The 58281-nt window shown below is 34.8% G+C and overlaps 3 protein-coding genes across 12 annotated transcripts in view; 1 reads left to right on the plus strand and 2 right to left on the minus strand.

The window, feature by feature from the left end:
• Positions 1 to 1773, minus strand: part of LOC132603923 (pre-mRNA-splicing factor cwf23) — a 9737-nt gene extending 7964 nt beyond the window's left edge. Inside the window, exons 1-2 of the mRNA XM_060317230.1 lie at positions 1368 to 1773; positions 260 to 334 (exon numbers count right to left, since the gene is read on the minus strand). Coding sequence (XP_060173213.1) covers positions 260 to 334; positions 1368 to 1635 — 343 coding nt within the window. The 5' untranslated portion in view covers positions 1636 to 1773. The remainder of the gene's footprint in view (positions 1 to 259; positions 335 to 1367) is intronic.
• Positions 1774 to 10314: 8541 nt separating this feature from the next.
• On the plus strand, positions 10315 to 27902 carry LOC132603925 (uncharacterized). 10 transcript variants are annotated; one of them, XR_009568577.1, is made up of 5 exons: positions 10545 to 11077; positions 18115 to 18420; positions 24408 to 24483; positions 25310 to 25377; positions 25925 to 27902. XR_009568577.1 is itself a non-coding variant. In XM_060317233.1 (4 exons), the coding sequence occupies exons 1-4, from the start codon at positions 10536 to 10538 to the stop codon at positions 25929 to 25931; spliced, it is 384 nt and encodes a 127-aa protein (XP_060173216.1). In that variant the 5' UTR covers positions 10315 to 10535; the 3' UTR covers positions 25932 to 27902. The 10 variants fall into 10 exon arrangements, 1 of the variants encoding a protein (XP_060173216.1); XR_009568574.1 differs by lacking the exons at positions 24408 to 24483; positions 25925 to 27902 and adding an exon at positions 10315 to 10538 and having other exon boundaries at positions 11014 to 11077; positions 25310 to 25855; XM_060317233.1 differs by lacking the exons at positions 10545 to 11077; positions 24408 to 24483 and adding an exon at positions 10315 to 10538.
• Positions 27903 to 28007: 105 nt separating this feature from the next.
• Positions 28008 to 33217, minus strand: LOC132603924 (transcription factor TGA1-like). Its single transcript, XM_060317231.1, has 9 exons — positions 33004 to 33217; positions 31359 to 31520; positions 31199 to 31276; positions 30755 to 30814; positions 30587 to 30664; positions 30446 to 30503; positions 29780 to 30051; positions 28964 to 29191; positions 28008 to 28525 (listed from the first exon to the last, which is right to left on the minus strand). The coding sequence occupies exons 2-9, from the start codon at positions 31515 to 31517 to the stop codon at positions 28373 to 28375; spliced, it is 1086 nt and encodes a 361-aa protein (XP_060173214.1). The 5' UTR covers positions 31518 to 31520; positions 33004 to 33217; the 3' UTR covers positions 28008 to 28372.
• Positions 33218 to 58281: the final 25064 nt, after the last annotated feature.

Genomic DNA, 58281 nt, shown 5'->3' on the forward strand with positions numbered 1-58281 from the left:
ATCACAGCACAACCAAGAAGAGTTGTGTAATATCCTTGAGAGATTTGTGAGGTGTCTTTTGAGAGTTTTTTTTTTTTTTGTTAGAGCTTGTATGTCTCTTCTTTCTATTCTTGAAAGTAATAGAAGTATTTTTCTCTCATATTAGCTCGATACTTTAATTCCCCCAACAATGCTGATACCTGAAAAGAAAAGGTAAACAAAGAGAAAATGCATGTGTGAGGAATGCACTAAAATGACAACTATAAGATTAAGCACAAACCATCTGGATGGTAAAACTTTGCAAGACGTCTATATGCCACCTTTATTTGTTCTTCATCTGCATCCCTTTCAAGTTCTGCAAACAGAAACATTCCATCAGTTTTTGCAAATAATGCAAAAGCATTCAAATGCACAAGGTGAGAGGAAGGGGGCTCGACTGCGCTTTATAGTCCGCTAAAATGATGGGGATCAAAAGGTAGTTTTAGTGTGTCTAATACACTTCATAAAAGCTTGATAAGTTGGAATGAGATTGTCCGTATAGGCATATGACACTTGTACACATATATCCCAAGATGAAGATGTCCTTTATGAAGCCAGATCGGATAAACACCAACAAAAATAAAGAATTATAGAAAAGGCTAGAAACGAAAAGATTACAAGAAGACTCATACACATAGAACTCATGAAACAATGAAAATGCACCCTGTTAATCATGAAATTGACAGTTTCTTGCAAAGATTTATTATTTGAATCTGCTTTTTCTAGGTTCCTGGTTGTTCTGATATGTTAACTTGAGCTAGCAGAGAAAATAATTTGGTTTTAGCGCAGTTTTGCAACTCATAGATCCTCTATACTTTGCTAAAAGACCAGTATTTAACACAACCCAAATGTTGCTAACCAAGTCCAATCCAAATACATGTTCGATCAGAAACTATCAATACTTGTACCTTCTATTTGAAAATCCCCCATATCCTCATCACACTTAAGTATAGCTCTGCATTTACTAAAAGATATTTTCTCATCATAATTCCCAGTCAAATTGAGTTCAACATTTTTTCTTTGACAACAACAACCACTACGCCTCAGTCCCAAACAAGTTGGGGTCAGCTATGTGAATCATCACCGACCATGTTACTCGGCCAATATTACAAAAATAAAAATAATTACTAGTAATCTATTCTAAACATGGATTAAAAAGGACAGCCCGGTGCACAAAGCACCCCGCGTTAGCAGGGTTGCACCCCAAGGACGTGATGTAGACCGCCTATGATTTCTATGATTTGTTTTAGACTACCATTATTTCTTAAACTTGATGCCCAGTCAAACAACGGCCACGGAGGGAGTAATAAAAATCCTGAACACAGAAAACTGAAAAGAAAATAACATACCTAAAGTTTCATAAGGAGACTTGGAATCGTTCCAATTATAAGCACAAGTAGTCATCATTTTCCTTTGCTTATTATTATTATTCAATCGATAATCCCACGTGTCATTTCTTCTCGACCATGATTGCACCACCCAAGGTTTAGGGTTTGAATTAAGGTTACGGGTTGAAACCCTAACTGATGATTTACCCAATAATATGTCTCTGCAACAACAACTGATTGAAAAATAGTATACACTTTGAGGTCTACAAATTGATCTCAAATTGCTCATAATTCTCAATTTTTTTGGGCAAATTTCACACCGCTTTTCCAATTTTATGACATTAATTAATGGAGTAGAAATTGGAAGAAGATTGATGAAGAAATGAATCTTTTGTGAATCTAATTTTTTTTAAAAAAAAATAAAAATAAAAAAATTTCAGCTTCTAATTTTGTGGACGGTTTATTTCGTTACAGTTGGAGGGGAACTTAGCTTTAATGACTGTTGTACCCTCAGCATTTACATTTAGGGCCCGTTTGGCCATAAATACAAAACAAAATCACTTTTTTTTGGAATTTTTGAAGTTGGAGTTGTGTTTGGTCATAGTTTTTGAAATTGTAATTTTTGGTGAAATGTAGTATAAAAAAGTGGAAAAAAAATTTGAAAAACAAGTTTTTCTTGTTTTTAGTATTCCGGAATACAACTCCGGAAAAAAGTGAATAATTTTTATGGCCAAACGCTAAAAGTAAAAAAAGTGAAAAAAAATTACGAAAAAAAGTGAATAATTTTTATGGCCAACCCACTTATTTTGTGTCTTTTCTTGTTATTTTCTATTTTATTTGCTAAGTTCTTCCATAATTTATCAATCCAGGAGCTGAATTATAACTGTTGATTTACCTAATAAGTCCTTGCAACAACAAGTGATTGAAAAATATACAACTTGTGTGTTTACACGGAAAATCGTTACAGTTGAATTTGTGTATGTGTTCAAGGACACGTGGATTAATGTAACCAAAATTATGAAATAGCAAGTAATAATTAACAAGACAAATGAAAGTAAAGCATAGTTAGTTGTGTACCCTGGGCCTAGGAGAGGCTTTGAGCTAGAGTGTCCGGGCGGTGAATCACTATAAACACCACGAATTAAGCAAGAAAGAGCAAATGTTGAAAATAATATGAATACTATGTGTTGTATAATGTTTCAGATGATGTTTACAATGAGATGAGCACATCTATTTATACTAGAGCTATGGGGCGCATGATCCACAAATCGTGATCTCTTCATTACCCATATTAATGCCAAAGGTAATAAAGTGCTTTAATGTTATGACAATGAATAGTAATGAAAGGCAATAATGCACATTTAAGAAGGGAGGAAGACTTGGGGTTTCTTGCAACGGCTGCACATTGAATGACGTTTGACTGGTGAGTTGGCATGCTTCTCCCACGGGTCATGGCTATCGTGCGAACAAGGCCTTTGTTACGGTTCACTTTCACGCCGGCGCATAAAAGTTACTAGGAGGTTGTCGGTGCTCTAAATTGAATTTTAATATTTTTAGAGTCGCCACCTAATTAATTGAGGGAAATTAGGAAAATCGGGTTTAAAAGAGTTTATCAAGCAAGAGAAAATTTATTTTTGGACCAGAGTTCGAGGTAAGGGTTCTGGTGATCCCCTAGGGAAAGTTTTAAACAGTGTTTTAAAAGGCGTTTTAGGGGCAAGCCTCGGGGCGGGGCGTATCAAAAATGCTCCGAGGCGATGGTTCGAAAGGCGTACGCCCAACAATTCGGGGCGTACGTCTGGCGTTTGGGGTGAGTTTTTTTTTGTTGGGGCGTAAGCCCAGAAACTTCTTCAAATTAAAACAAAATTTATTAAATAAGTCCTCAATATATTGCCCAAATTCTCAAAAGTCAACTAGTAATTACTCAAATATTTTAAAAAGGAACCAAAACATTAAATTTAAAAGTCACGGCAATTTTTTATTGCTAGAATGCCTAACATATGTTCTTTTCCAATTATTTATCTTGTCTTCTACTATCTCAAAAAAGTAATGAGCAGTCACTTGTGCTTGTAAGTAGCGTATAATAGATTGTTCTAATTAGTTTTTTTGTAGGGATGGAGCATATATTTATAGTCTTCTTCAAATTTTTACGCTATTTTACATATTTAAAAGTATTTATTATAATTATATCCTTTTATGAAATACTAAATATTAAAGTCCCATGAGGCTTACGCCTCGTGCCTCGGGGCTTACGCCTCGCTGAGGCAGAGCCATAAAATGCCTCGCCTTTTAAAACACTGGTTTTAAACACCCTAGTATAAAGGATCCGTAGAATACGGTTGACCTACGAGCTTCAATGTGTGATTAATGTATTTATTTGCTTAAGTATTTAATTTTCCACAAAAAATTGTCATTCATTTATCATAAATCCAAAATTTCGGAAAAATATCCCCTTAGGAAAGGAGGTTTTTGGTTTCAAAATCCGTATAAATGTTCAACTCACTTCATTTCCGGACCAAGATACACTCGAGATTTTTTCCAAGTAGAGTCACTACTATTTTGATCATAATGGTATGAGTTTAGTTCTTATAGGTTTTAATTATACATATATAAGAAAGTATAGAGTATATCTCCTATTTTCATAATATAAGTACATAATAGAAAGATGGAAAGTTTTCATTAAGTCCAATTCAGTCCCATTGAAGCTCAATATGTCAAACCTAGTCCACACCAAAGCCATCTTATTCTCAATTTTGGTCCAAGTATAATTCTCTTTGATTTTGTCCCTTTAGGTTGGGCTTCTGGCCCACAAATGTTTTACTTTTTTCTGAAAATTTGTTCAAGTTTACACATAAAAGTCTATTTCTGATTCTGAAAACTGAATTCTTCACTTATTATCCTTTCTAAAAAAAAAAAGGGTCTAAGTTATAAACCTAAACATTCCTTAAGCTCATATTTTCTGATTCGATCCAGATTATACCCAGGTCTGAAAAAAGTAATTACAACGTATTGCAATAGCCTTGAGGCCCAAAACTCATATTTTTATTTCCAGATTTTTTACAAGGGCGGAAGGCCCAAAAATACCATTTAGTTCTAATTTTTAGAAGTTATTTAGACTTAACCATATTTAAACCAGTTTCAAACTTAAAGAAAACTAATCAATACTAATTTCATGCAAGTGTCAAATTAGGTGAGTTTGAAAAGCATTTTTGAGCTACTTCCTTATAATACTAAGTGTTTCCTAAGTTCTAACATCCATAGGGTTTCAATATGTTTTTCAAGTGTTTACATATACATACATATACAAAAAAATAAGGAGAAAAGTTAGGCTAGTGGGCCCACCTAAGCCCACCAGTTACTATTTTCACCCATAACTGGGCCTTCACCATTTTCACCCATTGTTGGACCTTCAATATATTAGCTTCCCTTTCATTGTCTTATCGGACTCGATCAAGAAAATGATGTTGGGCCTCTGGCCCACCAGGTTTGATGCAAGGAGACAGCCCAAATGGCCCGAGATTGAATCACATAGAACATAAAGGGGATAAGGATTAGTAAATGTTTAAGTATCTAAAAATTAAGACATAAATAGTTCATTCTCAAGTAAATTAAGGGCATAGACCTAGCAGATATATACAACAAAAGAAAGTAGAAACACTTCGAGAAAAATCTTAGGCCAAATCAAATAACAAGAAGGAAAGTTCAAGGCCTAAATATTTTTTTTTTAACAGAATCAAACAAATTGGGTCAAGTACAAATTACACTTAGCACATAACAGGAGGCCCAACAACTAGATGGAAAGAAACGGGCCCAAAAACCAAACTGACTCAACAGCGGTTAAACTGATCAATTAAAGAAAAAACCAGCAAAGAAGTCATACCAAGGCATTTAAACACTTAGAGATTTCATTTAGGTAGAAAAAAACAGAATCAAAGCAAGGGCAAGTAATATACAAGGGAACTAATCCATATACATTGTGTGCACAAGTTCAAAATCAACATAAACTGGAGCATTTTTTGGGAGAACAGATGTTTACTTATTTGAGCCTAAGAAATAGGAATCCTGGATACAAATACACATAAATTTCACTTGTTTTTAACATTGGAGGGCCCCATAGGATGTGACTCCTATGAGGGAATCCTAGCAACCTAGAATAGGGGAACTAAACTGAGTTAGCCAGAAACTCAAAGTTGTATTCCCTTCTCCTTTAGTCCTAGGTAAGTCACACTCATAATCATCTATATACTAAGTGCCAACCTCTTTTTAATTTAAATTTTCTATACTTAGGCTTCATACACTCAATTTTAGACTATATATGTAACTCAATATTTATCTCAGTCTCAACTTAACAGACACATAGAGAGGGCAGTGGCATGTAGTTTTACAACTAGAAGACATGGTATTGTGAACATAAGCATAAAAAAGCAGACATCAGACATGGCATTTAATCAGGTGAACATGCATATTTGGCATTCCCATTCTAACATATTAACAAGATACAACAGTTTCACCATTCATACAGGTTCAAACAAATATTATATAGGGATATATACTCATATGATTTCATACAGTGTTCTTAAGTGAGTTTAAACAGACTCAAACTTTGCAGGGAGTGATCATATAGCATACAATTAACATGTTTTATCAATAGGGAACCTCAAAACATCCCTACAGGATTCAACAGAGCACTAACACATATTTAAAAGATACTGAAATTGAATCTAAAATGTTGTTCAATCTTATTAAACATATTCTGAGATCTATAATACTAAAACTAACAGCAAGCTAATTGCACAGGCTTCATAGTTTGAGCAGATTCATTAGGAGAGCGTATAAATGGTCTTGTTCACTTAATGAATCAGGTCAAATGTATTCTAGTCTTAGTGAATACAGTTTAAGACTAGACAAACCCAAACAACCTTAACGCAAGTAAACATCATGTTTGACAGTGGGGACATATAAACAACATTCAAGACATTTCAAAATGACATTATTTTTTGATAGTTAAACCTATTAACATGAAGTCAGTCTCAACACACACTTAAACCTATCCATCAATCATCATTTAAGGGTTAAACATGCTAGCAGATACCAATAAGGCTCTCAAATCCTGTATAGACTAGTTAATCAACCATCAGACTATTTAAAGAAAGCATTGCAGTAATAAGTTTACTTAACTACCATACCAAAGACTTTTAACCATTCTTATAACCTTAATCACACACCTTATTAGCATATTTTCAGTCTAACCATATCCACAACATCTCACAATAAACCTAACATGCTAGATATCTATAACTTAATCATGCTTACTGCTATTAAGAAGTAATCAACCTACAAGATCATTAAGCCATACTAAGATCTATCAAAGAATAACCAACATTAAATACACAAAGCATGCTAAACCCTATTAAACTAACTACTAACAGTAACCATATGCTAAACTAAACACAAATAAAGCAAAATAGCAACAAAACAAACAAAGAAAGATTAAACAGAACTATACAGAAAAAGGGAAGGGTGTTTGCCTTTTTTTAGTGCAACCTTAACTCGAGACTCGAACTTGGAGAACTCCTAATCTCTTTTCACCTCAACTAAACCACAAACCCATACAAGAACACAGAAAAATACTTTAAAATTTTAACTTAACTCAAACTATTAAAGTTTTTAAAGCAAAGTGCTAAAAAAACTCAGTATTTCGAGTTTTTATGAATATATCATCATATTCGGTCTCCGTTGAATGTGGATTGGGGTTTCTATTTATGCACCCCTAAAACCCTAGACAAATTTCGATGTAGGACTCTTGTAATTATGAGAATTGCATCTCACAATAATGTAATCTACGGTCCACAATCGATGTAAATAAGCAAAGGAAGGTCGAATTTCAACCTCCTTGGGTCAATCCGCTTGGTTCTTCACGAAACAATCAAAACCCTCAATTTCAAACAAGTGCAAACAAAACCAATTAAAGATTTACAGAGTTGTTGACCGTTGATTCACAGAAAAGTAAGAAAAAAGGAAGGTTAATACCTTGTTTGGGTTGAGTATCAGTGGAAATTGTTGAGAAATAGCAGAGAATTTAATGCTCTTTCCATTCTTGACCATACAACAACTAAAACAATGACACGGGCCCACCTTTTTGCCATTTTTGGCATTGATGACGTCGAAGAGAGGGAAGGGGAACCCGACACTTTTAGGGTTTTTGAGAGAGAGGAGAGAGACAGAAGCACCTAAGGGGTCGTTTGGTGTGAAAATGGGAAGAGGAGGGGTATTACCCCCCTCTTTAATTGCTAACTAGGCCGGGTCTGGCCCTGTATTTGGCTGAACCTTGGCTGAAATTAAAAGAAAAGGAAGGGGTCTCTCATATATGTATATATACACGTGATATACATGTATACACATGTATATTCGTGTATATATACATATATACACAGGGACCCGTTAATTATTTTAACAAATGACCACAATTAAGAAAAAATTAATTAACTTAAACCTCAATTCTTCAACTTAAGACTAATCAACCAATTAAGAATTATGGTTGATTGAACAAAGGGACTTAAATGGAGAATGTAGCCTTAATTGAATTTGACCTATGCAATAGGTTATTTCAATATGGCCACATGCGGCTCAATTAAACAATTAAAGCTAATCATGCATTAATGACCTTAATTAAATTTCAACCACGAATTTGGTTGTTTCAATTACGACCAAAACTAAATTAATCAAACAATTAAGGGCTAGGTTTGCAATAATGGCCTCAGCTAGCTTAAACCATGAGAATTGGCTATTTCAATCAGAGTCAGAGTTAACCATCAATTGATCATTTCAATTGTAGCCACTATTGGTCACAAATAATAAAAAACTTTATGAAATTAATCACAATTAAATACTCAATTAATTATGATAAATTCTAATAAATTGAACATGCAAAATTAAGAATTGAGGGGTAAGTGATTAATTCATGTAATTAATCAAATTCCTTGAATTAAACAGAGTAAAATACTTGCTAATTGATTTTTGATAATTTAAACAATTAAATAAATAATTATTTTAAATTATTCCCCTGATTAAGTTTAGCAAATGTATCATAATTGTTGTAAAATATGTAAATTAATTTCCAAATGATTCATAGAATTATAGAAGGTATTTTGCCAAAAAAACATGGAAAAATATTACCTAGATAATTTTATAAAATCATTTCGACTTGCAGAAAAACATATATTTTACTCCGTTTGACATCCAAAGACTCTGGTTAATCTAAACAAATTAGGGGAGGTCATAAATTAGGTGTCAACAGCATTTTGCATGTGTGTACGGTTGAGATACTTATCATTGGTTGCATTGCATTGGACATCATCTTATTCCTGTGATTCGCTGTTGATTGGTGGTTGTTGTTGTTGTTGTTGTTGTTGTTGTTGTTGTTGTTGTTGTTGTTGTTGTTGTGTTGTTGTGCCTATTTGTCTATCTTGCTGGTTTTACGAATGTATGCATGATATTAATCTTAGTCGGCCTATGATATCTACCAGTACATAGTGTTTGTATTGATACTACCTTGTTGCACCCTTTTTGAGTGCAGGTTCCGTTTTGGAGTCATCTTCTAGACCTCGCATCTAGCCTGAGACTACTTCTTGATCAGATCCGAGGGTGAGCTCCTATCCATTCCATGCCGCCTGAAGATCTCTCTTATTTGATGTCTATTCCATTTCCAGACATTATTGTTATATTCAGACTCTTATGTATTTCTTAGACATTATTTATGGTTAGAGTCCTTCTACGATGACTTTCAGATTTTGGGGTTGTAATATATAGTATTCCACAATTGTTTATTATCTATGGCATGACTTAGACATATTATTATTGATTCTGTTGTTCTTTAAGTCATAATTGGTTAATTGAATGATTAATTGGTTAAGGGGATAGTTCGCTCACCGGGAGGGGGGGAGGGTTAGTGTGGGTGACATCCCGACGAGTTGGGTCATGACTAAGTTGGTATCAGAACCCTAGGTTCATCGATCTCATTGTACAAGGACATGTCTAGTAGAGTCTTGCGGATCGATGCTGTTGACACCTAATTTTTGACCTTCCTAATATACTTTTAACTGCTCAGAGTCCCCGGGTAATAACTGAATGAGCTGAGCATCTCTAATGATTTCTTATAAATCATCCAAATTAATATTTCTTCCCTTAAACTGATAAAAAGGATTTTCAATGCATTATAAATTCATTTAAGAATTAGTGAGTATTTTTATAGCTATTCTTATGATGTTTTATTAAAAAAAGTGGGGAAGAAAAGGGTTTTATTTAGTTAAGTTATTTTAAAACTATTAAATATTTTTTGCTTTTACTTCTTTTAATATTCTGAGCAATTTGAATAATTAGGCTATTTCCACCCTTTTGATTTCTGATTTTTATATGGAATCCACAGGATTTATAAAAAATAGGCATAATTGCCCATAAATGTTTTAGTTAAGTCAATCAATTAATTATGTAGTGATCACTGCAATTTAATTTTTATAAATATTCTTTCTTATTAAATTAACCAAATCATAGTTATTTTGCAAAAACAGGTCTGTTAACACTTTGTTTTATAAACTAGTTTAATTTATATATTATTATTTCCAATTATATAGTTTAACGTCTTAATTATATTATTTAATCTATTAAAGGCCATTTTGGCTCATAAATAATTTTGATTGATTTTCTTTAACTATTTTATAAAATAATTGCGGCTTAATTTATATAATTAATACTTTTTCATCATTTATGTTTTTCTAAATTATGTATTTTATAGTACACGAGTATACATCAAATATGCATATACATATACACAAGGTATATATACACTTGATGTATACCAAAAGGGCCCATTTCATTAAGTCAGGACCGAGTCCAGCCCAACCAGGCTGTGACCCGGCCCAGACATTTTAAATGTCCAAATATCAAACCCCCCCCCCCCTCTTACCCCTTTTTCTTTTCATTTCCCTAACCCCACCCAAGGTCCTCTCTCTCTCTCTCTCTCTCTCTCTCTTACCATTTTAGGCAAAACCCTAGCCGCCGCCCTTAACTTCTTACCTCTCTCATGCCAAAAATAGCGCGTGAATCAGTCTGGGCTGACATACACAGTGTATGTATGCCTATAATGGTGAAAGATCGATGTTCACATGATTTTTTGTGCATTTTCTTTACTTGAAAATGGTAAAATCCTCCCTTTATTATTATCTTTTCAAATTTTTGTTGAAATCATCTTTATTTATTGTTTCAAAATTTGTTTTGATAAGTATTTTGTGATTGGTCCGTGTTCATTTGGTCAGATCGACCCAAGAGGGCTAGATCTGGCCGTTTATTCATTGATTATCGATCTGAACTGTTGGTTTGGTGTTTTAACTTCGTCCCACATCGATGTTTGTTGGTTGTGGTCTAAATTTTGGGGTTCTATATATAAGAACCCCAGTCTTTGCACAAAGAGGATCGTGTTTTTGAAAACAATCGAAAACTGGAAAATAGTGAGGAATAAGGTTTAAGAATAGAGTTTCAGAAAAGGAAAGTGAAAAACTTGGAATTTTCTTTCAAGAAACTTTCCAGTAAAATAATTTTGAAGCCTAAATGAAAGGGGTTAGGCATTAGTTAAAAATTTGGTTCTTATTTGCTTTATTTTCTTTGTGTGGCTAAGTCTGTTGGTTTGGAAGCACAAGAGGCTATCAAATCCATTCTTCCCTTGGATGTGCATATAAAAGGTAAACCTCAATTTAATTCGTTTCATTTTTTAGTTTTAGCATTAAGATTCTGCTTATGTTGTTGGGTTTGAATGTGTTTTTGTAGATTAGATGTGATTATTTGCCTCTGTCTTGTTGGGAATGTGTTTAATGCATGATTTTCCTAGATAAATGGAGAAAAGACAAATATAAATGCTATGATTAGAGTTCTTGAAAAGAGAAGAATGGCTTTTGAACTGCCTTTGACCTTATTTCTATTTATCAGATCTTGAGATTATTTTTTTGAAGTTGTAAGTATGATGCTGGGCAGGTCCCTCTCCTTCTTTCTTTGTCTTTCATTTGGAATTATTATTAGTTTACTAAGCATGATCTTGCATGGAACAGAAGTAACTAATCTAGGTTTAGTTCTAAAAGAAAATAGGGGAGGTGAGACAGTTTAGTTGTAGCATACTGTGACATGATTGAGACTGATAATAATGTGTGTGTGTGATTACCATCTAGCCTAGTTATTTTCTGTCCATCATGAAGCACTGAAGTAAGTTGACTGGCCAAAAGACTTAGTTGGATTATTGAAATTTGACCTCTGTTTTCTGAACATAATCTGTGGTATTTTCCTCTTCCTTTTTTAGGGATTTAATGAATGAAGGAGGTTCAGTTAGAAGTATGCATTTGTGGTATTAAATATTTTAGTGTAAGGCTGAACTGACTCATTGCCCCTTTCCTCTAAAAACAGTCCTACACTTAAAACAAAATAGAAATGGATTAGGCTATTTGTTGTTAGTTGCCTGATAATGGAATAAAGGGGAATTAGGATCATGCCCTCCCTCCCCTTTTAGGTTTGTGGTTTGCTTGTTTTGTCCATGACTATGACTGTATTAGTATTGTCATCCAGAGTAGTTTGTGTCTGATCATTTGTGTCTGATCAATTATGATATGTGAAATGCTGTGTGTCTATAATCCATGGCAGAAGTCCTAGAAGTGGTTAAGAACATAATACTTAAAATATCAATTCTTGTTTTTTCTCTTTGGTCTGTTCAAAGTTATTTTTCCGTATGTGAACTTATCTGCTTGTGCACCTGGTATTCAACTTGACCCAATAGTCTATGTCACAGACTTATGTCTAGAAAAGGCTTACCTGCTTAGGTATGAAAAACTTAATAAGAAAATAAGAGCAACAAGAGAAACAATAGAATCACAAGATCATGTCATTCTCTGGAACATAACTAAGACTGTTTAACTTGCTAAATGACTAATGAATTAACTACCAACTTGACCACCCAGTCATGATAAAGCTAAGAAGAGTATAGAATGAAGAATGGAAAGAGAATAATGTTAAAGAGGTCTGCTTCTCTTATTTGTGACTCTTTGTTGACACTGTCTTGTTGATTGGTTCTACCTAAAGAATGAAATAATAGGGTAAGAAAAGTAGGGGGTTGACATCTTACTGTCAATCTGTAACTGTTTCTTCTATATGTGAGTCTGAATTTGGTAAAGTCATGAATGCTAGAAGTGAGAGTCTGATATATTGAAAGAAGAAAAGGGGAAAGAGACAATATGGCTATCTTTTATTTTGCTCAAATTCTTAACTATCTAGGCTAAAACCTCACTCTGTAACATGACTGTCCTCTCTTATCTTCTGTGTGTGAAAGACAATTCATTTGTTGGTAACTGTCTAGGCATAGAATATGGAAAAGATGGAAAGAAGTTTGATGATAACAATCTAAATAAGAGTATAAAGAAATGAAATAAGGGCAAATGGTCTTAAAGAATGAAAAGAAGGAAATAATTTGACTGTTTGACTTGTGAACTGCTTAATATCATTTAATCTGTGATTGAAAAAGAAGTAATAAGTGGACATGACTGCATGATATAAGGCTGGAAGCCACTCAACTAGACAGGGAAGGCCTTCTAAAGACACCTTAGGAGAGCCTTGGGAAAGGGTCAATCATTTGCTTAACCCATAGTAGCTTTCCTCCCAAATAAGAGGTTGTCATGGCCTCTCTCTCAAGTTATGGGGTGTAGCCTCTTACCTCTTACACTTATAGATCACTTGGTCACATTATTGAAACTGTTGAACCTAAAACTGGGCCACCTTTCCTGTGTCTGCCTCATCATGCCTTAAGGGGAAGTACTTAGATTAGTTGGGATTTGTAAGTAAAATTGGAAATAAGTTTCTTTTATTCTGACCACTGCCTGTCTTGATAAATAAATAGGGAAGAATCCTTCCCCCCTTGGTGAAACATATCTAGTGACACTTAACAGCTTTAGTAAACCAGGCTTGTAATTTGGATATTATGTGTATCTGTGTGAATGTGCAATCATAACTTGTTGTTTTGAAAGTAATGTATTTCTTGCCCTTTTATCTTGAACCTCAGTAAAATATTCTTAAAGGGAAAGAAGACCCATAATACCATTACAATCATGATAACAGAATAGGTTAAGGGAGAGGGGTATATTTGGCCTTTGCCTTACACATATGATTTCTCTGAATCCTAGTCCATGCCTTCCTGCTATCTTGTTTCTCTTTTCTGAATTAAGTTATATAAGCCTTGATGTAAAGAATCATATAACAGATGAAGTCAAGATTCATTCTAGGCATGTTAAAATAAAGTTGTCTTCCTCCTATACGTATGAAGTTAGAAATCTGTGAAACTTAATCAATTTTTAAAAGGAAGGTAAAGGATTAAGAATCTTGCCATAACTTGGTGCATTTCTTAAATCAACTGAAAATTCTTGCCAATAAGGTACTGTCAAAGGAAGTGACATAATAGTCAAACAATGAAGAGCACATACATTTAAGACTGCCATTTGCCAGTTTGTTTATTGATACACTCAAATTACACCTATTAATGATATAACGCGGACGTTGTCAAATATAGTAACCCAACGAGTTTGGGGTCAAATCCCACAGAGAATATGATGTGAAAAGTTTACTAAACGAGTATTATACTAATCTTGAGGTCCTCGTTTGTGGACTAATTTAAAGTGACTGGAAATTTAAAGTTGTAAATATATGGGTAGAAAGAATCAAGGTTGTATCCCCGTTAGATAAAGTGTATGATCATGAGTATCGATATTGATATACTTCTAATGGACTGTTTGTATGGATTCACTTAATCTCTATGTGAATCTAAACTATTTCCCAATAAGAAAAGATTATTTCTTTCTATACTTTTTCCAAAGGTAAGAAAGTATGCACGAAGAACGGTTAATTATGCCAAGTAAATTCCTCTTATTCCTAAGTGAATTTATTAAACAAGGTTTAAAGCCTCGAGTTCTTGTTATTTGTTCTTACCTAACTCTAGCTATTTTCCCAAATAAACTAAAGTTTAAGGCGTTAGCTAATGTTTGCAACCACTAATTATATGCTGAAAACGAAGAACAAATAAACCCTAACAATCCATTATGCGTATATCTTTCACGATCCCCAATCACAAAACACCCATCCTTGGGTTCACAACCTTAGTAAATGTGTTTAGCTACTCATGGCAATAAGAAAATAATAAAAGATTGAAGATTGCATAATTGAATTATTGTATTGAACTTATGAATAAAACTTGAAAGTAACGAATGTAATTGTCTTGGAAGTCTTCAAAAGCAATAACAACTCAAAAGTAATTACCACAAGTCTAAAACTCCAGATGTCTGAAAAATAAAACCTAAACAGGTATTTATACAAGTCAAAACCCGAAATAATTAATCCCAGTCCTGTTCCATCTCGGCTTGCACTTCGACGGGTCATCTTTTCACTTCGACGGTCGTCGACATGCTCGACGACCAACTCGACGATCTACGTTTACTTTTATCACTCTACAGGAACTCCACCGTTGAAGCACTTCAACGGACCGTCGATCATGTCGACGGTGCAAGTGGATGATCTGATGAATTGTCACTTTGCAGGAACTTACCGATGAGGCAACTAGATAGGCCGTCGAGCATGTTGACGGTCCGTCCTTATGCTTATCAGAACAGATTGTATCTTTTCCTCGTTTTTTCACTTTCCGAGCATTCTAACTTCAAAATACCTGCACAACACACGAAACACATCAAACTAACACAAACTTGCTCGAAAACAAGTAAAACTTAGAGTTAAAAAGCATTAGATGTGCCAAAATTCCCGGCACATCATTTATGTCATTAAAAATGAGGATAACTGATTAAACCTAGGACTCATCTAACTTACATAAAAACTCAATGGTTTAAAAGGAATCTAGAAAGTTGGTTCCACAAGATGGTTTCAGTATGGTCTTCAGTGTTATGTTTGATTTACATTGTGTCCTGTGGAGATGTGTAATGATGAAAGATCTTAGGCTGCGCTTGTTTGATTGTGACTAAGTTATAGTTGTTTGGGACTGTGATATGCACCTAGCTACTTACCTTGTTTTCTATGAGGGTGTCCACTCAGAGTTTAGAACATGTGATCTTGAGGATAATCAAGTGCTCCTTTGCAGTATCCATGAACCATTAGGAGCCATTTAGGATTTAGATTTACACAAGTTATAAGCACACCTTATGTATGATTGAATTTACTATTATAACACTAGGTTTAGAAGAGGATTCCCCTTTGAGTTTTCATATGCTGTGCCCCATCTATCTAATCCCATGCTACTGGGAGCTACATGTGATTATTTTGCTGAGAATTATTTGATTAAGTTGAGTTTGGACTGTGCTATGATCATAGAAATTACTTATGTCTTATGTCTCGGTTATGTTTCCCCCCCCCCACTGTTTTCAGTCATGCTCCTAAGGAAATAGTTATTCAATACATATATATATGTTGGGTTATATTTTCTTTTGCCTTAAGGTCATGTGATGATGCATGTGAGCCTGTGTTCTCTTGGGTTGGTTTGAGATGCATGTTAGGTAAAGGGGGGTCTAGTTTGAACCCTTCCCGGATGACCAGCCATGCCGTAGGTTCATAAAACCTCTTGTAACTTATGCGTCATTCAGATAAAGGGGGGTGATGACTTGACTTCCCACCACCTAATTTGAGAGGTTTTGAGTTTTGAAGGTATAGAACACATGTGTTTCGCATGGTCCTTTGGGTAGGAGTGATATAAAGTATATACATATGGTATACGTTTATATATAGAATAAAACCAGTAGAACAGTAGCATATTTTGCATACATGTGTATATATGTTATACGTGTAATAAGGACAGAAAAATATAAACTAACCGGGGTCCTTTGTCTTTTTCTTCCCCCTCCACTACATGGCCACTCGGGCCAAGATCCAACCACCTTATTGGGCTAAAATCCTAATAAGGAATACTTCTTTCAAAACGTTCTTTGAGTCCAAGAAGAAGGGAATCTAATATATTGAAGGCCCAATCACGGGTAAAAATGATACGAAGGCCCAGCCATGGGTAAAAATGGTTGGGGTTTGGTACACCCCATTTCTGTCTACTTCTATAATATTGTTGTAGATATTCTTGTATTCTGATTGCTTGTAAACCCACAGAGTTATTGGAACCCTTTTTATTACGAATTAGGCATCGTAGGAAAACGGTACATATGCCGTCTAGTTTTGACTTTAGCACCTGATTTTGTACAATCCTGGGAACACGTACTGATTTTAAAATAGTAGAAGGGCGTTATAGTTTCTATCAAGTAATAAACTAAGAGGTTTTCTTAAACACGTTAAAATGGTAAACAAATTTATGAAGAATTCTGGATAAAGAATAGGTTAGAAAAAAAGGGGCCTTATTTCCCGAAGCATTTTTTGAAAGGCATTTTGAAAGATTTTGGTAAAAACTTTGGTATTTTTAAGCGGTAGTCCATTCAACTTTTTCTCAAGAAAAGCATGTTCATTGAATTATTTTATGGGTTGAAACTTGCTCTGTTTGACACTTTAAAAGGTCAATATTTGCAAGAAGATCTCTTCTAAAACCATAGAATATCCGTCTCTTTCTTTGTAAATTTGTGGTCAAAATAATTTGATCAAAACTCATGTGTCAAAACAAGTTAAGAAAGGGGACTGATTTGAGCTGAGTAAACTCATATTTGTAAGAATCCCAACTGAGTCCTTTTAGTTTAACAACCCACTGGACCTGTTTAAGCTAGTCAATATTTTGGGCCATGTTTTTTTAAAAAAGAGATCAGTCATTTTATTATAGAAAGAAAATGATTTTTAAAAGGAAATTGTTGTCCCTTAAATAAAAGTTAGGGCAAAATATGCAAGAGATATAAAAATGCGAGTATTTTGAAGAAGGGATTTATAAATGGAATGTATTAACTACGGATATAGTCCATCTTTTTCCTAAAAAACAATTGTGTCAAGTATGTAAAGAATTTTAAGAGTGTAACAATTAGGGTCACACTTAAGTCATACAAATTTTAGGTAAGGATATTTCTGAAAGCGTATTAAACGGATTAACCCGGTTCATGTGTGAGTAAAGCATTGATAAAATTGGAATACTCAAAACCCAATAAATAAATAAACTCTCTACTTTTCCTTTACTATAAGTAAAATTACTATCCTTATATATATAAAAGGAATTATTTATACTTGGATATCATAAATCCAAACCTAAATACCCTGTATATAAAGGGGATATATTCAACTCCTTTTCAAAAATGATATGCTATATGACAATTCTTTTGCGAGAAATAAACACTAAATACACAGTTCATCCAAATACTCACACATTGGAACTCGAAGTTCAATCGTATAGTACGGATCCTAAATACTAGGGTGCTTAACACCTTCCCTAGGGGACCAGAACCCTTACCTAGAACTTTGGATTAAGGAGAATTTTTTCACGGTGTATGAATAAACCCTTCAAAACTGGTTTTCCTAATTTTCTAAAAATTAGGTGGCGACTCTTTTAAAATAAAGTCCGAAAGAGCACCAACGATTTCGAAGTAGCTTTTCCGAGCGCTAACCCCGCCCTAAAAAATGCGAACCGTTACAGGTACGGAGACGTCTGTGCTTATCTTCGAGAAGCTATGGGACACTAGGAAAACTCAAACTCTTTCTTTCCTTCATGCTACTTGATTCCAATTGGTATCTGGATGATTCAAATTGGTATCTGACCTTTCATTCTATTCTCTCACAGATAGTGAGGACTAGTGCTAAGGCAGCCGTTGATGAGGCACTCGAAGCGGTCGCTGGGGCTGTAGTTCGTGGTAGAGGACAAGTCAGAGGTCATGGACACAGTAGAGGCCAGGGAGCAGCACCAGCCAAGGGCGGGGCTTCTGCGGCTGGTCAGGCTTGTGCTAGATCAGTTTCCCTCGCGCCTCCGGCAGTTCCGGATGAGGGGGCAGAGTTTGCAGCGGCACCAGTTCAGCCAGATATTATAGCTACTCCAGTGTTATCAGATGTTATGGTTCGTGTGTTGAACCTGCTGAACGGATTGACTGAGGTAGGTGATACACTCAAATTACACCTTTTAATAGCGTAAAACGGATGATGTCAAATATAGTAACCCAACAAGGTTGAGGTCGAATCGCACAGAGAATATGGTATGAAAAGTTTGCTAAATAAGTATTATACTAATCTTGCGGTCCTGGTATATTCCAGAAAAAGGGTTGTATAAGAGTTTTAGTTTGTGGACTAATTTAAAGTGACTAGTAATTTAAAGTTGTAAATATATGGGTAAAAAGAACTAAGGTTGTGTTCCCGTCAGATGAAGTGTATGATCATGAGTCTTGATCTTGATATACTTCTAATGGATCGTTTGTATGGATGTACTTAACCTCTATGTGAATCTAGACTATTTCCCAATAAGAGAAGATTATTTCTTTCTATACTTTTTCCAAAGATAAGAAAGTATGCATGAAGAACGGTTAATTATGCCAAATAGATTCCTCTTATCCTAAGTGAATTTATTAAACAAGGTTTAAAGCCTTGAGTTTTTGTTATTTGTTCTTACCAAACCCTATTTATTTTTCCAAATAAACCAAAGTTTATGGCGTTAGCTAATGTTTGCAAACACTAACTATATGATGAAAACGAAGAACAAATAAACCCTAACAATCCATTATGTGTATATCAATCACAAAATCCCAATGACAAAACACCCATCCTTGGGTTCACAACCTTAGTCGAGAAATTTAGCAAGAAGAAGAAGAACAATAATAAATAATTGAGATCATAATGCTTACGAATGATTGATTGGAATTGAAGAGAAAATAATTGCAATTGTTTGTAATCCCAAAAAGACTTCAAAAACTATGAGTATTCAATGCTAAGGAAATAAAATTTAAATATGGTGAATTGCAGCCTACAGGAAACCTACATCAGGTATTTATAAGAGTCTAAGTCATGAAAAACACATTTACAAAATTGCCCCCGACGGATCAACATACGGACCATAAATATTATATGGTCCGTAAAATTTGCAAATCTTGTCCGTTAAACCTTCTTCTGCCGCCTAGATCTACGCTCCTTTTTTACGGACCGTAAATATTTTACGGTCTGTATAATTGGTCCATACATTCTTCTTTCAATTGAGAATTTTTTGTAACTGATCTATGGTGGGATTTACGGACCGTAAATAATGTACGGTCCATACTTTATGCCGTGAATCCCTTCTTCAGGTCTGAGACCTCTCTGTCACTGAGCTACGGTTGAATTGACGGACCGTAAATATTATACGGTCCGTCTTTTGCTTCGTAAAATCCAAGCTTAAGTTATTTTTCTTTCTTGAACATCTCTTTAAGCCATTTTCACGACTTGCACCCAAAACACGTTAAATACCTGCAACATAACACAAACACATTAAAAGACCCAAACTTGATTGAAAAATAAGTAAAACTCGCTGTAAAAAAACATCAAATGTGTCGGAATTTCGCGACACATCAGCTGGTGTATTATCGGCTACTCCAAATAGCCAGGATGTGAGATTAGCTGACCAGATTCCTAACAAATTTCGTGCTCCAGGAGCATAACACGCAGCAGTTGTGGCTCCACATGTGGATGAGACTCCAGGATCGGATATTTTCGCTAGACCAGTGGCAGGCTCGGTGATGACCGGTGAGGAGCATGATCTATTTTGGAGGTTCACAAAGATAAAGCCTCCCGTCTTCTATGCCATAGCGTCCGAGGATGTTTATGAGTTTATTATTGATTGTCATGAGAGGTTCTACAAGTTGGGGGCGATTGAGAGCCATGGCGTAGAGTTTGTGACCTTCCAGCTTTTAGGTGATGCGAAGTTATGATGGAGAGCTTATGTGGAGTGTAGACTAGCTGGGTTGTCTCTGTTAACTGGTTCAATTTTATTCAGTCTTTTTGAAGAAGTACGTTTCGCGTACTTTGAGGGATAGGTGGCGTGACGAGTTCAGTCACATCGAGCAGGGGAGTTCTTCAGTTGCTGCTTATGAGGCCCGTTTTCACTCTCTGTCATGTTATGATGTACAGTGGTTGCCTACTGAGGCTGAAAGAGTTCGTAGGTTTGTGAAAGGGTTGAACACTGCTTTACAGTTGCCAGATCTTCAACTTCTAGCTTCACGAGCTTCTTTTCAGGATGTGGTGGATCATGTCACCACAGTTGAGGGTGTGAGACAGGACAACTATGGCAAGTAGGCAGATAAGAAGGCCCGCAAGGGTGGTAGCTTTAGTGGTACGTTCTCTCAAGGGCAGGGTCAGCAGGGGCAGAGTTCCCAGGTTTATTCGGGTCGTCCTATCCAGTCGGCTATGCAGGTTTCTATTGGAGGGCCATCAGGGGTCGGTCATTACTCTTCGAGTCAGCCAGGGGGTAATATTTCATATTTTTTTACCAGTGCTGACGTTCCATCACTTGAGTCGGTCCTCGTAGTATGCGAGTTCGCGGAGGTGTTTCCCACAGACTTGTCGGGTATGCCACTCGATCGTGATATTTATTTCTGTATTGACTTGGAATCGGAAACTCGCCCTATTTCTATTCAGTCGTATCGGATGGCGCCAGCCGAGTTGAGAGAGTTGAAAGAGCAGCTTCAGGATCTTCTTAGCAAGAGATTCATTAGACCAAGCGTCTCCCCTTAGGGCGCTCTTGTGCTTTTTGTGAAGAAGAAAAATCGGACTATGCGGATGTGCATTGATTACCGCCAGTTGAACAAAGTCACCATTCGAAACAAGTACCACATTCCTCTTATTGATGATCTATTTGACCAGCTTCAGAGGGCTTCTGTGTTTTCCAAGATTGATTTGAGGTCAGGTTATCACCAGCTGAAGATCTGAGCCGAAGATATTCCTAAGATAGCCTTTCGAACTCGGTATGGGCACTACGAGTTTATTGTCATGTCATTTGGGCTTAGCAATTCCCCAGCTGCTTTCATAGACTTGATGAATGAGATTTTTAAGCCATACTTAAATTCCTCTATGATCGTGTTCATTGATGATATATTAGTTTACTCGAGGAGTAAGGAGGATCATGAGAAACACTTGAGGATTGTTCTTAGGGAGGATCATGAGAAACACTTGAGGATTATTCTTGGTTTGTTGAGAGACAGGGAGATGAATGCCAAGTTCTCCAAGTGTCAGTTTTGGCTTGAGTCTGTATCTTTCTTAGGTCATGTGGTATTAAACGAAGGGATTATGGTTGATCCTAAGAATATTAAGGTAGTGAGAGACTGAGCTAGGCCCACTTCAGTGACAAAGATTCGTAGCTTCGTGGGTCTGGCCAGTTACTACCGTCGGTTCATGAGGCTTTTGCTTCTATTGCTTCGCATTTAACCCATTTGGCTTAGAAAGTACTACCTTTCCAGTGGGCTGACGAGTGTGAGGAGAACTTTCAAAAGCTCAAGACTTTATTGACTTTAGCTCTAATTCTAGCATTGACCGTGGAGGGCAAGAATTTTATGGCATATTCTGATGCTTCTCGTTCTGGGTTAGGTGTCGTGTTGATGCAGGAAAAAAAGTTGTTGCTTATGCTTTCAGGCAGCTGAAGATTCATGAGAATAACTACCGTACTCACGAGTTAGAGTTGCCCACTGTGGTATTTGCTTTGAATATTTGGAGACACTATCTCTATGGTGTCCATTGCGAGGTATTCACCGACCATCGCAGCCTTCACCATGTGTTTACTTAAAGGAATCTTAATTCTAGGCAGCGGAGATTGATGGAGTTTCTTAAGGATTATGACATTACCATCTTATATCATCCGGGCAAGGAAAACGTGGTAGCGGATGTCTTGAGTAGGAAGTCAGTGAGTACGGGTAGTTTGGCTCGATTGATCGCCTCCGAGCATCCTTTAGCCATGGAGGTTCAGACTCTAGCTAACAGTTTTGTGAAGCTTGACATCTCAGATTCGAGTAGAGTGTTGACTTATGTTGAGGCGAGATCGTTGCTTCTGGATTAGATTAAGGCAAAACAGTTTGAGGATGAAAAGTTGTGCAAGATTCGTGATAAGGTCTTGAGTGGTGAGGCCATGATTGATAGTGAGGGAGTCTTGAAGATCAAGGGACTTGTTTGCGTTCCTCGTGTTGTGGAATTGATAGGGACGATTTTGGAGGAGTCCCACAGTTCTAGATATCCTATTCATCCTGGTGCTACCAAGATGTACCGTGGTTTGAGACAACACTACTGGTGGGTCAGATGGAGAGAGATATTTCCAATTTTGTTACTAAGTGTGGGAATTGTCAACAAGTCAAGTATGGGCATCAGTGGCCTGGTGGTATGCTTCAGAGGATGCCCATTCCCGAGTATAAGTGGGAGAGGATTGTCATGGATTCCATTATAGGTCTTCCGAAGACCCTGGGCAAGTTGATTCAGTTTGGGTTATTGTTGATCGGTTGATAATTCTGCTCATTTCATCTCCATTCAGGTTACCTGCTCCGCAGAGAAGTTGGCCCAGATCTATATCTGCGAGGTTGTTCGTTTGCACGGGATCCCTATTTCAATCATCTCTAATAGAGGCCTTCAATTTAGGTCCCGTTTTTAGAGGACTTTATAGGCCGGGTTAGGTACTCGATTGGATCTCTGTATAGCTATTCGCCCTCAGACGAATGGTCAGTCTGAGCGAACGATTCAGTTCCTTGAGGATATGCTCCGAGCGTGTGTGATCGACTTTGGTGGTCATTGGGACCAGTTCTTGCCTTTGGCAGAGTTTGCATACAACAACAATTACCATTCGAGCATTGATATGGCTCTATTTGAGGCTCTTTGTGGGAGAAAATGTCGATCTCTTATTGGTTGATTTGATGCCTTTGAGGTGAGGTCATGGGGTACCGATTTTGTGAAAGAATCATTGGATAAGGTCAAGGTGATTCAAGATAAGCTTTTAGCAGCTCAGAGTAGATAGACCAGAAGGTCCGAGATCTTGAGTTCATGATTGGGGAGCAGGTTCTGTTGAAGGTCTCATCGATGAAAGTTGTGATGAGGTTTGGGAAGAAGGGCAAACTCAGTCCTTGGTTCATTGGTCCATTTTAGATTCTTGACCGTGTGAAGGAGGTAGCTTATGAGTTTGGCTTTACCTCCAGGTTTGTCGGGTGTTCACCCCGTGTTTCATATGTCTATGTCGAAGAAATATTATTCGGATGGTTTTTACATCATTCGTTGGGATTCGGTCCTGCTTGATAAGAATTTGTATTATGAGGAGGAGTCTATTCCCATTTTGGATATAGAGGTTCCAAAGTTGAGGTCAAAGGAAATAGCTTCAGTGAAGGTCCAGTGGAAGCATCGCCCAGTCGAGGAGGCTACTTGAGAGAACGAGTCTGATATGCACAATAGATATCCCCAGATTTTCACTCAGTCAGGTACCCTCCCTCTTGTTACCTTCCTTGCCCATTCGAGGACAATTTGTTTTTTAATTGATATATGATGTAACAACCCGTTAGGTCATTATATTATGTGTCTTTTAACTATTTTACCTTTGTTGACCGATTACCGAGATTATAAAGCGGTTCTAGTGGACACTGAAGTATTTAGAATACTTAAGTGAAAGTATTTGACCAATCGTTGACTTTTGCGTAAATGAACCTTTTTCAAATTTTCGTCGATTCCGTGAGGTCTAGAGGGTCGATCCGTTTGAGTATCCATGGTGCTTTAAGGTCCTAGAGTGTAGGGTATTGAGACTTAGACTCCTAATCATGAAACTCTTAGTATAAATTTCTTACTGTTTTTATCATCTAGAAGTGTAGATTAACACATTCTAGGATGGATTTGTTCTATAGTTCAAGAACCTATTTATGAGACCTAGAGTTTCACCCAAATTTGGGATTTTTGACTAATTTATGAAATTGAAGGATCGAAAGTGATTAGAAACCCATGAATTTGAGGATTATGATTGTTGGGATTAAGGGTAGGGTAATTTCACCCTTAAATTCCAGTTTTACCCATATGATTCGTTAGGGGTATTTTGGGTATTCTTTCCTAAATCGATTCTTCTTCCAATTAGATGATCTATTACTTACTTAGCGTTGTTATTACTAGACTTTGAGCGTTTCGAGGCATTACGTAAAAGGAAAGCTCGGGTGGGAGTAGCTCGTGTTCCAGTACTGCATTCAAGGTAGGTTACGACTTACTTGAGTTAGACTTTGATTAGTAGATTGTATATATAGTAGAATTGATGAGAGAAAGCATGATTAGGCTTTCGGGCATGAAGTCTGGTTGGATATTACCTAGGTTGGTATGACTTCTGATTATATGGGCTTGTTGCCGTTACTTTATGTATTGAACCATGAGGTGTATTTGTTGTGTTATTGGGACGAAGGGGTTGATATATATACTCTTCGTGTTGATTGCGATAATTTGTATGTTTCATGCTATTGTTGAGTTGATTATCTGAGTCTTGTTATGACTTATGGCATTGTGACTTGTACTTTCTTGACATTGATAATATTGATTGATCATGCTTCCATTGAAGTGGTGCTTCATATTGGGTCTAGACTTGAACCATATCATGAGACTCAACTTGGGTACGGACATATATATATATATATATATATATATATATATATATATATATATATATAAGGCACATTTGATAGAGGGTGAGAATGTGGGCTAGTTATGGGCTCGTGATCCGAGGTCAGTTCTGGAGTGAGTGGTACATGGACACCATGGGTCCCCCGCGGGTCATGACTATCATGCGAACAAGGCCTTTAGCATGTGTGTACAGTTGAGATACTTATCATGGGTTGCATTGCATTGGACATCATCTTATTCCTGTGATTCATTGTTGACTGGTTGTTGTTGTTGTGTTATTGTGCCTATCTGTCTATCTTGCTGGGTTTATGAATGTATGCATGATACTAATCTTAGTTGGCCTATGATATCTACCAGTACATAGTGTTTGTACTGATACTACCTTGATGCACCCTTTTTGAGTGCAGATTCCTTTCCGGAGTCGTCTTCTAGACCTCGCATCTAGCCTGAGGCTTCTTCCTGACCAGATCCGAGGGTGAGTTCCTATCCATGCCATGCTGCCTGAAGATCTCTCTTATTTGATGTCTATTCCATTTCCAGACATTATTATTATATTCAGACACTTATGTATTTCTTAAACATTATTTATGGTTCGAGTCCTGGTACGATGACTTTCGAATTTTGGGGTTGTAATATGTAGTATTCCGCACTTATTTACTATCTATGGCATGACTTAGACATATTATTATTGATTCTGTTGTTCTTTAAATCGTAATTGGTTAATTGAATGATTGATTGGTTAAGGGGATGGTTCGCTCACCAGGGGGGCTTAGTGTGGGGCCATCACGACAAGTTGGATCGTGACAAAGTTGGTATCAGAGCCCTAAGTTCGTCGATCTCATTGTACAAGGACATGTCTAATAGAGTCTTGCGGATCGGTACAAAGACGTCTGTACTTATGTTTGAGAGGCTATGGGACACTAGAAAAACTCAAACTCTTTCTTTCCTTCGTGCTACTTGATTCCAATTGGTATCTGGATGATTCAAATCGGTACCTGACCTTTCATTCTATTCTCTCACAGATGGTGAGGATTCGTGCTAGGGCAGCCGTTAATGAGGCACCCGAGATGGCAACCGGGGCCGCAACTCATGGTAGAGGCCATGTCAGAGGCCGTGGACGCGGTAGAGGCCGGGGAGCAGCACTAGCCAAGGGCAGGGCTCCTGCGGCTGGTCAGGCTGGTGCTAGATCAGTTTTCCCCGCGCCTCCGACAGTTTCGGATGAGGGGGCAGAGTTTGCAGCGGCACCAGCTCAGCCAGATTTAAAATGGAATCAAGTAACACGAAGAAAAGAAAAGTGATTGAAATTGGTTGAAACCCTAACTGATGATTTACCCATAATAAATCTCTGCAACAAGTGATTGAAAAATAGTATATAGTCTGAGTGTTTGCAGATTGATCTCAAATTGCTCATAATTTTCATATTTTTGATTGTTATTTTCACACAAGAGACTCGTTTTTCTTATTTCGAATTTTATGTCATTAATGGAGTAGAAATTGGAAGAAGATTTATGAAGTGATAGAGAAATGAATCTTTTTGTGAATCTAATTTTATTTTTAATTTTCATTTTTATTCCTTTTTTTTTTTTTAAAATAAGAAAGAAAAGAAAAACTTCCTTCTAATTTTGTGGACGGTTTATTTGTACCCTCTACCTTTACATTTATTTTGTTCCTTTTTTGTGCTCTTTCTTTCTTATTTTCTGTTTTATTATTTGCCCGCTTTTTATATAAATCCATATTGTTTATGCTAATTTCTTCATTTGTATAAGGACATTTATATTCTGTCTGGACAAACTTTTGAGAGGTCAAGAATTTAAAAAAAAAATGAGGTGTTTGGTCAAATTTTGAAGAGAAATTAAGTGCTTATTCAATCAAAGATCCCACGTCTCTATTCTTCTCGAAGCATGGTGCCATGATTGCAGCATCAAGGATTTCAATCATCAAGGGACAGTGGCGGATCCAGGATTTTCATTCAGAGTGCTCGAAAAAAAAAAAATTAAATATACACTGTAATTTTTTGCGAGGGTGTTCAAAAGTTAATATATGCACATAAACACAGAAAATTTACCCTATATATATAATGTAATTTTTTGTGAATCCGCCCCCAAGTAGATCCGCCCCTGTCGAGGGGTTGAATTAGGGCTCCAGATTGAAACCTAACTGTTGATTTACCCAATAAGTCTCTGCTACAAGAAGTGATTGAGAAATACACAGCTTGAGGTCTAAAAGTTGATCTCAAATTGCTCATAATTCTTGATTTTTTGGTTGTTAATTTTATACTGTTTTTCTTCTAGAGTATTTTGAGTTAATGGAGTAGGAACTGGAAGAAGATTGATGAAGTGATAGAGAAAGGAATCTTTTGTGAATCCAATTTAATTTAATTTTCATTTTTGTTCTTTCCTTTTTAAAAGAAACTTCCCTTATAAATTTTGTGGTCGGTTTATTTCGTTACAATTGATGGGAAAATTAACTAATGACTGTTGTACCCTCCACCTTTACATTTATTTTGTACTTTTTTTTCCTTCTTATTTTCTGTTTTTTTTTTTCGGTTTTATTTGCTTTCTTCTTCCACAACTCCATATTATTTTTGGCAATTTCTTCTTTATTATTTTTAAAATCCTCTAACCTTTATAGAAAGAAAAATTAAATCACAATTTGCGAAGTGTGTATGATTTTTCGTTTTTCACAAATTGCGAAGTGTGTATGATTTTTCGTTTTTCACAAAGTGCGAAGTGTGTATGAAAAATTAACTGCTTCAAAAGTAATTTTATACAACATCGACATCACTAAAACATAAATTATTCTTTGTGAATTCAAAAGGGAAAGAGTTTTAGCATTCAATAATGATGATTATACATTGGCTTACAATTCAAATATGGAATTCTCATAGTGCACTGTCCTCCTAGGTACACAATGCTACTAATCAGAACCAATACGACACTGGCTAACGATGGATAATCATATTTATACTTATTAGAAGTAATGATAAAGATATCTTGATATTTTATTAGTTGCAAAATTAGATACAAAGAGGAGAGCTGATTGAACAGCATCTCCTAATGCCTTTATTTATGAGCACTGGCAAACCTACTCTTTCAAACTAATAAGTTGGATAAAACTTTCCTTAATACATGATCAAAGATCACAAAGTACAAGGCAATTAGCAATACTTTCAAGTTTTCCACCATATGTAAAAATCACATTTTCAGAGTTCTCTTGAGTTTCATAATTAACTTTCTCTACTCTCATGAAGTTCTTTTCACCTTATTCTAGAATTATACACAGCCCCCTTCCTATATACATAAATTCTTAAAACTTGCCATGTTACCTGAATCATATATATTTCATAGTATGAAAACTATATCAATCTAGACAAGACTTTGATTAGGTTTTCCATATACAGCTTGTCCAGGCATTACCAGCTGCTGCCAAAGAAAGCTAGTTATCTTCATATGTTTTGTCATTATAACAGGCTAGGTAGGTTCACGAGGACGGGCAGCCCAAAGCGAACTTAGAGCACGAAGACGTTGAAGATACTCCCCAAAAGCGAGTAACCCTCTGGCTGATTGGCGTGTAGTCAAGATAAGCGACATTTGTTGTAGTGTTTGGTGCCGAAGGTGATCCGCCTGTTAAAAGAAATAGAGATAATTAAAGTCCAATGACTTTTGGTGATCTAATTCATAAAATAGCCAGAAAATGTATATATTATGTATATTAAGTACAAATATACGTATAATAAACATATTGTATACATAATATACATAATCAGTGTATATGTTTTGTATATATCGGCTAGCACCCATAATTGATTTCGACCGACGGGCCAAAATTGAAAATATGCCAAAAAAGTTTGAGCACCGCTAAATATCATCATTTGATAAGTATCAAGATATGCAAAAATAGTCACTTAAATTAAGACAGTGTTCCTTATTGTTTGGTTTCATTTAGACTTTTCTAGTCATTCTGGCAAAATGATTTCTGTCTTTACTGTATTGAACAACCACGGAGTCTTAACATTAACGAGGGTAATCAAGCCGTGCTATTAAATTAACAGAAGGTGTAACCTGGTTAACAAAACTCTCGAGTGCTTCTAACTTTTCCATACTAGAAACCATCTGAGAACTGTAACTTCCCATTCCGGTAGTCATAGTTAGGATGTTCTGTGCCAGATTCTGCTGAAGTTTATCCATTCCCTGAGTGAGAGCATCCTCGGCTTGCTGACAACAGTGTCGCAGACTACAGATTTTCACGATCTGCTGATCGGATAATGGCTCAAGTTGTGGCATCACCACCTATAAAATTAACAAACAATGAGAAATAATCTTGCTAGTGTTGCATTGCGTACATGTAAATGAGGACGCCAACACTTTCCGTCAGGTAATCAGGAAGGAGAATCCATAGAATATGAATATCTGAGATACCGCTTTGGATGTAGCACTATTCATTTAAGACAGGTGCACAAGCAAGAGATGAAAAGAATATATGAGTGGGACTAATAGAGGCGACTTCCATTTCGAGGTTTCGGATCTGTGTCTGTTATTATTAGTTATTACTAGTCGAAAAAAGGATTGATTGTTTTGAGTTTCATTCAGGATAGATATCAGTAGTCTAGACTCAGCAAAATATCTAAATGGATGTTACGGATGCAACTAGATCTAAACACATTAGATAAGAATTTCAATCATTATGTGAAAATAGTCGCAGCTAGGAGCTGAATAAAAGTTGTCACAAGCGAACATGAGAGGAAATGGAGGAGCCTCTTTAAAGATAGATTGGCAATATGATGACCCCGAGATAACACTATGAGAACTTATAGTAATTCAATACTACTAAGTTAAAAAGGCAGTGAAAAACTGAAAATGCATTAACGGTGTACATACATTTATGAGTTCAGATGGCTTGAATCCTCCAATCCAGAGGAAAAAGCGCTCTACTGATGTTCTCCACATCCCAGACATTAGGTAAAACACATCAGCTTTTGCAGCATCAGCTTTCATTCGGAAGAGATTGTAGTAGTGGTTTAAGACGGTTTCTACCAGCAGCTGGAGCTCCATTTCGCTTACATGGGATTGCAAAATGTTCCTCAACTCTACGTTCTTTTTTTGTTGCTCTTCAACCCACAGGCTATAATCCATTTCAAATGCAGCTATTCCTGCATAGGCAGCACCAGTTAGGAACAAAGTTCAGGAGAGACATTTGCTGTTTTCAAGAAAGTCAGATGATGTTCAATTTATCCCATTCTTGTCTTGCGCATGAGGATTCACTACTAAAAAGAACAGGAATTAAAGACGGACAAATTTTGTAGCTAAATAGAAAAATCCCACTAATCCAATCCTATTTAACGGATGGATTATCAACGGACTATCCAAAAAACTCTACAGCAATTTAACGACAAAGTTCGTAGCTAATTCCATTTTTTTTTTTTTGGCTGAAAGTCTGGTTGAGTCGATATTAAGATTATATAGGAAAAAAAATAATATAAATTACTCATGAACAGAAAATGAAAAATGATCAGCTATTAAGCGACAACTCCAGTGTCTGCATACCTGGATTAATTGTTGAACTTATCCCCGCATTACCATTTGAACCAAAAATGTACAGTCCCTGCAATAATTCATTACATGATGTGAGTGAATATGAAGTGTATCTATACAAGTTAGAAACACGCAGGAGAGAATTTCATTGACCTGCTGTCGAGCTCTCTCAAGTTCCATTTCAAGTTGTGCTAGTTTCAAATTGCTTTTTTCAAGCTGCTGAACATAAGCCTGTAAAAAGGAGTTGGAAAAGGAATCAAGATAGTTCTTTCAAATATCTACACTGCAAGAAATATTATACGAGTACAACTTTCCCATTACCTTTTTCCTCATACGGCTTTTACGTGCAGCTTCACGATTCTGTGCTAGACGCCGTTGTACCTAACTTTCAATACAAAAATATACTTAGCCATTAATATCAGAGGTACATTTTGTTTATCTATTCGTTTGGTTAAATTTGCTACACATGCGCTAAGGCACAGCTCCATTGATGAAAAAAGATAATCAAACAAATGCTTCAATACTTTCACATAAAATATATAGGTCTGTTTTCATGATTGGCCCATCAGCCTAAATTCATTACGAGCGCTAGCCAAAATATACAAACCATATACACTAATTATGTATGTTATATGTGTATTTATGTATATTACACGTACATTTTCTGGCTATTACTTTTTTGAGCGGTCCAAAAATGTATAAATCCCAAATATATAAGACCCCAAATGAGAGATAAGTAGGGAATTAAATGTCAGTTGTGCCCACCTTGTCTGAAATACTCTTTCCTGCTTGATTATCCTCAGATCCCGAGGGTATAAGTTGTTCACTAGAAGTATATCCAGACTACAATAACAAAAAAAATCTGTCGGATAACTGTAGAAACTTAGATTTCATTAGCTAGAAAATGCAATGTATGGTTCCTTACCTTGTCATCTGCCCTGTCATTTGGCGGTGTGACCATAGCACCAGCGTTGGGCATAATTTCACCTCTAAAGGTGTCTTCCCACATACTCATATGGTGGAAAGGTTCGAATATCCCCATCCTTGCGGGGGCAAATTGAGTTGATGGAGAACTCATGTTCATCGACTGAATAAAAAAGAAAAATTATATAACTTAGACGCGAATTTTATAATATTGCAGAGAGAGTACCATAGTTAAAGCTAAAAAAAAACATTTGTGAGAAATTAAAAAATGATCGGACAACAAACAAACATGTATAATTTTCAGATCATGAGATACACGAGAAATTCTAGCAAAGAAATATCTGAACAAGGTGCCTTATAATTTGATGACATGCTATAGACTGCCATTGAGTTTCTACCAAAAAAACAAAAATGAACTGCATTTACAAGTATCAAAGACGGTAACGTCAAAACAATTATCAGGCAAAATATACTGGAAATACTGTTATCGCCTCGGCCAAGTTTCACCTTTAAAGACAATCAAAAAGTATCATATTGACACTTTTAATTGGAGTTAAAATTAGAATCAAGCATTTCTGTTCTGAGTTTTCCCTTACCAAAGGGAAATCATTTGATTTTTTTGTTTTAATTCTCCCTTAGAGGTGTTTCGGATGTTAAATGCAAAACCCGACAATAAGATTTGTATAAGGAACACCTCTAAAACCACATCTAAAAAGGAAGAGTCTCCAATAAGGAAATACATAAAACTAGATAAAGATATAAGGAAACAAATAAAACTTATCCAAGTGAAGAATCAGTAAATTAGGCAATTAGCTAGTAAAGACTGTTGGGAATATTCTTCCATAAAGAATACTAGAATAGGAATACAAATAACTTACCTTTAATTGTTGCATATATTCAATAATTGGTTCTTACTGTAACTTACTTTTTCGACTCTACTAATGATCAATTTTCACAACTCATCCATATGCAAAGGCAAGAATGAAGTATCAAGATTTATTCACAGTCCAAAACAGACTATATACTTTTTATTCAGTGATCATAAACCTCTCATTAAAAAACAAAAAGTATGTTAGAAGAACCTGATCAGCTTTACTTAACACTCTGTTTCAGAAATTGTTTGCTGTCTTGACAAGTAATATATGCTTCTCATCAAACCACAAAGTAAAATTGGTGGCCAGAGTTGATCCATATTATTTCATGTAATCAATGAAAAAAACATAAAATACAAAAAAAAAAAAAAAAAAAAAAAAAAAGAGTAAAACAAATAAATAGACCTGCAGTATATAAGGCTAACACCACAGTGGCAGAGCCAGAATTTCACTAACGCAATTCAAAATATGAACAAGCAAACATTTGATTAAGCCAAGCCAAGGGATTCTACATGTGCTATATATACATAAAAAATAATTTTAACTTTGTATATTCAGTGTAATTTTCCAGCGAGGGAGATTTTCCACTTCTGATCACACACAGCGAGGGAGATTTTCCACTTCTGAGCTGTTATATGACTCTGTCTGTGTGTGTGTATGTGTGTATTGAGATTGCAAAGATAGCCATATATATTCAAGAATTCAACTTTCAAGGCAACAAATACTATAAAGAAATTACAATAGATGAGCTGAAAATTAGATTAAGGGGCCAACCTGTTCAACAATATGAAGAAACTCCTCAGCAAATTAGAGTTGCTACTGATTATTGGTTTTCAAGAAAATTAAAATTGAATTATGGAATTGAAGCTACAAGTAAATAACCATCTATGGCTACACACCTTATACAAAGGAAGAAGGAAAAAAGTGGCATTTAGAAGGCAGCTAAATAAAGGCAGAGAAAAACAATAACTGACAAAAGAAAGTTTATAATTTATAAACAAAGATTAAAGCACTTTAAAGGAATAAAAAAACAAAGTACTATTAAAGAATTTGACTGCCTTTTGGAAAATGCTTGTCAATTTTGTTGTTGGCTTTATATCATTATTAAAAATATAATATACATAGGCACACACAGACGGACTTGGCATATTATTTATAATTATGTTACTTGTATCGGTAGGCATCCAGATTGTATTATACTGTTTAATATACGCATAGTATTGAGAATGCGGGACAACTATTTTCCAACAAACTTTAACTAACCTACCACCCTTATGGGCTGAATTTAAACGTTGTAAATTCTGATTTTAAATAATACGTTTTAAATGTTTAAATTTATATATGCTTATATTTAGCAAATATATATAGGATCATGGCAGATCCACAATTTTAATTCAAGGGGTTCGGAAAAAAATCAAAAGCTAAATATAAAAAATAATGTTGTTGATGAGAATCGAATCTAGGACGCTAGAGACAATTTTGAACATCTTAAACCACTTGAGTTAGCCTTTTACATTTGTTTATGGTATTCAAAAGTTAATATATATACATAAACACAAAAAATCTACCTTATATATACACTGTAATTTTTTGCCAAGGGTGCTTGGGTGAACACCCTCGGCGCCCTCTAAATCCGCCCCTTGGATCATGAGTTCTAGTTGTATATCTAACTTTACATATACTTATTTTTACTTATATAGTTATTTATATATAGGGTTCAATCTTGAAACAATGCTGAGTTCTATCAAATTCGCGATCGCTCATTGTTGGATCTGTTACCGAACATGAAAATTAGAGTGGAGATACACAATTAAAGGCTAGGGGTTTGATTGGACGAGTAATTTTGGCCCAACCATATATGTCAAGAAATCTATTTAGATATGTTATTCGTATACCCATTGAATTTCGAACCTAATAACTCAAATGGTCATTGAGTTCACTAGCATCCCGAAACATAAATTTCAAATCCTGAATTTGCTTTTAATAACATACTCTTAATTCATTGGCCTCTTCTCATGGCTCATTTGGCTTAATACTTTGTCTTTTTATGTTAAATAATTTTTCAGAACAAATAAAAAAAAAAAAAGAAGAGAAAACCCATTTGGCTTATTAACATCTTCCTACCCTTGTTAAAGGGGATTGCACTTGGTGGCGTGACAGTGGGAATGGTAGCAATATATTTTAAACTTTTATTATTTCTTTATTAGTTTGATTTAGAAAAATTATATATTTGTATACTTGGAAACATTTCATTATAAACCTATCATGTTACTCTTAGTGAGAAGTTTTTTTTAGTTACAAAGATATTATAACATGTTTCATACCACAAGCTTAAAAGACCATTATTTTTACTTAAATTTATTAAATTAAACTATGTCACATAAATTGAAATATGGAATTTCATTATATATATATATATAGTATGGTGAAAAAAGGACTCTTGTAAGAAATTGTTAAGAAACATTAAAGGTATACTAAAATGGGATGATCCAAAACTCGCATGGAGTATTATAAAGATCTTGATGACTTTTTTTGATATAACAATTTTTCTAGTCGGGCGAGTACGAGTACTTAGCTTTCAATAGCAGTAGATCAATTCTTCATTAATGATAAATTAGATATTTGTTTAATTGAATTGTATTAAGTGTCCTATCACTTTAGTTTAATTATTTGATGTCTCTGACACGTTTCTTATGTGGATAGGCCTGAATCCTGATAACATGAAAATATTTTGTTTAATGGTTTTCATACTAGTTAAATTGTCTTAGGCACTTGATTTAAAATTTAAAATTATTTTGACAGATGATAATATACTTATTCATATACTTCTCCCAAAAAAATGTTACAATATTGAGGGCTTCCGTAACAATCGCTACAATAAGAAAATTAGAATTAGCTATGAACTTCATCGTTAATTTATTGCTAAATCACCCGTGGTTAACAGAAGTTTTTGATAATCTGTAGCTAAATAGAATTAGCAGCGGATTTTCCTGCTTGGCTACAAAATTTATCGTTATTAATTTATGTTTTTAATGGTGAATATTTTGAGATGTTTGATTTTTTTTAATCATTTTTATATATTCATAAGTTTGTACTGAAGTTGGTTACGATTTACCCCATACCTAATGCACAATCTTTTACTTATCCAATGATATAGTAAAGAAACCACTTGAAAGACAATTTATACAAGGTGGTGATGAGGTGTTCCAACATATATAAAAGTAATGGTGTAACAGCTTTCAGCACTAACAAAATAGAAAATGTAAAAAATAAAAAATTTAATTTATGTACACTTACGATTATACTATTAGTATAATTTAACTTGTTATAGTAGGTTGATTATTTTACTTTTCAGGTAACTAATTCCACTATGTATGGACGTTATTGATTGTTATCTTTCAAATGAACTAATAGAAAAAAATCTTGTACACTATTAATTAGTGTATTGAAGTTAAATTCATAAAAATTTGTCAAATAATTAAAAGGTGGAAACTTACGACAACAACATACTTATCTTGGGTAGAGAGGTTGTTCCGGTAGACAAGCAGAGGTGAATTTAGGATTTCTAAAACATGGGTTCACCTAGTGGAGGAGCTAAGTAGTCTCCAGGGGGTTCGGCGAAAAATTGCACTGTATATACGAGGTTAATTTTTTTTTTTTTTTTTTATATATATAGGAGATGTTGAACCCCCTTGACCTCTTCGTGCATTTACTTCTTTATATATTTGAACCCCCTAGGCGAAAATACTGGCTCCGCCACTGGGTTCACCACTAAAAAAAAAAAAAAAAAAAGAAGGAAAAAATGTATTAAGTGGCAATTGATCCCTAATCCTCTAGGTAAATAACTCACCTTCAACCAAGTGCATCATTTAGCCTTCTTGTAGAATGTGTTCAAACAGTTAATATTATACCAATTTTAAAAAATATATACACAAAATACCCGGAGAGACCATGTATTCATGTGACCCAAAATTACCACATAAAATCGCCCCTGGGCACAAGGGCAAGTAATTCAAAGCAGTACGAAAAAAAAATAACAAAAGCGAATAAGTCACGATAGAGCAGACTGAAAAAAGAAGCAGCAACTACCACACATAAATAAGATAACCGAAGTACAAGAAACAACGGATAATAGCAGAAGTCAAAAGGACAAGAAACTACAAGAGCAATACTACAACAAGAAGTATGAAAGAATAAGCGGGACAATGCTCAACTACCTACTAACCTTTTATCCTGATTTGTATTCTCATAACTTCATATCTAAGATCATGTTCTCGGTTAAAAGATGGAAAATTATACTAGAGTAATTAGAAAAAATAATATTTCAAGATATGGAAGCAAAAGAGTAACTTGTAGAATAATCCCACTTGTAAGCTAATAAAGTCATCGACTTAAGTTTGACAGCGATTTGGAGACAAACGCAAAGGCAATTTGATGAAAAAAGAAATAAAAGGGGGACTTGACACAACGTGAAATCAATTTCAATGTCTTTCACATTTTCCCCCCACTAAATATCAGGTGATTTTTGGTCCAATTTAATCAGTTTTTACTAAATTGGCATCAACAGTTTCTCTCCAAATATATACCTTTAGGGGCTTTTTGGCTCAAAGACAAGTTATACATGAATTATAATGCAAAGATTAGTTATATATAAATTAGTAAAACAAAGATTATTTTTTATTGAGTGTTTGATTCATTGCACTAAAATTAGATATATAAGATATATCCAATTTTATACATGGATTAGTTATTTCATGTTGTTGATGGTATAAAATAATGCACCAATTGGTGTATTAAGTTATACAAAGATTAATTCTACATGATTCAAATTACAACCAAACATTGGAGGAGGAAATCATAATATTAATAATTATTATTTTGGGGTAAAAATAATTATCTTTCTTATACATCACACAAAACGACCCCTTAATATCCATGTTACAATTTTAGAGGAGGAAACCACATTGCAGCAAGGTTCCAACATGTTGCCTCCTTGTCTCCTTTTTATTTTTTATTTCTTATAATTTCTTTGCCGTACCTTTAAAATCTATTATGCAAACTCCTTTTAAGTTTTTGAAAATAAGATTTATCAAATAGGAGTATAAATTTATTTTTCGCTTTCCCTTTTTCATTTCTGTTGAATTTCACTCCAAATTACTTGAGTATAAGATCCTTAGACTTATTATACGGTAGTTTCCTCAAATAATATAAGCTCCTTTTCTTTTCTTTCTTTGGAATTATCCTCAACTTGATTGAACAACGGTGTAAAAGCACCAAAATTAGAGAAGCCATGTTGCTAGGAAGGTTACTTAAAAGCGTAAAAACTTTTATACGGAGTACTATCATTTTATAAAAACGAAACTATTTTCAATAAATAGAAAAGTAAGTAAAGAAAAGGAGGGAAAATACAAACTCTCAGCTTCGTTCTATCATTTTCCCATATATGGACCAAATTCTTTTTCTACTCATTTATTTGGCAGAAAATGGAGGAAACTTAGCCAACTTGGCTAGCATATGTTTCCATGAAACGAAGTAATTCTTACTTTTTGGTAATAAAAATGTATTTAAATTAGATATTACGTATCATAACAAAATACAGGATCCAGCTGGACCAATTGAGTTGGAGTACTAGTCATATGACTTATTACAATTACAAGCTGATATATAATTCTTATTAATCCTATAGAACTAAATTTTTTAAAAGGGTGTTTGATTAAGTTTACAAACTGATCAAACTAGCTTATAAGTACTTTTGAGATTTATTTGTGCGTCTGACAGACACTAAAAGTGCTTAAAAGCCAATGTCAGTCAAACGTCATAAGATGGCGGTCACCCTAACTTATGGTTTTATAACTTATAATCACTTTTGATTTGACCAAATTTTTTATAATTTTATCTCTAATATCTTTTGTAATCTTTGAAATATTCTACCTAAAACATAACTTTTAATTATCTTTTTATTCTAAGTCTGCCATTCGTCCTTCTTAATGTAACAATATTTTTAAATTTATAGTTATTACAAATAGCTTTAAGGACACTTTAGTCATTTTAACAGAATAAGTGATTATCAATACTTTTTTTTTTTATCAAACACATATATTGCTTATTATTAGTCTTAGCACTTATAATCAAACACATAAATGCTTACTTATACAATAAGTCTCGGTACGTGATGTTTATCAGCTACATTTAATCAGCTAACCGAGACGAGCTTTAAAACTCCCTTTACCTGATTTTGTATGTGTCATACTATTCCTATTCGAGAAGTAATCAATTCTTTTTTGGATGTAGAGAGAATAATAAACTTTCCCATGCTTAGAGAAAGCAAAAAAAAAAAAGGAATTTTGTTGTTTTAAGGGCTTTCCCATGAGCTAGTTCTAACCCCAAAATTATTGTAACAAGATCAGAATGTAGCTACTAGTTCCATATTCCAAATGTCTAGCTAGTTAGAAAATAGACCATAATAGGTACTACAATTGTGCATTTTGTCATTTCTTGATTATAAAGTGAGCTGTGATAATTGTGGGGCAAGAACTGATTCTTTTCTGAAAATTTGATTGGTTTAAAAAAGGGCAACGTTTGCTTATTCTGCTGATGTACGTATTAAGTATAATGCTCTTTTAGTGAAGCAATTGCATACAGACTGCAGCCAAAGCTGAGGATTGAGATTATATGTGTCCTTTGCTGGACTAATAGGAAAAAGTCTGAAAACGATGATTCTTTGAAAAGGATACTTTTAGAGAATCGTAATTGCAATTGCAAAGCCATGACTGGTGACGCCAAGATTGGCCCCTCCGTTAGAGATATCGCCGTTGTCACGGAGCATGAGAAGGACGGGTGCGACAATTACCCCGAAAATTAATCTTTGATTTCTTCGAGGCATTTGGACAGTGGCGGATGTAGCTTTAGCATTACGGTTAAATCTGCCCTAATATTTTCGACACAAGATATATCTAAATATGATAATTTTTCAATAAATATTAGACGCTGAACATATATTTAAAAATTCTTAACATTTTTAGCCAGGTGGCTAAAAAAAAAAATATCACTCGCCAAATTTAAAAATATGATGAATCCAGTACTAAGAATTTTGAAGGTTGAACCTATCAAAATCTGAAAACAATCATTTCTTGAAAAGGATGATTTTAGAATCTTTAAAGTTATTCGAAATAAAGTTACGCTTTAAAAAATAACACACTTAAATCTAAACCTTAAAAATAAAAAACCTTAAGCTAATGACAACAAGCCTTCAAATAAAAATGAACGTCTATGTATATAGAACACTTAAACTTAAAGTTTACAAACAAAACTTACTTCGGGCACCTTTTCAACCCCTAAAATGATGATCTGAATGTTTACATATCCTTTGATGTATTGAGCCTACATTATTGTACGCAGAAAAAAAAAATCAGGTTCTATATAAAATATTGATGTTTCGGAGTCTTGACGCACGACTAATCATTGGTCAAAGTATGGAAAAAAACACTAAGTGTTGCAAAAAATAAAGTTGACCAATTTTTTTTTTGTTACTGTTTCTATAACGCAGTATTTTACTGCGTTATAGATTTTTTTTTAACTGCTTCTATAACGCAGTAAAATACTGCGCTAAAGCAGTTAACAGCTCCGTCTCCGTGAACTGCTTTAGCGTAGTAAAATTACTCCGCTAAAGGTACTTTTGTCACTTTTTTTTTGTTGGGGTATTTTGGTTCCACATGATTTTTTTTTGGGCATTTTGGTTCCAGACTCCATGACTAGTGACACGAAGATTGGTCCCGTCGATAGGGATTTCGCTATTGTCACGGAGCATGAGAAGGACGGGTGTGACAATTACCCCGTAAACCTTTGATTTCTTCGAGGCATTTAGATAGTCGTGGATGTAGCTTTAGAACTACGGGTTAAATCCAGCCTAATATTTTCGACGCAATATATATATATATATATATATATATATATATATATATATATTAAAATTTATTGTCGTATGGTGGCGTGACCTTTATATCAATAAATCAAGAATTACAAAGCGAAGGGGAACATAAGCTCAACCCTCTGTTTCAGTTTACAGCTAATGACTGCTCAAAAAAAAAAATAAAGCAACAGATCTCGGAATGTAGCATCAAAGGATCCCAAGAATGGCTAAAATATGCAGTAGAAGATGACAACCACCAGGCTTTGCGCAAATATACAAATCTAGTGTGATAGGCAATCTTAATTGGACCATTTTTATACAAAAGAAGTCTTCGTCTATTTATGCCGAAGGGACTCCATTTGTATGAGATCAAGTCTGTAAGGTCTGTTGGCTCTCGATGGAAGATGCGCACAAGCTAATATATTCAAATCCTCATTTGTAATACTCCATTTTGCTAAGGCATCTGCGACTTGGTTGACTTCCCTATAGCAATGTTGAACCTCGCAAGCAATAGTACTTGATATATTTTGAATGTGAGTAATGATGCTCTTCATTTGCCAAGGGATACGGTAGTTGCCTTTGATCATCTCAACCACAATCTTTTAATCACATTCCAAGATTACATTGCTATGCCCACTTCGATAACACCATTCCAGACCATTTAGAGCAGCCTTGGCTTCAGCCATATTACTAGTATCCATACCCACCCTTCGAGCAAAGGCCATGATAATTATTCCTCTGTGATCTCTACAAATTCCTCCAATTCCAGCTCTACCAATTGCATCCTTGCTTCCATCAGTGTTAATCTTCACTCAATTTTCAAGGGGCTTCAACCATTTAACCACAATACATTCATTCTTAGGAATAAGGCCCATAACCTGTTGATACATATTTTCCCACCTAGAACTCCATTCAGTATTACTCTTTGCTCTGGAGACAACCCATTTTAGATGAGAAAGAATTTTATATTGAATCTGTTTTGTATAGCATCTGTTACCTCCATATATAACTGAGCATCTCGCTTTCCAAATCTCCCAACAAATTACTCCAGGAGTAATTTGTAGAATAGGTCTGATATATATATATATATATATATATATATATATATATATATATATATATACTGAACGTATTTAAAAAATTCTTAACATTTTTAACCAGGTGGCTAAAAAGAATTTCACTTGCCAAGTTTAAAAGTATAGCAAATCTGGTCTTAAGAATTTTTAAGGTTGAACCCATCAAAATCTGAAAACAATCATTTCTTGAAAAGGATGATTTTACAATCTTTGTATAAGAAGGGTTTTGCAATTGCAAGTAGCTAAGCCCGTCAACCATTTTCCGTTAACCGGTTAAAATCGGTAACTGGATTGGTAAAACCGGAACCGGTTAACCGGTTCCGGTTAACCGTTTAATAAATACCGGTCCGATTTTCATTTTTATGGAACCGGAACCGGTTAAACCGGTAAAACCGATCGAATTAAAAAAAATTAATATATATATATATATACGTGTATGCTGTATTGCTGACTTGTTGTTAGTCAGTAAATATATAAACTTTACTTATAAACTTATATAACATATGTAAATATACCTACAATATACTAATAAATACTATAATATATATATATATACTATGCAAAAAAAAAAAGAGGTTTTGGACATGTTAGAACCGGACCGGTCCGGTTTCGGTTTTTTAACCGGTAAACCGAAACCGGTGGCCGATTCCGGTTTTTTAACCGGAAATCAGCAGGTTTGTTAACCAGTTACCAGTCCGGTCCGGTTCGAACCGATTAACAGGTTTACAAGTAACCATTGCCACGCCATGACTAGTGACGCAAAGATTGGCCCCTCCGTTAGGGATATCACCGTTGTCACAAAGCATGAGAAGGACGGCCGCGACAATTACCCCAAAATCTTTGATTTCTTCAAGGCATTTAGGCAATGCGGTTGTAACCTTAGTGCTACAGATTTAACCTAGCCTAATATTTTTATACAAAACATAAATATCAATAAAATTTCAATGAATATTAGATTCTGAATTCATATATTTGAAAAAAATTTAATTTTTTTTTTTTTAGCCAAGGGGCTAAAATAATTTCACCCTCCAAATTAAAAAAGATAACAAAATTTAATTCTAAAATTTTTCAAGATTAAACTCATCTAAGTCTGAAAACAACAATTCGTTGAAAAGGATAATTTTAGAATCTTGTACGTACAAGGACTTTGCAAATATTGCAAGTAGCCATTGCCACGCCATGACTAATGACGCCAAGATTGGCCCTTCACTTACGGGTACCGCCGTTGTTACGGAGCATGAGAAGGACGGGCGCAATAATTACCCCGAAAATTAACTTTGATTTCTTGGAGGCATGCATTTGGAGAGTGGCCAATGTAACCTTTGGTACTACGTACGGGTTCAACCTAACTTAATATTTTTGTCTGGACATATATATGCACAAAGAAATATTAGGTTTTCAACCTGTAAATTTATAAGTATAGTAAATCTAGTGTTAATTTTTTTTTTTTTTAAAGATTGAACTCATCAAATTAAAATTTATATCTGTTTATGCATTTGGAGAGTACACACTCTTAATAAAATTTCTCCCCTTCTTCCTATTCTTGGTTACAATGAGTGTGTCTATATATATATATATATATATAGTAAATTATTTCTTACATATAACAATCAGTCATCTTTCATGGAAACTCTTTGCTTCTTCCTTTAATTCTTTTGTCATTTTCCTCTCAATCCGAAAGGCAAAGCATTCAAATTATTGTGAATACCTCATCGCCAACTTTTCATGATCAACCCATTATTTTTGCATGGGCACCGACTCTTCTCCATATAACATCAACCCCCCCCCCCCCCCCCCCCCCCCTCACACGCGCACACACACCAAAAAAAAAAAATCCAAAGCAAAATAAAAGGGTCGTTTTATATATTATTCAGCACAATTTTATTTAATTTTAACATTGATCATATCTTAGTTGCGTACATACATCATCGTGTTAGTTGTAGTATATATCAGGGTGTATAGTTTCTCACTAAATATATACGAACCATTGAAAACGTGAATTTGATATAAAAAGCCTAAAGAAGAGCTCTCATAAAAAATAAAAAATAAAACAATATTGGGCAGAAATTGTTGATCAACTAAATACTTTTATTTACTGAAGTATAGTGCGAACTTGATTCTTTTTTATTTATGGATCAAGCATGTATGTAAATTTTCTTTTAATAATGAATCGAGATGAGACTTGAACCCAAAACCTCTCCTGCTCTAGTATTATATTAAAGTGCGTGACTATCTCATCTAAAAATGTGCTCGCTGTAACCATTTAAGCTTTTAAATGAGATGATCATGTACACACATCAAGTCATCAACATGATATCAGAGTGAGGTTCATCTTTATTCTTGATTTGTCTAAATGTGTCCCATGTTGTGTTGTCCACGCTCTAATTAACTAGGCGTGGGCGTTCAGGGGTGTAATTAGATTGTCCAACGTTGGTTGACGGTTTTTCTCATTATATGATCTTTGATCAAACCTTACCTCATGACTTAATTTTTTGAGTTGAGTTATGTCCGAGATTCATTTTCTTTACTATAAAAAAAGAAAAAGGGCAGTCTGGTGCACTAAGCTCCCGCTATGCACGGGGTCCGGGGAAGGGCCTGACCACAAGGGTCTATTGTACGCAGTCTTACCTTGCATTTCTGCAAGAGGCTGTTTTCACGGCTCGAACCCGTGACCTCCTGGTCACATGGCAGCAACTTTACCAGTTACGCCTAGGCTCCCCTTCGTTTCATTTTCTTTACTATAACTAAAAAATAAATTTTCTCGGTTATTTTTATTTTTTTAAAAAAAGAATTTCTACAATAAATATTTTTTCAGAATTTTAAAGCAAACGCGTTTTAACCGTTTTAAGTTGGATAATGACAAGTACTTTTTGGCTTTGATATGGGCTTGAGAAGACTACTCCATGATTGATATATTGACCACGATCAAATTTTTGAACATTTCCTTTTTCCTTTGTGATTGAGAGAGGTGGCTCTTCCTATTCGAGAAAGCCACTTAAATATGGATCCTAATTATTAACTAATAAAATTTAGAGCTAAACACCCAGTTATCCAAGCTTTTAGAAAGACAACTAATGAAAACACATATATCAAATATTGTTTTTTCTTCCATGTTCCAAAAAGTTATGATAAGGATCCCACCCCAATCAGAACAAAATTTGCTCTGAAATTTATAGACAAACCATTATTTACCTAATTAATGAGACTAGCTAATGATACTAAACTCCTTGTGTACCTACTTGGCACTATTAAGTTTATGTATAACAATTAACAAAATATATATTATTAGGGAAAGAGATCTAGATGTTTTACGGGTTTACTTGAACCCTCATAACTTTTGCTCAAGCGGTATAGATATTTGAATTTTTATTGCAGTATTAACTTGACGTCTACGGTAGGAACCTACAAACTTCATATCATGGTCAATATATTACTCCCACATAGTATGCCGATAACGTTAGGATATATTACTTTAAGAAAAAAAGGAGAATAATATAAGAAAATAATATATATATATATATATATATATATATATATATATATATATATATATATATATATATATATTTGTTTCAATTAATGTGAACCTATTACTATTTGGGAAGTCTACGAGGTGGTTCTTTGACCACGTTTTCCTTACATTTTTCCTAAATTATTTGAATTATAAATTATCATGACTTATACTACTTTTTATGTAGTTTTTAAATATATAAATTTTATTTTTACAAACTTGAAAAATTTATGTCAAAATTTACGGTCAAAGTTATAAAGTTGGAATCTCGTACTCCGAATATATATATAAACACACACACACTAGTTGTGGTCACTTATATTTTATATAATAATTTAAGATCAATATACAATTATTCTCGTTTAAAAGGGCAGCTCAATGCACTGAACTTCCGCTACGTGCGGGGACCAAGGAGCTGTTGGACCTATGAAATACAAAAGATATGGAGAAAACACTATTAGCAAACCCTAGTCAAAAGCATTATACGTGTTGAATGATATAGTAGAAGTGATGCATACACACTATACATCATGATACGGAAAACAATGTACAATATATATACTAGTATATCCTAGACCCAATTATAAATTATCTTGTTTCTTTAATATTCGGGCTCTTTCGTGATTCAAAAAGGAGTTTGTCTAAAGTTTCTCGATCAGATTAGCAATAAGATATTTAAAAGGAAAAGGAAAATATATATATATGACAAAAATATATAATTAAGTATTAAAAAGATGTGAGGTGGGGGAGGGAAGAAAAGAAGGAATGGCAAGTTGTCATGTCTTAATAAAATACGCAATGCCTACCATTATTGAGTAACGCATGACTTTTTTCTTCTTCTTTTTTGGATTTGCTCTTTTCTTGTTTATTGTTTCAATGAAGAATAGCATTATTGGGCTGAAATATCACCACTGAAAGAGTTGGCCACTCAGTGTTACCAATAGAAGTTAAACTAAAACTCACTGTTAACTGAAACATATCAGAGCAAAAGGGACAGCAATCCAACATATATATGTTGAAGATACATTAAGTATCAAAGCTACCACCAAAGATGGTGTTCGAATGCATATGATATCTCCATTTTTAATTAGAGATTTCAGATTCAAGTTTTAGATATGAACGTGTTTAATTTCGCCTTTTATGAGCTTTATGCGGTGCAAATTCGAATTAGTCGAGACCCAAATACAACTACAGGACATGGGATGGGAACCAAACAAAAGTATCAAAGCTGGCAAACGTACTAGCTTTAAGTCTGACCGCCATCCATTATAAAAAATAAAAAATTACGTGTTCATACGTGAAAAGACGTGTTGAAAACATAATTAAGTATAAATAAAATTAGATGAGATAGTCATGTAGATCAACAAAATATACAACATATATATACTAGTGCAAGTTGAATTCGTATTTGTCAAAATGGTCTGTAGAGTCCTGTGAAAATACGAAAAGAATTATTGAAGCCATATAATTGAGGAAACTTTCCAAATTAAACAATTCTGAGTTGTTATCAAAGCTCCTTCAACTTGATAGAATGTTTAATTGTTTTTTCTTTCTTTAGAATCTCTGCCACAACATCTATAACGTTGTTTCGTTTAGATTAATTTCAAGATCTTTAGTATCTTTTTGTGGATTTTATTAATTATTTTATGGTGGCCCCACTTTCATTTTCCATGAACTTTCTTTCACCTGAGACTGAACCTTCCACATTCATGTGAATGTTTTTTTTTTTTTTAATTCATCATTAAAGAACATCGAATAGTTAACCGGCTTGGGGTCTTAAACACAAAAATGAAAAGCGACGAATCTTTTTCGAGAAATTAAAGTTTAAAATATACTCCAGATGTTAGGGCAAAAAACTTTACTTTTTTTGTGACAACTAATTTCGGTAGAATGAAATTACTTCAAGGATGTGAATGTGAATAAGGGTAATTTTGTCAATATATTAGCTATTATATGAAGGAAATAAAAATGTATAGGATTTTTCGTAATATAGGGATGTTAAGCATTTGATTTTGAAATAGATAAGGTGTATGCAAAACTGAGTGATGTATAGAGATGCTTAATAACTTTTTGCCTTCGCCTAAAACCTCAGGGTTTCGGGTTCAAACCCTCTGCTCAGGCGAAAATTAGAAAACAATTTCGCTAGGCAGAGGTTGCCTACAAACTCTATCCCGTCGGGCATAGTTTGCCTGCAAAACTCTCCCTTAGGGCAGAGTTTGCAGGCAAGTTATGCTTGACGGGGCAAAGTTGTCTGCTTTGTGCAAAACTCTGCCTTACGAATTCAAGTTCTATCTAGCGAAGTTTTTTTTAATTTTTGACTGAGCGGGAGTTCGAACCCTGAACCTAAAAATTTTAAGCAAAGGGCAAAAATTAAAGACCAACAATTTGAGGGGCAAAAATTAAAGACCAGTGCATTTGAAGGGCACTCCGCTCAAAAAAATGTTAAAGGGTTGAGTTGGGCCCGACCCAGTAAATGGGTTTAGCTACAGAGCAGTTGCATGTGTTTCGCCTTTTCGAAAAGTGATTAGTTGAGTACCCTTGGAGAGAAAATTATTATTAAAGAAAGTAAAAATAATGACTTCACTGCTTAGTGACGGCACATAGGGATCTATGGATGCATTATTGCACCATTTATGGGAAAATACAGGTATATAGAATTTGGAGCAATTTACAGGTGATTCTCCCTTCTAAGTCGCTCATTTTCTCTTTTAAAATATTCTTGGTTTCACATTCTGTTTGGACAAGGAGTACTAGAGCTTAATTACTGATTTTGGTGGAGTGAGAGGAGAATGAAACATTATGAGCCATTCATGTTCCTTTCTTCATTTTGTGGGGTGACCTTATTCTAAAAGTGCTTTCTATAGTGGCAAAGGCACTTAAACACACAAACTCAAGTTTACTTCTCTTTTCCTTTTCCTTTCTCTTCTATTTTGTGCGGAACTCGTAAATTAGTTTGAACATCCAATTTGAAACTTTAAGGCAATGAGTCAAATGACTAGCCTACTAATATTTGAACCCCTTAAAGTTCTTACACGATCGATGAAGGACAAGTAATGTGTTTCTCTAACAACTTTCATGGTATTCTTTAAGATACTCCTGCACGTATAATCCGATTTTATAGTTTACATGTGGATTTGATTTTTTTTAACTCTTTTGATTACTTTAATCTATTTTTTGAAAGTAGAGAGAGAGAGAAAGCCTAGAGCTGCTTCATGTGCTGAGTTGAGACAAAGAATTTTAGAGCGATAGAAGATGATGAGAAAAAGCAATTGTGCAAATGGACTCACCAAAGTTTGGATATAAACTTATAATATCATGTTAAATAATATGAGAATCCAACTCAAACTTTAAGGTAACGGGTTGATCATATAGTAGCTCAAGACCATTTAAACCGCTTTGGAAATCCTCATGTAAGTGAGGGACACGTATGGTATGCTCTAATAAGACTAGGGTAATTTTGCTTAGCATTAACAATTCAATTTATTGAATAATATCGGAGGTGATCAATATTGAATTTTACATATTATCTTTGTACCTACTATTACCCAATGAACTTGCTATAATTAATTACGACTAATTAGACACAATGGTTGGAATCAAAGCTAGAGAATGTAAGCTCATGATTCTATGTGACATGTAAATTACGTACATTATTATTCTTTTAACCCCCCACCAACCCCCACCCCACTCCCAAAGCCCCACATTTCATTAAGAAATAGACAGTATATATAGACATATTTAGAGAATAGAACTATGGAATATTTATGTCTTGGTTGAGTTTTCTGGAGTACATGATTCCTATGAGTATCAACTACAAATGGTTGGTGTCGGATGTTAAAGAAAATGGATAGATTCTCAGTCCATCACATGCATAGGCCTGAATATTCTTTTGGTTTGATTTCTAATGAAACGTTCTCAAGATAATCTCGTTTAGCTTTCATCATTGACAATGTTTACGTAGATGAATTTTTACATTATGTCAATTAAATCACCTAAAAAGTAATTATAAGTTATCGTTAGAGTGGTAAAATTAGCCCATCAAAATATGACTCATTCAACCCATTCAAATTTAAGCAGGTTAATGATCCGTCCATTTATTAACTCAATCCATCTTGACTGCCCAATTCAGTTTATCTAAAAGTTCGACTAATTTGGGATAAATAGGCAGTCCAAATTAACCCATGAAAAATCTTTTCAAAATATTTTTAAGAAGACATTCTTTTTTATTTGATATATTATATATAACCATAATAAAAGAAAAAAGTTTTATTACGTAATTAAATAAATTATAAAAAAAAATGAAAAAAAAGGTATATAAGAATTAGGCAGGTTGGCCAACGACCCATTGTTTAGCCCATCTTTATTCATCCATTTTAATCCAACCAATATTTGAGCCGTTCGTTTCATAGACCCGCTTATATATTAACTCAATCCATTTTGATCGTTCGAATTCAGGACAACCCCCATTTGACACCCTAGTTAAAACCTATCAAGATATGATTCATCCATTGCTTGATCTACTCAAGCATAGCAGCTTTGAAGTTAGAATCAACACAACGCATATGTAACGAAATTTGCAGTCAAGTGGCCTACTAGGTAAAATATAATAATATCAATATATAAGAAATGAATCTAACAAAAAAAAAAAGAAAAAAAAAAGAAAGAGCTATATCACAAATGATAAAGGTGAAGAATGGGGCATGCACAACAATAATTTTGGACATGATTGGAATTGCTTATGGAAGATCAACCTTTGCAATCCAAAAGCAAAGGGAAAGGAAAAAAGGACTTTGTTAATGTGTATTATGTGTCCATGCTATATATCTTTCTATTTTGGTACATCTTTTATTTGCTTTAAAGCTTATTGGTATTATTACCTTTCTTTTTTTTAAGTAGGGAATACCATGTTGCAAGGAATTGGAAAGAAAAGAAAGCAAACCAGAAGTTTAAGATAGACAAAGACAGAAGAAGAAAAAGGGAAAGAGATAGAGGAGTGGAAGTGTAGGTTTGAAAAGTGCTTTGCCTAACAAATTGTATATCTTTATATAATACTATCTTTTTCTAGCAATTATAATAATGTAAGCAACATTATCCTTTGTTTGCTTCTTTTTCTTTAGGTTGTAGGGGCTGCAAGGTTGATCAGTAGTATTTTAAACATGTTAGAATCTGGACTACAAAGTTAGCAATTCGGAGGTGACAAATGCCAAGTAAGCCTGTCAAGTGGGCCAGGTTGGCTCGGTAAACCTGGCCCACCATCGGCCCGGCACAGACCTGGCTAAGGGGGTAAGAGACTGGGCTAGGTTGGATTTATTAGGGGGCTGGGCCAGACAAGGTGGACAGCCCGGTAGCCCGACCCACCAGTGAGCCCGGGTGATGGCCCACTGGGGCACCGGCCTAGCCCACTTCAATTTAAAAATAAAGAACCTAAAATTATCAACTAATAGCCAAATAAATCTTACGTCATATAACAATTATCAACTATTATACAGAGCATATAGATTTGTAATACTACTATTTGAAGTTTGATCTGTTGGAAGCTGAACTGCATTTACAACAACTAGCTTCTTTAATTGGACAATAACTCATTTTTTTTTTTTAGTTTAGCAAATTTATCATTCGATGTAAATGTCAATTTTTGTATTAGAATTAAAAAAAAAAAAACTAAAACTCGACCCGACCCGACCCACTAACTAAAATCCGTCCCGGCCAGGTTAGGTCACGAGGCACCCCCGATCCGGGTAGGGGCTGGACCGGACACCCCTTTCCCTCCCCAAGCTCGGCCTCTAGCTCAGCCCCCCTGTGGCCCACATTTAAACGGCTAGGCCCGGCCCACTTGATAGGTTTAATGGCAGGTCAAAGATATGGTGAGTGAAATCTTGATTGTTTTTAAACTTGTAATAATTTGAGAAAGAAATAAAATGCCATATGCTATTCAATTTCAAAGTTCTTGGATCCTTTTACTGGTTATTGTCTATTATGTACATGCAATATTCCATTCTGTCTATAATGAAACAATTCAATTCACTGCCAAAAAGAACTAGAATTAGCGACCGACAATTTTTGTCGCTATATAATAAAAGTTCGTTGCTGATCCTATTTAATGATGGATTGGCAACTGATGACAAAAAAAAAAAGTTCTACTAGCTAAGGGCTATTTAGCTACAAGTTATCGAAGAATTTCGTACATAATCTCTAAATTTTCGTATGAGTCAAAATTTGAACTACAATGAAGGTTATGTGCAATTTATCCATTGAAGCTCAATGATGAACTTCATTGATCAATGAGAATCAATTATAAACTTTTGCTCAAATGGGCCCAATCTGTAACTAGTCCAACCCAAGTATCTCTTTGACTTATTCCAAATCATAGCCCAAGCCCCAAGGTATAGTTCCATTCATCTCTACATCCTTTTAAAGAATTTTGGGATTCTTCCCAAACAACACTAATTTATATGGTTATTATCATAAAGTTTCATGGGTGATCATTTTCTACCTTACTATTTAATTTTTAGTTTATGTGTCCAATTTTACGCACAAATAATTATATAGAGAATTTTATACGGATAAGCTATTTTAAGTCCTAATTACAATATTTAGGGTACCTACATTTGATATAACAATATTTTACTAATTATAGCAAATTATATAATAGAAAAATAAAGGATTAGGCTCTAATATTTCTCATTTTCTCTCCCTCCTCGCTTTCTAATCAAACACACTCAAAGCTGTGAACTCCATAAAATGCTCATTGACAACCATTAAAAGCTTCCAAGCTTTGAATTAGAAAATCAAGTTTTGCTAAATTGTTATTTGTTTGGATTGGGTGTTGTTGTAAAGGATTAATTGAAAATATCTTTCGAAGTTTATATGTCAATTTCAAGGTAGTTTAGTGAAGATTAGAGTTGGTTTTTGGTTGAAATTTCAAATTTAAACTCGATGAGGGAAGAGAAGCAATAAGTTGTATATATGTATTTTGTATGTCAGGTGTATTTATTTGTAGGTCCGATGTATCAGTGGACATATAGTGACATACCCACCATTATATTGTATCTATATTGTAAAAGAAAACAACTATCACTTTTTAAAAATAGGCTATTCCGCTAAACCAAATAATTTTGCGCCTTCTTGTTTCAAAAGATAAATTTTCTACTATAGTGAAATTTGACTGCTAAAGCTACCAGAATAATTTTCATAAGCAGACATAAACATAAGGTATTAGTAGACTCCCCAAAAGAACAATGAAAGAGATTAAATACCAGTTTCATCTAATAATATAAGGATTAATTAACAAAATACCTTGTAGCTCAGAAGAGCAAAATATAAACAATAAAAGCCGCAATAATAAATGAAAGTTATATTATGAGTATGTTTGTCCATTAAGCTACTTAGCCATTAAGTTACTTAGCCATTAAACTACTTATTTTCCTCTATAAATAGTCGCCATATGTAGAATTGAAAGAAGGAGAAAATAATCTGAGATCTCTCTACATATTTCTTCTGTGCATTTACTTTATAGTTTTCATTTTATAACACGTTATCAGCACGAGACTCTGTCATCTCGAGCAAATACTTCAAAAAGTCTTAAAGGTATTGACTTTCTATTTCCCTTTACTAATGGCAATTCTTACTAAATGTGAATTTATAGCCTTAGATATATCCGACAATAGCTATATGTCTTGGATTCTTGATGCCGAGATTCACCTTAATGCGATGGGTCTGGAAGACACCATCAAAGATAAAAATGAGGCATCAAACCAAAACCGTGCTAAGGCAATGATATTCCTCCGCCGTCATCTTGATGAGAATTTGAAAATGGAATATCTCACGGTTAAAGATCCTCTTACGCTGTGGAATGATCTGAAAGATAGATATGATCACCTGAAGATGGTCATACTTCCACAAGCACGTTTTGATTGGCTCCATTTAAGGTTCCAAGATTTTAAATCTGTTAAGGCATATAATTCTGCAATGTTTAAAATTATTTCTCAATTGAAATTATGTGGTGAAAATATTACTGATAATGATATGCTGGAGAAAACATTCTCCACTTTTCCTGCCTCGAGTATGCTCCTGCAGCAGCAATACCGAGAGATGAAGTTCAAGAAATATGCTGATCTAATCTCACATCTTCTGGTGGCTGAACAACATAATGAATTATTAATGAAAAATCATGAAAGCCGACCCACTGGTACTGCTCCATTCCCTGAAGTGAATGAGGCAAATTTTCGCCATTCTAGGCGTGGAAGAGGTTGTGGCCCCAGTCGTGGTCATAGTCGTGGTTGAGGAAGGAACTTTAATCATGATTCTCGTCTTGCACCAAATAATACCCTTTACCACCAGCAGTGTAAAAGGAAGGATGAAAAGCATGAAGCTGTGCAAAAGAAAAATTCAGAAAATAAATGCTTCCGATGTGGAGGAAAAGGGCAATGGTCACGTACCTGTCGTACGCCAAAGCACCTAGTTGAGCTATATCAAGCCTCCCTCAAAAAGGTAGAAAATGATGCCGAAGCAAATTTTATTTCTGAAGATAATGTTGAGCCCATGCATCTAGATGTGGCAGATTTCTTTGAACTCCCTGAAGGGAAAATAGATCATCTGATCGGTGATGTATCTGTATTAACTTAGATATTTCATACATGTCGTTTTTATTAGCTAATGTGGTTATGTTTCCATAGTAATATATGAAATAAAGTGTGTGTAATACTTTGTCTAATCATAATATCTACTTCGATGTTTACTTTGCCTATTCTTTCGTTTTGAAGAATATATGGAAAATCCTCAAATATTATTTGGATCAATGACCAATCATGAAGATATTTGTGTGATTGATAGTGGAACAACGCATACTATATTCAAAGATGAGAAATACTTTTCTTACTTGCGTAGAAAAAGGGGAAATATTAATACAATTTCTGGCAATTCGAAATTAATTGAAGGCTCCGGAAGAGCTACTATATTTCTACCTAAGGGGACGAAACTTGTTATAGAAGATGCATTATTCTCTTCTAGATCCCCAAGAAACTTGTTGAGTTTCAAAGATATCCGCCGTAATGGGTATCATGTCGAGACATTAAATGAAACAAATGATGAATATCTCATTATTACAAAGAATGTCTCCGGCCAGAAATATATTTTGGAGAAATTACCAACTTTGTCTTCTGGCCTGTACTATGCAGAAATTAGTACAATTGAAGCACACTCAATCGTAAACCAGAAGTTTAACAATTCAGGAACTTTTGTGCTTTGGCATGACCGAATTGTTCATCCTGGATCAATAATGATGAGACGAATTATTGAAAATTCAAATGGGCATCCACTTAAGAACCTGAAGATTCTTGAAAGTAGTGAATTTTCATGTGTCGCTTGTCATCAGGGCAAATTGATAACCAGGCCATCATCAATGAAAGTTGACATTGAATCCCCTACTTTTCTAGATCGTATACATGGGGATATATGTGGACCTATTCACCCATCTTGTGGGTCATTCAGATATTTTATGGTTCTAATAGATGCGTCTTCGAGATGGTCTCATGTGTGCCTCATATCGTCTCGCAACCTGGCGTTTGCAAAATTATTGGCACAAATAATACGCTTAAGGGCACAGTTCGCAGATTATCCTATAAAGGCTATACGTCTTGATAATGCTGGAGAATTTACATCCCAAGCTTTTGATGATTATTGTTTATCAGTTGGGATAAAGGTTGAACATCTTGTAGCACATGTTCATACCCAAAATGGCCTTGCTGAGTCATTTATTAAGCGTGTTCAATTGATAGCAAGACCATTACTTATGAAAACACGGTTGCCTACAACCGTCTGGGTCATGCTATCTTACATGCAGCATCTCTTATTCGTCTCAGACCGACTCATTATAATAAATACTCCCCGTCACAATTAGTATTTGGTCATGAACCAAATATTTCTCATCTCCGAATCTTTGGCTGTGCCGTATATGTGCCTGTAGCACCACCACAGCGCACTAATATGGGCCCCCAAAGAAGGTTAGGAATATATGTTGGGTTTGAATCACCCTCCATTATTCGCTATCTTGAGCCATTGACGGGAGATTTATTCACTGTCCGATTTGCAGATTGTCGATTTGATGAAACAAATTTTCCCCAATTAGGGGGAGAGAGAAAAGAAATCAAAAGAGAAATTGCGTGGAGAGTTCCATCACTATCTCATTTTGATCCACGTACCCCTATATGTGAGCAGGAGATCCAGAAGATCATCCACTTACAGAAAATAGCAAATCAAATGCCAGATGGATTTACTGATTTGAAAAGAATAACTAAGTCGCATATCCCTGCAGAGAATGTGCTTATTCGAATTGATGTTCCAAAGGGATAATTTACTAGTGTCATAGCCTCTGAATCTCATCCACGCCTGAAGCGTGGTAGGCCATTGGGCTCCAAGGATAAAAATCCTAGAAAAAGAAATACAAACAATGATCAGAATGACACTATGAAAGGATCTCATGAAGAGATTCAAGATCTGATTAATTATGATATTCCTGAAGAAATCAGCAAACCCGAGACTCCAGTGAGTAAAGAACTATCATTAAGTTTTACTGGTGATGAGGGCAACTTGAATCGTTCGAAAATTGTGGTGAATAGTGTTTTTGCATATAATGTTGCACTAAATATTATGAAAGGCAGTGAGGATCAGGAACCTCAATCCGTCGAAGAATGTCGACGAAGCTATGATTGGCCAAAATGGCAAGAAGCAATTCAATCAGAATTGAATTCACTTGCTAAACGTGAGGTTTTTGGACATGTAGTCCAAACGCCTAATGGTGTAAAACCAGTTGGTCACAAATGGGTTTTTGTACGGAAAAGAAATGAGAGAAATGAAATTGTGCGATACAAAGCACGCTTTGTTGCACAAGGATTCTCTCAAAGACCCGGCGTCGACTATGAAGAAACATATTCACCAGTTATGGATGCTATAACATTTCGATACCTCATCGGTTTAGCTGTCTATGAAACCCTTGAAATACATCTGATGGATATGGTTATAGCTTATCTTTATGGCTCACTTGATAATGAAATTTATAAGAAAATTCCTGAAGGATATAAAATGCCTGAAGCATTTGGTTTAAAGTCTCGGGAAATGTATTCAATCAGATTACAAAGATCATTATATGGTTTAAAACAATCAGGGCGTATGTGGTATAATCTTCTAAGTGAGTACTTGATAAATGAAGGATATATAAATGATGCCATTTGTCCATGTGTTTTTATTAAGAAAACAAAATCTGGGTTCATTACACTTGTTGTTTATGTTGATGACATAAATCTCATTGGAACTCCAGAAGAGCTCCAAAAGGCGATTGAATATTTGAAGAAAGAATTTGAGATGAAAGATCTCGGAAAGACAAAACTCTGTCTTGGTCTGCAAATTGAACATTTCGCTAAAGGGATCTTTATCCATCAATCTTCCTATATTGAGAAAGTTTTAAAACGATTTTACATGGACAATGCGCATCCTTTAAGTACTCCTATGGTTGTTCGCTCACTTGAAGTGAGTAAACATCTGTTCCGACCTCAAGAAGAGAATGAAGAGCTTCTTGGTCCTGAAGTACCATATCTTAGTGCAATTGGTGCACTTATGTATCTTGCTAACGCTACAAGACCTGACATAGCGTTCTCTGTTAATTTGCTAGCAAGATATAGCTCTTCTCCTACACGAAGACATTGGAACGGAGTTAAGCATATATTGCGATATCTGAAGGGAACTAGCGATATGGGTCTGTTTTATACTAACAAAGGTAGTACAGATCTTGTTGGTTATGCAGATGCAAGTTATTTATCTGATCCACATAAAGCTCGATCTCAAACAGGCTATCTGTTTACATGCGGAGGTACTGCTATATCATGGCGATCGACAAAGCAGTCCATTGTTGCTACTTCTTCAAATCATGCTGAGATAATCGCTATTCATAAAGCAAGTAGAGAATGTGTGTGGTTTAGATTAGTGATACATTTCATCAGAAAAAGATGTGGCTTGAAGTGTGATACAAAAATACCCACAGTATTATATGAAGATAATGCTGCATGCATAGCTCAATTAAAAGGAGGTTTCATAAAAGGGGATAGAACGAAGCACATTTCACCAAAGTTATTTTTCACACATGATCTCCAGAAGAATGGTGATATTGATGTGCAACAAATCCGTTCATGTGACAATCCTGCAGATTTGTTCACCAAATCTTTACCAACTTCAACTTTTGAGAAGATGATATTCAAGATTGGAATGCGAAGGCTCCGACATCTGAATCTTGGTCTTCGTCGGGGGGAGTGAAATACGCGTTGTACTCTTTTTTCCTTAACCAAGTCTTGTCCCATTGGGTTTTCTTGGTAAGGTTTTTAATGAGGCAGCTCTCAAAGCGTATTACTAGATATGTGCACTCTTTTTCCTTCATTAGGACTTTTTCCCACCGGGTTTTTCCTAATAAGGTTTTAACGAGGCACATCATCTAATTAATGGACATCCAAGGGGGAGTATTATGAGTATGTTTGTCCATTAAGCTACTTAGCCATTAAGCTACTTATTTTCCTCTATAAATAGAGGCCATATGTAGAATTGAAAGAAGGAGAAAATAATCTGAGATCTCTCTACATATTCTCTCCACATATTTCTTCTGTGCATTTACTTTATAGTTTTCATTTTATAACAAGTTAGTCATATTGTAAGTTGTTTTGGTTACTTTTTCCTATCAAAAGAAACTACACCCCACTTCTCCATTACGGCGGGTTTTCAGCTCTACCCAAGAAATCATCACAAATAAATTGACGGACCACATATAAAATTTGAGATTTTTTTTTTCCTAAACTTTATGTTCGGTCAAATTAGTTCACATAAATTGAAATTAAGGAAGTGTAACGGTACAACATTAGTGATCTCATGGAACAAAGCATGAATTTTTGACCGAAGTAATCCATTATTTAAACCAATTAACGAAAATAATATAGTTTTTTTGAAAATTTTCAAAACTAGAATTAATGTATTTCATAGTAACGTTTTAGGTATTATTTTATTCAAAAATTCTAACGGGCAAAACGAACGGTTGATGGAGTAAACCGAGGGTATAAAACGTTACTACCAGAAATGTTTTTGTAATTCGTTTCTCACAGTAACGTTTTAGGCTTAAAACGTTACTCTGAGTAACGACTCTATAGCGAGATTACACTTAACGCTAAAATCCTTCTGATTTGAGATTTTCTCAAACTTCTGCCAACATGGAAGACATTTTATGTTAAAATCAAAAGTATAGGAGTATATTTTTTCAGAGAAGCTATCACTATCATGCCGGTGAGACCCAAATACTAATTATAACGGGTAGCAAATGAATGAAAATGAAGAAGTATAAAAGATCATCAAAAACTACATAAACACGTTGTAGAAAATGAGTTATTTGTGTACCTTTCATTAGATAACTACCTTTCACCTGAAAATGTGCTATTTGCTTATGTCTACAGTCTACTTAGATTAGTATCTCAATTAACAACAAACAATACCATTCATGTTGGACTGGTCTAAAGAAGGGAAAGATG

This window comes from Lycium barbarum, chromosome 7, assembly GCF_019175385.1.
Source record: "Lycium barbarum isolate Lr01 chromosome 7, ASM1917538v2, whole genome shotgun sequence".
Taxonomy (NCBI): domain Eukaryota; kingdom Viridiplantae; phylum Streptophyta; class Magnoliopsida; order Solanales; family Solanaceae; genus Lycium; species Lycium barbarum.

Excerpts from the sequence above, each read along its gene's own strand:
- LOC132603925 (XM_060317233.1), top strand. Across the intron at positions 18,421-25,309 it reads TGCTGAACGGATTGACTGAG|ATTCCTTTCCGGAGTCGTCT; the intron begins GTAGGTGATACA and ends TTTTGAGTGCAG.
- LOC132603924 (XM_060317231.1), bottom strand. The coding sequence starts at position 31,517 with ATGAACATGAGTTCTCCATCAACTCAATTTGCCCCCGCAAGGATGGGG. Across the intron at positions 30,815-31,198 it reads GAAAGAGTATTTCAGACAAG|GTACAACGGCGTCTAGCACA; the intron begins GTGGGCACAACT and ends ATTGAAAGTTAG. Across the intron at positions 30,052-30,445 it reads AAGTTCAACAATTAATCCAG|GAATAGCTGCATTTGAAATG; the intron begins GTATGCAGACAC and ends CTGCCTATGCAG.